Source organism: Ascaphus truei, chromosome 21 (assembly GCF_040206685.1).
Source record: "Ascaphus truei isolate aAscTru1 chromosome 21, aAscTru1.hap1, whole genome shotgun sequence".
NCBI lineage: Eukaryota > Metazoa > Chordata > Amphibia > Anura > Ascaphidae > Ascaphus > Ascaphus truei.
This window is the reverse complement of record NC_134503.1, coordinates 20,072,232-20,144,320: the sequence shown is the minus strand read 5'-3', so window position 1 is coordinate 20,144,320 and position 72,089 is coordinate 20,072,232. Positions and strand designations below refer to the sequence as shown.

The 72,089-nt window shown below is 45.6% G+C and overlaps 3 protein-coding genes across 5 annotated transcripts; 2 read left to right on the top strand and 1 right to left on the bottom strand.

The window, feature by feature from the left end:
* Window positions 1-15,004: 15,004 nt before the first annotated feature.
* Window positions 15,005-18,058, bottom strand: TMEM203 (transmembrane protein 203). Its single transcript, XM_075579276.1, has 2 exons — window positions 17,906-18,058; window positions 15,005-15,978 (listed from the first exon to the last, which is right to left on the bottom strand). Exon 2 carries the CDS (start codon window positions 15,857-15,859, stop codon window positions 15,449-15,451), a length of 411 nt encoding a protein of 136 aa, XP_075435391.1. The 5' UTR covers window positions 15,860-15,978; window positions 17,906-18,058; the 3' UTR covers window positions 15,005-15,448.
* Window positions 17,872-53,404, top strand: NDOR1 (NADPH dependent diflavin oxidoreductase 1). Of its 3 annotated transcripts, XM_075579273.1 has the most exons (16): window positions 17,872-18,068; window positions 20,111-20,256; window positions 23,485-23,619; window positions 25,638-25,715; window positions 31,915-32,012; window positions 34,604-34,702; window positions 35,799-35,900; window positions 38,375-38,593; window positions 40,233-40,354; window positions 41,499-41,719; window positions 41,992-42,099; window positions 43,795-43,909; window positions 45,808-45,954; window positions 48,104-48,222; window positions 49,526-49,620; window positions 51,805-53,404. In XM_075579273.1, exons 2-16 carry the CDS (start codon window positions 20,185-20,187, stop codon window positions 51,947-51,949), a joined length of 1,875 nt encoding a protein of 624 aa, XP_075435388.1. In that variant the 5' UTR covers window positions 17,872-18,068; window positions 20,111-20,184; the 3' UTR covers window positions 51,950-53,404. The 3 variants fall into 3 exon arrangements, with proteins under 3 accessions (XP_075435388.1, XP_075435389.1, XP_075435390.1); XM_075579274.1 differs by lacking the exon at window positions 20,111-20,256; XM_075579275.1 differs by lacking the exons at window positions 17,872-18,068; window positions 20,111-20,256 and adding an exon at window positions 18,275-18,384.
* Window positions 53,405-65,839: 12,435 nt separating this feature from the next.
* LOC142472402 (ring finger protein-like) lies at window positions 65,840-67,148 on the top strand. The gene has a single exon (XM_075579503.1). It carries the CDS (start codon window positions 65,840-65,842, stop codon window positions 67,001-67,003), a length of 1,164 nt encoding a protein of 387 aa, XP_075435618.1. The 3' UTR covers window positions 67,004-67,148.
* The last annotated feature ends 4,941 nt before the right edge of the window (window positions 67,149-72,089 follow it).

The window sequence follows — 72,089 nt, the reverse complement described above, 5'->3', positions numbered from 1 at the left end:
TATGGTCTGCAGTGTACCAATGGCAGAAGCTGACCTCGAACTCACTCATTCTGGAACTGGAACCCCGGATGCCCCTTCTGACGCCGGCCCCAGTGATGACGCCCCATCCGGTGAAGCTTGCAGTCAAGTGGGCCCTGCGGCCATCGTGCCCGTGGTACTAGAAGGGATATACGCCTCGGCCCTATTGGACACAGGGTCACAAGTAACCATAATATATCGCAGGTTTTATGATCAGCACCTTCAACACTGCCCACTAAGGCCGGCCGAACATATGAAGGTTAGGGGGTTAAGTAATGAAGACTACCCCATCGATGGGATTGTAAAGGTCCAACTGGACATACTCCAACTGAACACCGGCAAGAAGCACCCCATGCAGGTAGCGGCCATGGTATGCCCGGAGCCCCAAGACCATTGCAAGTACCCAATCATCTTGGGAACCAATGCAGACATAGTGCAAGCTATAATCCGAGCCTACTTGAGAGAGACCAACGAGTTGCCGCTGGCCGATTCGCTCCTAGACCCCATCTTACGAGAAGAATGCCACCGGGTGTATGCATTGGAGCGTCATGGGGACCTCTACAATCGTCAACGAGGACTGACGACCATATTACCAGGGGGAGTGCAAAAGCTGGCCGTCTGGTGTTGTTATCCCGACCGAGACCAGAACGACCAACTGTTCTCGCTGGAGAGTGAGCCTGAAGAAGAAGAGGTTCAGCGAGGGTATAGAATACTACCCGAAGTGAGGGAATGGACGGCTAAGATCCCTATTCGAACCCACGTATATGTGCAGAATCTCTCCCCCTTTCCGATGGAGTTTGATGTCGACCAGAAGTTGGGATGCATATATCCGGTCAGCCCGGTGGGAGCCACACCTCAGGTGAAGGCGGCGGCCGCGCACGAGCGGATAGTCGATCTGGACTTCAACTTCGGCGAATCGACCCTGTCCACAGAGTGGAAAAAACGGTTGACCACCCAGCTGATGCAACGACGACATGTGTTCTCCACGAGCGAGATGGATGTGGGGTGCAGCCGCAGTGCCCAACATACCATTCGGATGAGTGATGCCACCCCGTTCCGGGAACATTCTCGTCGCCTTGCCCCTCGGGATGTGGACGATGTGAGGAACGCCATCCAAGACATGGAAACCGCTGGGATTGTGACGGAATCACGAGGACCTTATGCGTCGCCCATAGTGGTGGTGCGGAAAAAGAACGGGTCCGTACGACTGTGTATCGACTATCGGACACTGAACAACCGCACGATCCCGGATCAATACAACCTTCCGCGCATTGAAGAGATCCTGAATGCGCTGAATGGGAGTCACTGGTTTAGCGTGCTGGACCTCCGATCAGGGTACTATCAGGTGCCCATGACGGCGGAAGACCAGGAGAAAACGGCTTTCGTCTGCCCCCTGGGATTCTATCAATTCACCCGTATGCCCCAAGGTATATGTGGGGCGCCTGCTACGTTCCAAAGGTTGATGGAAAAGACAATCGGGGACATGATTCCCCGGGAGTGCCTGGTGTACCTGGACGACATCATCGTCTTCGGAAGGACTCTGGAAGAGCACGAAGAGAGGTTGTTTAAGGTGATCGATCGTCTGGGAAACGAAGGGTTGAAATTGTCCCTAGACAAGTGCCGATTTTGCCATACCTCGGTGACCTACGTGGGGCACATCGTGTCCGCCAAAGGGATCGCCACCGACCCTGCCAAGGTAGAGGCCGTGGTGAACTGGCCTCGCCCAGAGAACGTCACAGAGCTGCGATCCTTCCTGGGGTTCTGTGGGTATTATCGCCGCTTCGTGGAAGGGTACTCGAGCAGGGCTAAACCCTTGAACAATCTGTTGAAGATATACCCTTCCGAGACCGGGAAGAAGGCTGTACCAGCCCGCCAACCGTTTGGTGACAAATGGACCTCTGAGTGTGAGCAGGCCTTCCTGAAGCTGAAGAAGTGTCTGACCGAAGCGCCTGTACTTGCTTATGCGGATCCCGAACAGCCTTACGTCCTGCATGTGGATGCTAGTCTCAATGGACTAGGCGCCGTCCTGCACCAGAAGCACCCGGAGGGCCTGCGGCCGGTAGCTTACATCAGCCGAAGCTTGACACCCAGTGAGCAGAGATACCCCGTCCACAAGTTGGAGTTTCTGGCTCTCAAGTGGGCGATCACCGAGAAGCTCCACGATTACTTGTACGGTGTCACCTTCGAGGTAAGGACGGATAACAACCCCCTCACGTACATCAATACGTCGGCCAAACTAGATGCAGCAGGCCACCGATGGCAGGCCGCCCTCAGTAACTACAGCTTCTCCTTGAAGTATAAGCCGGGGCCATTGAATATTGGGGCGGACGCCCTCTCCCGAAGACCAGGACTACTCGCTACCCCCGATGATGAGGAATGGGAAGAACTTCCCGGCCCCGGAGTGCGGGCTATGTGTAAAACTGCAGCCATAGTTAATGACCAAGTGGCCTTCTCCGAGTTACGAGTGATCGACTCTTTGGGATGCCAGTCGCAGGCTGTCCCCGCCGCCTACTGCGACCCAAAAGGGATGCATCTCACGCACGACAAGGTGTTCCGGTGGAAAGATCTGGTAGACTACCAAATTCGAGATCCGGTCACTAGCATCATCCGGCACGCCGTTGAAAAAAGGAACCCAGCCCTTCTGAAACGTGCGCCCAATGACTTGGTGGCCTTACTCATGCGAGAATGGGACAAATTTGAAGTGGACAACTGCTTGCTCTATCGGGTGGTGCAATATCATAATCACCCGGATAGGAGACCACTAGTCCTACCCAAGAACTTACAATACCTGGTGTTGAAGTCCCTACACGATGAACACGGGCACCTAGGTGTAGAGAAGACTTTTGGGCTAGTCCGAGACCGGTTCTTCTGGCCCAAGATGAGGGAAGCGGTGGAACAACACTGCCGCCGTTGTTCCCGGTGCATTCAAAGCAAGACGTTGCCTACCAGAGCAGCTCCCATGGCCCATCTTAAGAGTTCTGGTCCGATGGACTTGGTGTGTATGGACTTTTTATGTATCGAACCTGATAGCCGAGGCATCGGTAACGTGCTGGTCATCACGGACCATTACACCCGATATGCACAGGCCTTCCCCACAAAAGACCAGAAGGCTATCACGGTCGCGAAAGTTCTATGGGAAAAGTTCTTCGTGCATTACGGTCTTCCAAACCGACTTCACTCCGACCAAGGGCGAGATTTTGAGAGTACTCTGATCCGGGAATTACTTAAAATGCTGAACGTCGCCAAGTCCCGGACGACTCCGTACCACCCCGAAGGAGATGCTTTGCCTGAACGATTCAACAGGACCCTGTTGGACATGCTTGGAACTCTGAAGGGAACGCAGAAAGCAGAATGGAGTCGTCACGTAGAAACGTTGGTACACGCGTACAACTGTACTCGCCATGAGTCCACTGGGTTCTCCCCGTACTTCCTCATGTTTGGGCGGGAGGCAAGACTCCCCGTAGATGTGCGTCTTCGAGTCTCAACGGATGGGATACACAATGCTACCCATTTCCAGTATGTGCAAAGGCTAAAGGACAGTTTGCAGCAAGCTTACCAACAGGCTGAGAAGTCTACAGCTAAACTGAATGCTGGCAATAAGAGACGTTACGACAATAAAGTCAAATATCGAGAGTTACGTCCTGGGGACGCTGTGTTACTTCGTAATTTGGGAGTCCCCGGAAAACATAAACTGGCAGACCGATGGAGAGATGGCGTATATGAGGTAGAGTCACAGATGCCCGGCCTCCCGGTCTATCGCATCAAAGACACAGACGGCCGGGTAAAGGTGTGGCATCGTAATCACCTTCTCCCTATTCCCCAAGTGGGAGGCGAAGAAGAAGAAATACAGGCCACACCGCTCAACGGTGAGTCCGATCTATCAGAGGTGGGTCAAGAGACTGTAAATAACGAGACCCACTCTGAAACTCCTGAAGACCCTATGGAGGGACCCTCTCAAAGGGACTATTCCACAGAAGGGGCATCTCCCGGAGGAGCTACGGGTAAAGGGCCCCGTAGGCCAACGCCTACTAAGGTGGCACCAACAGGCCAGCCTTTGGATCCACAGAGCCCGTGCTTTGTGCCTAACAGAGACTGTTCAGAGACATTTCTCCCCTCAAGGGACGAGGCTGAGCCTCAGGACTGTACTTATTACTCCCCAGAGGGAGTTGCTGAAGAACAACTCCGTAGGAGCCAAAGGGCCAGGTACCCTCCAACTCGGGTAACCTATGATCAAATGGGGGCACCCCAGTATGAGGCTCAGCAGTGGTCTCGGAGCAAAATCCAATCCGTGATTGTGATGCTCACAGAATTGTGTAACCTTGTTTAAAGTTGATGCAATGTGCTAAGTTGTATTCGTACCAGATGCATTTTTATTATATAACGGTTGTGTATAGTAGTAAGTTATGTGGTCCAAGCGGGGTCGTTGGAGTTTCACCAGGGGGAGGATGTAGCCAGGTCCCCCTCGCGCACTCGCCCCCTCCCTTGTCCCCCCCTCGCGCACTCGCCTCCTCCTTCACCGTTGCGAGCGCGCGGTGTTGCTGTGCGGCCGGATGCTAGGGAAGCGGGTCGGGCGGTTGCCGGGGACGCGAGCGGCGAGCAGACCGGTTGCCGGGGACGCGATCGGGCCGTCGCTAAGGCCGCGATCGCGTTGCCACCGGCTCGGCGGCTAGCGGAGCAGGGCGCCGCCATGACAGTTAGCTCGCGCATGCGCAGGATGCCAGCTAGCGCGGGAAGCCCCGGATAGCTCGCGCATGCGTGAGGATAGACGGCCAGCCCCCAGGGTGCATAGGGGCAGAGACACCTGACGCCAGGGAGCCAATAGGGCTGAGGGATTTGCCCGGGAAAGGAGAGATACTTTTCGCGGGGTTTTGCAGTGACACAGGCAGTCAGGATCCGGACCAGCTAGGGGTAGAGGTGGATGCAGGGGTCAGTGACCCTCTGCATTAGGCCAGCAGCCCCCAGGCCCCCAGTTAGGTCCTGAGCCACTTAATAGCTTGTGGAGTATAGGGACAGGCCCTAGATAGGGACACTGACCCATTTATTGGTAGCTTAGTCAGGGACACAGTGCTAAAGCCGTGCGGCCCTGCGAGGTGGGTTCTGGGCTCAGAACACTATCAAAGACCCTGGGACTAAGGTGATATTATCCGCGCTGGAATTCACCCAACGCGGTGTGGAGGACAACGTCGGATCGGGCGGAACTCCGGTGATATCGCGGTACCCGTGGCTGGAGCCCGGGCAGGTAACCTGCAACTCACGTGCACCAACCAGGCCTATCACCAGACATAGTGGCTGCGCAGTCACACATACATATGCAGACATTGGTATATGATTTTGGGAGTGCAAGACATTTGGGTGGGGGTTACTGGACACAGGGTGGGGTCACTCTGCTAGAGGTGGTAGCGTCCGCCGTGACGCCTAGAGGTGGTAGCGTCCGCCGTGACGCCTAGAGGTGGTAGCGTCCGCCGTGACACCTAGAGGTGGTAGCGTCCGCCGTGACGCCTAGAGTGGTTAGCGTCCGCCGTGGCGCATGTGTTGAGATGTAATGTGATAAGTTGCTGCATGTAGTAAAGTTAATAGTTATATAGAGCTGTCTGTGTGGTCATTGTGTATTGTCCTGCGAGGAACTACTTCCCCTCTGGTGGGAGCCATCGCAGGTGGAGGCGCTGCATCATTAGTATTGTAATACATTGCCCCAGGTTCCCTTAGCGGATGCTCAGCCTTCTGTGAGCCAACAGGTATTGCACCACGCACCCCCTTGGTAACATTGCATGTTCCCTCCACGCACGCGGTATATGCGATTGGGTGGGGTGATATGACCGTTACACTTACATATACCTTCACTAGCTGAGAGACCCGGCGTTGCCCGTGAGTTACATTTCCTGCTCCCTCCTCTCCCCCCTATTTGTGTGCTCCCCCTCTCCCACCCCCCAGAGGGAAGGAGGGACAGTGGACAGGAGGGGGGGGGGGACAGTGGACAGGAGGGAGGGGGGACAGGAGGGAGGGGGGGGGCAGTGGACAGGAGGGGGGGGACAGTGGACAGGAGGGGGGGGGACAGAATACAGGAGGGGGGGGACAGTGGACAGGGGGGGGACAGTGGACAGGAGGGGGGGGGGACAGTGGACAGGAGGGGGGACAGTGGACAGGAGGGGGGGGGACAGTGGACAGGAGGGGGGGACAGTGGACAGGAGGGGGGGGGACAGTGGGAGGTGAGGTGAGTGAGCACTGGGGAGGGAGGTGAGGCCTTTTTTATAAGGGGGCTGGTAGCCATGAGTGTTTATTATAGACAGAGGGTGGCCCTCACCCCACACAAAGCATGTCCGCCCACTCTGTCTGACATTGACACACCGACTGGCTATGTCTGGATTCTGATTGACCCCGCAGCGCGGGTAAATCCTGTAGCCTCTCTGATAGAGGGAGCAACCGTCACGCGCCAAGGGCGGGAGGGGGGAGGGGGGCAGGGGGTGAGCGCGCGGACGGGTCTTTGGGCGGGAAAACACGCACCTGACAGGAGCTGGGCGGGAACAGACCGCCTCAGTATTGGCAACGCCGCCATCTTGTGTGACCTTACGCGAGTGCCCAGCAGAGGGGGTGAGCGCGCGGACAGTGGCGGGTCTTTGGGCGGGAAAACACGCACCTGACAGGAGCCGGGCGGGAACAGACCGCCTCACTATTGCCAACGACGCCATAGCCTGAGGAAAGAGAGAGCGACATCTGGTGGGAGCAGCTGCAGGAGGAAGAGGGTCCTTCCGGAGGCTGCCTGGCCACTGCCTGTCCCCCCGCCGGGAGGGAGGGAAGTGAGTGCCGGGTGTGTGTGTGTGTGTGTGTGTGTGTGTGTGTGTGTGTGTGTGTGTGTGTGTGTGTGTGTGTGTGTGTGTGTGTGTGTGTGTGTGACTCCAGCAAGTGTGTGACAGTGAAGTAGGTGTGTGTCAGTGATGTCAGTGTAAGTTTTGGCCAATGACAGTCGTGTGGGCGGTGTTTGTCACAGTGGGGCGTACCTCTTGGGCAATGACAGTCGGGGTGGCCACGGACCAATCACATTCACCGCAGCTAGTACCAACCTTTGATTTTATATATTAAGATTATAGTGTTACGGGTGGGCACTTGTGGTAGAAGCCATGATCCCGCATGTTTAATATAAAACCGTACAACGTCTGGAAATGTGAATGGTCTCAGTGGATCTGAATAAAAGACAGGTAGCAAGGTCGGCAAAAGTTCCTGGCGCCCCTTATTCTACAACCGTGCTACCTCATCGCCCAGCCGCCTGAATCCACTGATGCAGCTTCAAGTCTAGAACCCGGCCAGGGAAGGTTACATATGGAAGGGTTTAGAACCCAGCCAGGGAAGGTTACATATGGAAGGGTTTAGAACCCGGACCAGGGAAGGTTACATATGGAAGGGTTTAGAACCCAGCCAGGGAAGGTTACATATGGAAGGGTTTAGAACACAGCCAGGGAAGGTTACATATGGAAGGGTTTAGAACCCAGCCAGGGAAGGTTACATATGGAAGGGTTTAGAACCCAGCCAGGGAAGGTTACATATGGAAAGGTTTAGAACCCAGCCAGGGAAAGTTACATATGGAAGGGTTTAGAACCCAGCCAGGGAAGGTTACATATGGAAGGGTTTAGAACCCAGCCAGGGAAGGTTACATATGGAAGGGTTTAGAACCCAGCCAGGGAAGGTTACATATGGAAAGGTTTAGAACCCAGCCAGGGAAAGTTACATATGGAAGGGTTTAGAACCCAGCCAGGGAAGGTTACATATGGAAGGGTTTAGAACCCGGCCAGGGAAGGTTACATATGGAAGGGTTTAGAACCCGGCCAGGGAAGGTTACATATGGAAGGGTTTAGAACCCGGCCAGGGAAGGTTACATATGGAAGGGTTTAGAACCCGGCCAGGGAAGGTTACATATGGAAGGGTTACATATGGAAGGTTACATATGGAAGGGTTACATATGGAAGGTTACATATGGAAGGGCTACACTGTCGCCCTCTGTATCCTCTCTTTGTCCAGACTTCATCAATTCTCCCCAACCAAAAGTAAGAATCCCACCTGGTTATACATTAAAAATTAACATCTTGATAATGTGTCGCTATCATTCTCTGTAAGGATCCAACTGCTGCAAAACTGACATTTATATCAAATGTAATACAGTACGTTATAAGCCACGCAATTAACATAGAGCCTGAAATAAAAATACAAGATGCTAAAATGACACAACACTCAGTTTATATACAAAAAATATATATATACATGTACTCTTAACATTTAAATATTTATTTCACAATGAGTTGCCTGCCACAAAGAATACCTTTTGGTTTAATATAATTGAAACAAGTTATGCACGCACCAACTTTCAAGGACCTACGTCATATTTGAAGGTTCTGGATCACAAATTCTACATTTCAACAGGAAAACTCTTGCGAGAGTGAGAATCCACTAACGTGTATGGGGCAGATTGACTAAAATGCAATGGCTATTATTCATTGTAAAGAAGAGGCAGAGGCCTCAGGGTGGGGCCGTCACCCCCACAAAGGGCTCGCTGCCTCTAAAGATGGTGCTTTCGGGCGGCTCTCCCCAACGTGGCGATTCAAACTGGGCAACATACAAGAAAATGGTAGAACTGGCACTCGCCCGTTTACAGTATAGCAGAAAACTTATATAGGAGGTGCACGGATCCTGCATCCGTAGCACTGGAGCCACACATTACCTGGTAGGATCAGCACTCAATCAATAGATATAGAGGGGAAAAAAAGATACTTGCGTGTTCCTTATAGCAGGGGCTCTCAACTCGAGTCCTCAGGACCCCGCCCTCCCAAAAGGTTAGGATTTCAGGCTATCCCTGCTTCAGCACAGGTGGCTCAATCAGTGGCTCGGTCATTATGACTTAGCCACCTGTGCTGAAGCAGGGATATCCTGCAGACCTGTTGGGGGGGGGGGGGTCTTGAGGAGTGGAGTTGGAGACCCCTGCCTTAAATAGGTTTCTTCTTTTAATGTATAGAAACAATACAAAAATACTCGAGGCGAGGCTGCAGAGGAACAGCAAAAAGAGTAACGTTTCAAGGCCACGTATCCGTTTTGTGAGACTGAAATTGTCAGTATTTAAGACTATGGTATAAGTATAGAAGTAAGGAACACGCATATTTCTTTTCTTTAGATCTATTGATTGAGAGCTGATCCTATCAGGTATTCAAACTTGCCAGTCATGTAATGTCATTCAAAGTGGGCATGACACAACTGATGCCAAGGGTGATGTGACACACACACACACACACACACACACACACACACACACACACACACACACACACACACACACACACACACACACACACACACACACACACACACACACACACACCTCCACAACAAGGAAGCTGCTTCAAGGCACATTGACTAGAAGCCAGAGTCTCAACCACATGCAAATAAGGAAATGCGTTCACAGTTACAGAAAGAGTTTACATGGACTTTGAGAAGAGGAAGTTATTTTCCGACCTTCAGTGTAAGAATCATGCAAAATCCTGACCAGTTACACCAAGATTAGATTTAGCAAGATAAAGCAAAGACTCAATTTCCCAGCCAGCTAAGCAACATACTGGAACAGCATTAAAGTGAGAGAACTCAACCATGTCACACCTTCTCTACCATGGCCATGGATTTTGTGTAGTTTCACCCTTTTACTACCAGATGGGCCAGCACTGCATTGTGCTGAAATATGTGTGGTAGTGAAAGGGGTGTGATCGGTTCAGTACGTTTTTACTTTTAGGCATGCACAATGGCAGTGGTGTGTACCATGTAAATCCAGCCATTGTGTTTTAACACTGATCCTCCGTGCATCACGTAGACTTGGAGAACGAGAACAGCCCTCCCATTTAATGATGGCCATGCTGCATGTATTCTGAAGCCAGGGTCACGTGTGATGTGTGAATGGCCCCCGATAGCATTAACTCAGCCCCCTTTCCAAATCACTCCAAGTCCTATAATATTTCCTTCACTTCATTGGAAAAGCAGCTGTAAATACAGGCTCTTGTGGATGGTGTGTAGTAGTAATTTGTAGTTAGAAACAGGTAGAAAGAGATGGCCTTGCCATAGGAGAGTAACAGAGATGGGTGCTGTACTCACTGTCTGCAGGATGGAAAAGGAAGTGAGGAGCAATGTGGGTAAAGGAATAGTCTAGGGACAGACTATCTGTGAACAAAACAGGGGGGAGGGCAGACTAGCCCATTCTGGTAAGGATCTCAGAGGCTGCAGTAGCAACTCACTGATTACATGCCCAGAGGCAAGAAATGTAACATTGTTACATATCACACAGGCACAGTGTGTGTGTGCAAACTCCATGCAGCTGAAAATAAGAACTGACAGGCAGAAGCTGCAAAGGAAGGAGGGGGGTGAAACAGGGAGGTGATTCTTGTTCCATGACACTCCCCGTCTGGTATCTGGAGATACCACTATATTCTAGGTATATGTGGAACATATGTGCAATATAACAACATAACAATGCAAAGATGATGTCCACATAACGATGGGATACCGTCCGGTACCCCCAGCTAGAAATCCTTCGCCATCTCGGTAAGGGAAGTAGGCGGATGCACAGCTCTAGGTTAGCTTGATGCACCACAATGTCTTTGTGTAAAGGTCTCTTGCACTGTTTTCTTTCAACTTTGTGAGAGAACAGTCCCTTTGACTCTGTAGTTTTCTCTACAGAGTGCATCACCTCGTGGATGTGCCAGTCGTGGTAGTTTGTCACCCTATCACCTGGCGTTTGGCGGAAGGAGATGGCCTTTGGCTCCTTGCAGAAGCGGATCAACGCCCCTGGAAGACTGGTTGTCAAGTCTGGTCCAGTGAGTAGTGTCCCGTTTGGAGAGGCTTCCTGGTGCTGAGTACAAAAAAAGAGTGATAGTGCGCAGCTAATAACGTGATATAATGGTATAGTACACAAATGTGAATACAGTGTATATTAAACAATAGTGATGACCTTTTAGGTGTAAGTGCACAAATGGTGCGCCTGCAGCCTTTCTTGGGGGGTGGCTCGACACCCCTGGAACTAGAGAAACAGAGAAAAGACAAGGCACACAACGCACATCGTGATTTGCTGTGTAAGCTGCTTGCTTGTTTCTGCATAAAGGCTTTGGGTAGCAGCTCCTCTGTGTGTGTCCCCAAAGCACACGGTCCTCTTTCTACTATTCTGAAGCCAGGGTCACGTGTGATCTGTGAATGGCCCCCGATAGCATTAACTCAGCCCCCTTTCCAAATCACTCCAAGTCCTATAATATTTCCTTCACTTTATTGGAAAAACAGCAGTAAATACAGGCTCTTGTGGATGGTGTGTAGTAGTGATTTGTAGATAGAAACAGGTAGAAAGAGATGGCCTTGCCATAGGAGAGTAACAGAGATGGGTGCTATACTCACTGTCTGCAGGGTGGAAAAGGAAGTGAGGAGCAATGTGGGTAAAGGAATAGTCTAGGGACAGACTATCTGTGAACAAAACAGGGGGGAGGGCAGACTAGCCCATTCTGGTAAGGATCTCAGAGGCTGCAGTAGCAACTCACTGATTACATGCCCAGGGGCAAGAAATGCAACATTGTTACATATCACACAGGCACAGTATGTGTGTGCAAACTCCATGCAGCTGAAAATAAGAACTGACAGGCAGAAGCTGCAAAGGAAGGAGGGGGGTGAAACAGGGATGTGATTCTTGTTCCATGACAGCATGCATGTTATTACAGCGCTGCTACATACTATTTCAAAGGTCATAGCAGAGACAAGAACTTTGCACTCCGTTCATTTCTACAGGGCTACAAAAGCAAACAAACAACGGTGGTAAAGTTATAAAGAGAGACACTTTAAACCAGGGGTGACCAACTGCAGTCCTCAAGGGCCACCAACAGGTCAGGTTTTAAGGATATCCCTGCTTCAGCACAGGTGGCTGTCATTTTGACTGAGCCACTGTTTGAGCTACCTGTGCTGAAGCAGGGATATCCTGAAAACCTGACCTTGAGGACTGGAGTTGGTCACCCCTGCCATGGTGGTATCTCAGCAGTCGGAAAAGAATAGGGTAAACCACTTTAAATCCTTTAATCATTCGGCTTTCCTTATATACGGAGAAATAAGCTCCTGAAACCCCAGCCGGTACGTGTTGTAAAATGTGTGATTACAGGCATACCCCGCATTAACGTACGCAATGGGACCGGAGCATGTATGTAAAGCGAAAATGTACTTAAAGTGAAGCACTACCTTTTCCCACTTATCGATGCATGTACTGTACTGCAATACGTGCATAACTGATGTAAATAACGCATTTGTAACAGGCTCTATAGTCTCCCCGCTTGTGCACAGCTTCGGTACAGGTAGGGAGCCGATATTGCTGTTCAGTACGTGCTGACAGGCGCATGCGTGAGCTGCCGTTTGCCTATTGGGCGATATGTACTTACTCGCGAGTGTACTTAAAGTGAGTGTCCTTAAAGCGGGGTATGCCTGTTTTATGTTTGTGCTCCGCGCATTGAAGCCTTGGGGTTTACATCTGAAAGGTTGCAACAACTCCTCCTGATCAGCAGTAAATTGATAGATGTTATATGGATGAGTGCTTTGACTTTAGGATGTTATTCAACCCCTTCGCGGAGGGGCCTGCAATGCATTGAAGTTTTTCGGGTAGGGGGTTATTCATAGTTAGCAGCTCTGTGACCTTCAAGGGTGTCTCCCTGGAGGGGACGTGCAGGCAGTCCACTGCTTGGAGGTGCATATAGAAAAAAGATATGACGGTGGCTGGATCAGGTGCAATAAAAATAAGCTTCTTTATTGAGGAACAAGACAAACAGGGTTCACATGACGCTGTAGAGGTACTCTAACATGTTTCAGACTCCCAGCCCTTTGTCAAAGAGTGTTATCATGCTTGGGATTACTAGCTGGGGTCCCACTGTTCATTTATTTTGAGCAGTGTGGCGAACCTATGTTGTATTTCCCGATACCTCCCCATTATAGGAGTATTGTTTGAGTACATCTGCTAGCAAGTCATTATTGGATTATTGCCTGTGTTGATGAGGAAAGTGATATGAATTATTGGATTTATTTCTAGACTAAGTGATACGTGCATTTTCTCTGAGCACAGACACAGAGCTTGTCTCTAATATTGCGTGTGACCTTCAAGATAACGGCGTATAATTCAGGCTCAGCCCCGGAATTCCCCAAACTGCATGTTAGGAAAGATAAGGAGAGCGTGGACACACGGACGTGGCGACAGTGCACAGCAGACATAGGCACGAGACTAAAGAGTTTAACACAATGCGAGCGATACACAAAATTATCTCTAACCCATAAAGTAACAGTGATAAGAAAACAACTTCCATCTCAGAAAGGCCAGTTCACATATTGCTTCTCAATGGGTTGCAGGCAACCTCAGCAATGAAGTGGTTAATACGTTGGGGGGGGGAGGGGGTTAAATCTGTATGATGTTATGGATTTCTAATGTTCTGTACAGCAAATAAATAATACCATTTTAGTGTACATTTGCATGTCTGACAGGTCTGCACCTATGTCTTTCCCCATTATCTCTTAGCATACAATACTTCCTCTGCAGCCAGGGATTCTGGGTAATGACAATGCAAACGAACTAAGGGGAGAGGGGAGAGGGGAAGAAGAACCCTCGCTACTGCTAGCTGGAGATGACTTGAGTGGAGGTGCTGCTATCAGGGGGAACAACGAAACGACAACAACAACAGAGCAAGAGCCCCAAGGAGAGCACTCAGCCACTAATTATAAACAGGTGTACTAGAATGATAGTGTTGAAAGGGAGGAGTGAGTGAACCATAAAATATACAACTTTAATTGAGTCGTAACTAAGAAAGTTAAAATAATGGGGGAACGCTGTGAGTCCAGTGTTATACTATTGTAAGCCAGTATACAGCGAATTAAAATAAAGGGCGGATGAACCAAAATGAAAGTCACTGTGCTATCTAAACTCTTACAGAGCCTAGTATTGGCTGACACCCACTACCTAGAGTACTAGGGGACACCACCGCAGTATATGGTAAGTGATGCACCTGAGACAGTGGTATGGGCTGTTTCGTATAGAGGTAAATAGTCACAGTGAATAACTACAAAGCCCAATGTCGTAAGGGTCAGTAGGATGTTAGATGCTAGTCATTCCAGTGCACAAGTAGTGCATACACACACGTTAGGATCCTGTATGTGAGCAGTCCTATATAGAGAGTACTGTCTAGCCTCATAGGGTGCACATATATAGCATATCAGGCTAACCTAAGTTTTAGCCACAGCCCCACAATATGTGTGGAGTGATGTTACAGTAGGCTACGCCAGGAGTGTAATCACATATGTACACACATACATGAACACGGTAGCCACCTGTATTGCATAAGTCCGAGAGTCATAGAGGTATCAGTAATTACTATGACAGTACACAAGTAGTTGTGTCATCTTTTGATTCGTATCCATTGTTCTTTACCAAATTTGGAGACATCTACTCCCAAGGCCTGAAATAGTCACATTTTAGAGTTCTGAGCCATAAAATGGCCATCTAATGGAAAAGTACCATTTTTAAATCTTTTTATCACCGACATGTCCCTGCAGTGTGTGTGATACTAAAAATCAGTTAGACAGACTCCAGGTTACCGAGACACAATGAGCGTTGAAATATCTGTGAACATCTACAAACTTCTTGTTCTTGAAACACTGCTTTGACTAGAAGTCTCCGTTAACCTTTTTAGTGCCCAAATACTTCCGAATCATGCAGTTGCTCCTGTAAGTGATCACATAACACCGCTGTACCATGGATACAAGAAATGGGAGTGAAGGAGCCCGATCACCCCCTAGCAAACAAGCATTTGCCCATAACGGACCTTGCTTGCCAGGGCCCATACCATATGAGGTACGTCAGAAGGGCACGAAAAGAAATTAAGGTGCAGCTCCCCCTAAAATGACGTATCCTGAAGGTGAGCTCATACTAATGCTTATTTGAAGACAACAATGACCAACCTTATTTTTCCCCCTAGTTCTTAAACTTTATTGGATTTTTTTTTTAAAGGCCTCAACCTGCAGTAAAGTATTTACATGGCGCATTCGGATGTCCTTTCTCACTTGCTACACACCCAGGCAGAACAAAGCTGCAGACGACAAAAGGATCTTATCAGAAAAAAAAAAAAAAGTCTTAACTTCATCTTCTCAGGTTCGTTAAAGTCTAATGATGCTACCAAGTGAGAAAGTCCTAGAATCATTATCCATTTGAGGTTTTTTTTTTTAGGAATAAAACACAGTTTAAAACTTAGTGAGCTGGGAAGGACCAAGAGGTGAAATCTGACACCCTAATACATGGAATATTCAATAAATCTTTAATAAATAAACATGCAAGGGGGACTGCAGCTTTAGGTGACTCTCTCATTGCAAGCATGTCTGGTTGTGAAATAGTTTGATTTCTTCATCTCTAGTTGACTCTGCATGCTCTGATCATCAAAAGCTGAAGCAAAATGAATACGGGAGACATGATGAGCCCGAACCACAGCTCCTTCGTATGTTCCACCAGTTTCTGAGACAAGAGCATCTCGAAAACAAACTTGAGGCTCAGGATGGTGAGGATCCAGAAGAGGCGTAGGATAGCCTGCCGCTTCTCCCCGTCCTGGAACAGCCGAACTGTCACAATAGTGGTAAAGTAGGTGCTAAGTCCGTCAGCGGCGAATAATGGGATGAATACGTTCCACCAGCTCAGGCCCAGGGCCAGCCCATCCACCTTGAGCGCCAAGAGAACCGAGAATATCAACAGGGCTGAGACGTGAAGGAAGATTTCAAACTGGGCGAACCCAAGCCATTGCACCAGCTCACGCAAGGAGAACAACATCCTGCCGGATTACACGCGGCCTGTTGGGACCGGTATCTGGTCCGGCAGCATCCGAGTACGCTGGGTGTGTGACGAGGGGACGTGGGTTATTTCCTGCAGGCCACGGTTTCACGGATAATCTGAAAAGAAAACCGCTTTAGAGATTGATGCCTTGATTGGAGTATTTTCACATCTTAAATATAAAAATGTCACAATTATATTTTCATGGTTGTACCCCTCCCAAGAAGCAAAAAATCAGCAGGTAGGTTTTGGACCCCCCCTCCCCCCCCAAAAAAAAAAATCAATTTGAAAGGAAAAGTACTGATTCTTTTCAGCGAGACTCCTTTGAAATCTATGAGAAATCTGTTAATAAAAAAATCAGTGGGAATTGACAGGTCTGTAGCATCTGAACAGGAACAGTGTAAGAGGTTGGCATTTCTTAAGAGTAACCCTTTCACTGCTGTGCAATATGTTGCTTGGCACTGTCAGCAGAAGGGTTAACTCTGTAGCTGCCAGCCTATGAGAATTATCCTATATGGTTGACAGAGAAGGACACAGCTGCTCATACAATCAACCAAAAGTGGATTGTATCATTGGGATGGGAGATATTTAAAAAAAAAACAAAAAAAAAAAACACATTAGACTTTTACATCATTTACCCTAATGAAAAAGTTCCATGTCCTAGTAGCCGTAATGTAGTTTCATTGAGGTTGTGATATCTTTTAGGGGGACTAACATTAGGGTTCTTTATAGATAACATATAGTGTAAATAGCTTTCAAAACATACTGTGCTGTAGGTTTCTTCCTCAATAGTATTGACTTGAAGAAGAAACCTATGGGGTTTTGAAAGCTCTGAACACTATAATTTTGTCTTAAGAACCTCAATGTTAGTTTCCCTAAAAAGGTATCGCCACCTTCAGCGGATCTACCTTAATAGATGATGATCCTTCTTATCACCCAAGAAATAAGCCAAGTGTAATTCTACCAGGCTTGCCAACATGACTATAGGACCAGTTTCAGTTTTCTGTTTATTTTCCCATTTTAGGATCTGCAGCGGTGTCTAAAGTAAGGCCACGGCGAGATTGGTGCACTCCTGTACATTTCAGATACTCTTCTTGTGCGCTTCTGTATGTTTTCACATCATTGTGATATTTACACGGGTGTGACTTCTAAAGGCCACCTTTAATTGTTAATAATATTGGTGGTGATTTAAAGACAGTGGTTGGTGTTGTGTATTTAGCTATTTTACAGGTTATTCAGTAACCTGCGATAGTAACACAATCACACAGAAACGCCCTTTGACTTCCACTGAAGTTTCTGTGTGATTAGTGCCCTGATCGGGACTAGCATTGTTTAATGAGTAACTCCCTTTGAGTAAGTATGCCTTTTGAGGTTGAGATTTGTTAGCCGAGAAAAAAAAAAAAAAAAATTATATATATATATATATATATATATATATATATATACCTGTCTAAGACATGCAAATGAGCACACAGTAATATTTCCATTTGCACTGTATATATATATATATATATATATATATATATATATATATATATATATATATATATATATATATATATATATATATATATATATATATATATATATATATATATATATAGAGTTAAGTTATGGTGAGTAAAAAAAGTGACAAAAACCCTCCACAGGAAAGCAAATATGCAAATATAGCTGTATGCTCATCTGCATGTCTTAGGCAGGTCTGCAACCCCGCCTTTCCCCATTATCACCCAGCATACAGCACTTCCACTGCAGCAAGGGATTCTGGGAAATGACATGCAAATGAGCACACAGTGTCACTTTTTGCCTCAATAACCATTTTTAACATGGTTCCCTATAGGGAATATATATCTAATGTGTGTGTGTGTGTGTATATATATACACACACACACAATTCTCCTGTATGCTTGTTTATACTGTAGATGCATTGTGCTCTGTTCCTGCATAGTATGATTTCTAGATACGCCCTACTTCTCCTAAACAGTAGATAGATATAATTGCGGTTAGGGGTATCCCCCCTCCCCGCAGGCCCGCGCCCTCACTCACCCCTTCTTCTTTCCATCATTCAGGGGAGCCCCCGAGCCTGCACTTCCGCCAGCACTGCCATCCAACCTCCGCGCGTCATGCCTTGCGACCGGGGTGTGTGCGTCATCAGCGTGCGCTGAGCCGCAACAGTGAGAGCTGCCAGAGAGATCAATTGTAGGGGAAAGTAAGTGGGGTCCACGGGTGGAGGGGAGCAGCGAGTGAGTGGGGTCCAGGGGTGGAGCAGTGAGTAAGTGGGTCCCAGGGGTGGAGCAGTCAGTGAGTGGGCTCCAGGGGTGGAGTAGTGAGTGAGTGGGGTTCAGGGGTGAAGCAGTGAATAAGTGGGGTCCAGGGGTGGAGCAGTCAGTGAGTGGGCTCCAGGGGTGGAGTAGTGAGTGAGTGGGGTTCAGGGGTGAAGCAGTGAATAAGTGGGGTCCAGGGCTGGAGCAATGAGTAAGTGGGGTCCGATGGGGATGCGGTGAGTGAGACCTGAGTGGGGGAAGGTGAGTGTGTTTTACCTATAATATGAGTTTGCACAGGCAGAGCCCCCTCCCCTTTTCTCTATTAGATCTTTGATAAGGACAGGATAGGCTAGGGGGAGGGGAAACCCCAAAGAAATGCAATTTGTAATTAATTTCCTGAACACAACATCTGTGCTACTTACTAGCATGGTTAGACATATTTAAGGATGCCAATGAGATTGTTCAATTGTTTACAAAAGGTTGTTTTCTTGTGACCGGCTACATGGGGCTGCACTTTTAAAACAGTATATTAAATACACACACATTTTTTTTTTTTGTAAGGATATCAATAAAGAAATGCTTACCAACACCAGAATATATATATACACACACACCACCCACACACCACCCTTTATATAAGTTATGGTGGGTGAAAAGGGCGTATGTCATTTCCCAGAATCCCTTGCTGCAGTGGAAGCACTGTGTGATAATGGTGAAAGTGATGCAGACCTGTCTAAGACATGTGAATGTGGTCACAAGTGATATATATATAGGTTGCAGACCTGCCTAAGACATGCAGATGAGCATACAGCTATATTTGCATATTTGCTTTCCTGTGGAGGGTTTTTGTCACTTTTTTTACTCACCATAACTTAACTCAGTATTATGTTTTATTTATATATATATATATATCTCGAAAGCTCGCACAAATAAAAGCATTTCGTTAGCCACAGAACGGTATCATCTATTTATTTTTTGATTATTGAAGCTCGGCTAACACGGTACTGATACCTCTACATGGATATATATATATATATATTATATATATATATATATATATATATTATATATATATATATATATATATATCATTGCCGAATGTGGGTCCGGCAATAAGGAGACAGCACACAGATAAGTATTCAATAAAGTGTATTAGGAATACAGGGCACAAAAAAACGATGTTTCTGTCCACACAGAGGGACCTTCCTCAGGGTTGTGCAATGATCAAGTGATAGTGACACATTATACAAGCACCCAGGTGTAGCCCATCACCATAAAACAATTAAAAAATTGCCAGCCGTTGTCCATCAGTGCTGACACCGGCGCCCTTTGGAATAAGTCAGTCAAATGACATAAAGTCGCGTGTGGCAGGTAATGAGGCCGCCATCTTGGTTGGTGCTTGTCTTTGAGAGTACCCTGGCACCCAGCTGTTTAGAAGGCGTCATCGGGTTGCCATGGCAAACATATTTGTGTATAGGCATAGCACGGCGCATGCACGCTGGTGTGAGTATGGCCAGTGATCATCACTGTGAGCATGACAGCAGCTGACGACATAGGGGACACCCCGAAGGATGGGGATGAGTGATTAAAAAGATGAGGGGGTGTGGGGATGGGGGTGGGGTAGCCATCTAGTGAAAGAACAGTTAGTAAATCACAGTTCCAGCAGTTCAAACTGAGGGAGGGATGACTGACGTGGGGGTGGTATGCGTACACATGGTTGTAGCAGGTATGGTCTGGGTTCACTGTAAAAAAGAAACAAAAGCGCAAACGCACATAGTGAAGTATGCAAAGTAATATATATATATTGTTTAAGGGTAAGATATCTGCGTACATCAGATTAGAAAGTTACCAGCATTTCATGTACATTAACATGAGTGAGTGGAGATGATGCATCTGCCGCCAACCATCTGGGGATCTTCCTTAATGCAGCACGGCACACTCTGCAGCTGAGGACATGCCTCCGTTTGAGTCCTTCTTTGGGTTACAGGAGTCCAGTTGAAGAGCTTCACTCGAGGGGAACTCCGTTCGTCTCTCCTGGTCTCGTTACCGGCTCCGTCGGCGATGGAGGTCAACAGCTTCTCAGGCAAGCTGTTACCTCAAAAGTCCCGTATGTCCTGGGTGATCGGCCGCAAAGTAAGGACGGCCGTAAAGTGAGGATGTTTTTACCGCACTGTCCACAATCGCGGGAAACTGCCTAGTATTTCGGCTCCACGCAATACCAGAGAGTAAAGCTAGCATACAGATAGGTTTTAAAATGTGATATAAATGCTAAAAATTATCCAACGCGTTTCGAAGCGAAGGCTTCTTCTTCAGGGATATTAATACATTGAATAAATGTGAAATTTATACCCTGATACCATATCTGATAGGTCTGGCTTAATTGGAGCATTAGCCAATCGGTGCAGAGCACGGTGACTCCCACATGTGTGGGTTTAAATGGGTCAAATTGACCTACATGCCAGATAAGTTTAACTCCATCAGGTATGGTAAGGGTACAAGTACATAGAACACAAATAATAATCTTTATTAACCAAGGCACAACATTATTGAACAACCTAACTCATACAAATTACATGATTAAAATAAATAAAAAATATATAAAAAATATATATATATTTATTAATGGTGGGATTTTCTGAAATGAAACAGACAAACAGTTAGTTTTCTAAAAGAGATAATACAGTTATTTTTATACTGTCCAGCAAGAATCAGTAATTCAGACAAAACTTATAGAGATAAAAAATGAAATCTATTTTCCGAGACAGATAGTAAATTTAATAAAGACACCAGAGGTCTATATTTTCATTGAGGCCATCTGGACCTAATGTTTCCAACTTTTGTATCCAATATGTTTCTTGGACTGAAACATCTTTTAGTCTATCCCCTCCTCGTCTGCTCCGAGGTATAAACTTTATCCCTTTATACAAGAGGGTTGAGGGATCCTTATTGTGATGGGTAGCATAGTGTCTACTTACACTATGGGTCTGTAGAGCATTCCTGATGTTTCTCACATGCTCTTGTATGCGGAGTTTTAAGCTACGTTTAGTGCGGCCCACATATTGCAGGCCGCACGGGCATTCTAATAAATAAACTACAAAACTCGTGTTGCAGTTTATAAAGTCTGTAATATTAAACACCTTATTAGTTTTATTGGACTTAAACGTATTACTCACTGGATGAAGGAACTTGCAAGTGCAGCATTTTCCACACGTGTAATTACCTAGTGGTTTAGTACTTAGCCAAGAATGGCCAGACTTCTGTTCTATATTTTTCCCAATATCACTTGGTGCCAGCGCATCCTTCAGGCTACGAGCCTTCCTGTAAATAAACCTGGGAGATGAACTAATATGACCACTTAAAATTGGATCTGTGGCTATAATACCCCAATGTTTTTTGATTACCTCCTCTATTTGTCTATGCATAGAGTTATAGTTGGTGATAAAGGGGACTGTAATTTTATCTCCGTTAGTCTCCATTGTTTTCTTATTTTTTGGTAACAGCATCTTTTGGCGATCTAGTTTCCTAACTTTATCTAGTTCCTTTAATAAATGTTTATACTCATATCCCCGTTCCATAAATCTTAAGAAGAGAAATTGAGCTTGTTGCTCAAAATCAACCTCATTACTGCAGTTCCTTCTAACTCTCATAAATTGGCCTCCCGGTATATTTGTAATCCAAGATCTTTTATGGTTACTGGAGGCCAATAAAAGAGTGTTAGTGTCAACCTTTTTAAAGTGGGTTGTTGTTGTGACTCCTACCTCTGATGCCGTTAGATTTAAATCAAGATAGGTGACACTCTCTGTGTGTGTGACATGGGTAAATACCAGGTTGAGGTCGTTGGTGTTAAGATAATTGACAAAGCAGTCAACAGACTCCTCATCACCTTCCCACACACAAAGAATGTCATCTATATAGCGTCGCCATACCACTACTTGATGTTTGTATGGATTGTTATTCCAGATATAGAGTTCCTCCCAGTTCCCCATATACAGGTTTGCGAAGCTGGGGGCAAAGCGTGTGCCCATAGCAGTTCCGCAAACCTGCAAGAAGAACTGGGAGAGAAAAAGGAAGTAATTATGGGTGAGTACATACTCAATGGCTTGGAGGATAAACCATCTATTAAGATCACTTAACTTAAGATCTTTTCTCAGGTAATCGTCAACCGCCGCAATACCCTTACTATGTGGAATGCTCGTGTACAGAGCTTGTACGTCGCACGTTAACCATCTTTTTTAAACCATTATTTGTATGGTCTGGGTTCAGTAGTTGGCTCTTATGGGTGATGAGACAATCTTTGCTTAATTGCTTACTAAAAGCATCCACGCTTGAAGTCTTCATTCAAGCCCACAGGTGCCACGGTTTTTAGCTCAAAGATGAGCCTTGCCTCAAGTTGTAGAAGGAGCTTGTTTCTGTCTCCTCCTCGAGCTGGCTGGGGCTTGTGCTTGCAGTATAGCCATACAGCGCATGGTAGCCACTGCGCCGGTAATGTTTGAAGTGCCTTGCCACAGGTTGATATTTCAGGTCCTCATCCTCATCCGTGCTTTGTAGCGCCATCCCCTAATTACGCGTGGCTGCTGCGATCCGCCAGCGGGTGCGATAACATTGGCTACATCTGTACTTGGGCAAGTCACTTGATTCCCCCACTTTGTGCATTGTAAGCTCTCTGTATCAAAGCTCTGTGGTGCTTTTTTTTTCGGTAGGTTCCCTGCTCCCACTATCCATCCAATGAAGGGAAGGGATGAGAGGATACGGAGTACACTTTAAGTTTCACGAAGCGCTTTCTCGTGATAGACAATGGAAATTGTAGCGACTATGCAGTGTTTCAGCGCGGCTGGTGTCCCACTCGTCCTGAATAGGAAATGAACGAATCGCAGCGGGGGATTTCTCCATTGCTGTTTGATGCAGTAAATGAGCCAATGCAATAAACCGCTGCACGTTCTGAAGATCATGAGTAATAATTTAGAGGTGTCTATTGTGATGGAAGAAGCCTTAGCTGCGCCATGCCAAGCATTGCTCTTTAGTTTGCAGCATGTAGTAACAAAGGAGGGAGATTGAGTAGGCCAGAGGTCAGTCTTGGACTGAGCCACTGATTGAACCACCTGTGCTGAAGCAGGGATATCCTGAAAACCTGACCTGTTGGTGGCCCACGAGGACTGGAGTTGTGCAGGCCTGCCCTACTCCCTCTCCCTGCTTTGCTATTGCATGGTAGAAAGGACCAACTTTGCGCCCCGCCCTTCTCTGCCTAGTTAGTAGCATGTGAATTCTCAAGAGGATTGGGGGGGCTGTGGGTTTTTTTAAGCAGTAACACACCTTTTAACTTCCACCTTTGGCCTCTTTTTCATGACTTGTTTCCCGTGTCAGATGTCGGAACGAAAGATCCTGATTCTCTTTGGGAGTCAAACGGGGACAGCTGAAGATATGGCCGAGAGAATTGGCAGAGAAGCCAAACGCAGGCACTTTGTGTGCAGAGTAGAGGCTCTGGACGGCTACAATGTGGTAAGTATCGTTATTTTCCTAGCGAGTCAGTAATATAGCTGCACTTTTTCTATACGACTTTATTATGCTAAAAGTTGCCTTGCTTTGCGCTGTGTCCTCACTTTCAGGCGCATTACATTTGCAGTATATTTCAGCATGGAGATTTGTTTAATGTCATTTTTCTTGATCCTATATAATGCTGCTAGTGTGTGTAGTGCTTTACAGAAGGATTACATATAGGATTTACAGGAACAATGATTTTATCATCTAAATGTGATGCGCAGGGCACAGGGAGACACAGTGACCTGCCCAAGCTCACCAGGAATACAACACTGGGATTCAAACATTTTCACCTGATTCAAAGGCCGGCGCATTACCGCCGAGCGACACAACTTTCCCACTGCTAAGGTGGTCCTAGTAGGGCCTGTACCTGTGAAACACCGACAGCCCTGTGAGCTCGGAACCCAAACTCACCATATATATTTCTGTCCAAGGGGAGAGCTGCTGAGACTGTGACCTTCTGAAATATAACACAACACAACGAAGCCTCAGTGCTGCATCCAATATAACAAATCCTGTTGTAAAATACGTGCCAGTTTTTCTTCATGTGACAGTCATTTAGTTAAATTATTTGGCCAAAGCATTTTAATTCTGGAAACCTCACCACGGTATCCCCTCTTCAAGCCCCAACACTGCTGTACCCGCAGAAAGCTCTCATAACCTCTCTAATTTATTTATTAAATGTTTCACCAGGAAGTAATACTGTACATTGTGTTACCTCTCGTTTTCAAGTATGTCCTGAGTTATGATGACAAAGACATAGTTACATAAGTGAGCAGGGTTATACATTACATACAAGACATTGCATGCACAGGTAAAGATAATGTATATTATAGGCGTATGTAACAGTTACAGACAAGATTAAAATGTTAGACGGCTCTAATTTTGAAAGAACTTAGACTGGTGGCGGCTGTGAGAATCTTCAGTAGATTGTTCTAGTTTTGGGGTGCACGGTAAGAGGAGGAGGAGCGGCCGGATACTTTAATAGAGGGAGAGCTGTTTTAATAGACTAGTAATTCACAGGTGATTAGCAAGAACTGCCATTTAAAAGGTGGGGTGAGTGAGCTTTTTGCGGGTACTGTAGTTTTAGGACTTGGAGAAGAGGGGATACCTTGGCGAGGTTTGCAAGTTTAAATTCATTGGCCAAAGTATTTTAACTTTATGTCCCCGAATTATGAAGAAAGACAGATAAGTATTTATTTAACTATTTGATTTGTCAGATTGGAGATAGCACTGAAGCTTTTTGTCTTCTGTACCGATTTAAATACTGCAAAGATTAGTACAAAAATGTAAATAATGCCAAGCCTGCAACCCCATTTGGAACAACAATAACTTTGCTGTTTCTCAGGATGTGATTGCTTGCTGCTTTGTTTGCCTGTTATCAGCATATTACTGTGAGCGGTGTTATACCCCAATACATAAGCCATCATTTGGTCTGTGCTTTCACTTCATAGCAACTTGGAGCAAGTGAACCTGGGGTTTAGAATCGATTTAACAACGGCGACATCTAGTGGCCTCCAAGCAAACTGCACAGTCTGTTACTTTTCATTTAAACCCCCTTCCTTTTCTTTCTGCTTCATTCACTTGAATGGGCCATTTTTCCCGAGACGTGCTGGGTGGTGTCTTGTGGCATAGCACAGTTTAGTAAATGTGTTCCTTAACCTCTCTCCCCTTTTTTTTTTTGAAGTCTAGTTATGAAGTAGAATGGAGTCTGCTGAATTTCTATATTAAAGCAAGTTTGCGATCTTCTCAACGTGGGGGTGAAGTGCTTTACAATGCACAATGCCGCAGTTTGTGTTAGAACGCGATCCTAGAAAATAAAGTAAATGAAGTAGATATCGATATGGCCTCTTCTGCGATCACGTGATAAAATATCAGCGCATTTGGATTATGAAGCCGTACACTTTTTTTCAAAGCTGATTTCTGTAAAGTTTTTGTGGTGGCATGACCGTTATTTTGTGTTTCTTGTGACATTACAGGTGAATCTTATCAGTGAGCCCCTAGTAATATTTGTCTGTGCAACAACTGGTCAAGGAGAAGCCCCCGATAACATGAAGGTGAGGTGTTCTGCGCCCGGCTTTGGGTCTTAGATGACAAAACAGATTCTCAAATCCACAATGGTGATATGACAGATCCCACTCCTTTCAATGCAACACACCTACTCGGCAGCATACACTCCCCCAGACACACGTGTCGCAAGATTGAGCTTTGTAAGTTTGGGAGCAGGTCAGTAAGAGAGGAATCACTTAGATGGGCTGGAGGGTAGCAGGAGAGAGAGGATATTCTGTATGCTTTACAGCAGTTTTTTCCCTCGGCTTAAATGAATGGAGCTGAAATATTCTAAAACAGGGGTGGCCAACGCCTTTCCTCAAGTGCCACCAAAAGGCCACGTATTCCGGATATCCATGCTTCATTCTGGCTGAGCCACTGATTGAGCCACCTGTGCTAAAGCAGGGATATCCGTAAAACCTGACCTGTTGATGGCCCTTGAGACCTGGAGTTGGCCATCCCTGTCCTAGGGCAATCAGAAGACGGGTTCACACATAGAGTTGAAAACATAGATACATCTTATACTATATTAGTGAAAGCACTGTATGTTTGCCTGCCTGCCTGCCTGCATGCACTCACACCACCCCCTTGGCCCGCCCCCCACACCTCTCATTGGCCTGAGGCGGAGTGACGGGCCAAAGGTCCAAAAAAATAAATAAAACACACACACACACACACACACACACACACACACACACACACACACACACACACACACACACACACACACACACACACACACACACACCTCTCTCCCCTCTCCAAATCACCTTTTCCCCCTCCCCAGCGGCATCACCTCTTCCCCCTCCCCAGCGGCATCACCTCTTCCCCCTCCCCAGCGGCATCACCTCTTCCCCCTCCCCAGCGGCATCACCTCTTCCCCCTCCCCAGCGGCATCACCTCTTCCCCCTCCCCAGCGGCATCACCTCTCCCCGCTCCAAATCACCTCTCCCCGCTCCAAATCACCTCTCCCCGCTCCAAATCACCTCTCCCCGCTCCAAATCACCTCTCCCCGCTCCAAATCACCTCTCCCCCCTCCCCGCTCCAAATCACCTCGCTTCCCGCAGCTGCCACGCGGCGCGTAAGATGGCGGACCCCCTTCCTCCCTCGCGGCGCCGAGTCAGACGGTGGCGGCGCCCGGAAGTACAGGTAGGTGTCGCTCCCCACCTCCGGCGCCAAACGGAACTGAGAAAGGGCGCATCAACTGAGGTGTGTGTGTGTGTGTGTGTGTGTGTGTGTGTGTGTGTGTGTGTGTCACTGTCCACTGCCCCCCCCTCCTATCCACTGCCCCCCCTCCTGTCCACTGCCCCCCCCTCCTGTCCACTGCCCCCCCCTCCTGTCCACTGCGTCCCCCCTCCTGTCCACTGCGTCCCCCCTCCTGTCCCCCCTCCTGTCCCCCCTCCTGTCCACTGCCCCCCCCTCCTGTCCACTGCCCCCCCCCTCCTGTCCACTGCCCCCCCTCCTGTCCACTGCCCCCCCCTCCTGTCCACTGCCCCCCCCTCCTGTCCACTGCCCCCCCTCCTGTCCACTGCCCCCCCTCCTGTCCACTGCCCCCCCCTTCTGTCCACTGCCCCCCCCCTCCTGTCCACTGCCCCCTCCCTCCTGTCCACTGCCCCCCCCCTCCTGTCCACTGCCCCCCCCCTCCTGTCCACTGCCCCCCCCTCCTGTCCACTGCCCCCCCCTCCTGTCCACTGCCCCCCCCTCCTGTCCACTGCCCCCCCCTCCTGTCCACTGCCCCCCCCCTCCTGTCCACTGCCCCCCCCCTCCTGTCCACTGCCCCCCCCCCTCCTGTCCACTGCCCCCCCCCTCCTGTCCACTGCCCCCCCCCCCTCCTGTCCACTGCCCCCCCCCCTCCTGTCCACTGCCCCCCCCCCCCCTCCTGTCCACTGCCCCCCCCCTCCTGTCCACTGCCCCCCCCCTCCTGTCCACTGCCCCCTCCCTCCTGTCCACTGCCCCCCCCTCCTGTCCACTGCCCCCCCCTCCTGTCCACTGCCCCCCCCCTCCTGTCCACTGCCCCCCCCCCTCCTGTCCACTGCCCCCCCCCTCCTGTCCACTGCAGGAAATGCAGGGGGAGGAATCCATGCCTTTGAGGCGCCCCCCCCTCCCTTTGACGCCCCCCCCCTCCCTTTGACGCCCCCCCTCCCTTTGACGCCCCCCCCCCCTCCCTTTGACGCCCCCCCTCTCCCTTTGACGCCCCCCCCCTCCCTTTGACGCCCCCCCCTCCCTTTGACGCCCCCCCTCCCTTTGACGCCCCCCCCTCCCTTTGACGCCCCCCCCTCCCTTTGACGCCCCCCCCTCCCTTTGACGCCCCCCCCCTCCCTTTGACGCCCCCCCCCTCCCTTTGACGCCCCCCCCTCCCTTTGACGCCCCCCCCTCCCTTTGACGCCCCCCCCCTCCCTTTGACGCCCCCCCCCTCCCTTTGACGCCCCCCCCCTCCCTTTGACGCCCCCCCCCTCCCTTTGACGCCCCCCCCCTGCCTTTGACGCCCCCCCCTGCCTTTGACGCCCCCCCTGCCTTTGACGCCCCGCGCGCACACACTGACTGACTGCCGCACGCACGCACACACTGACTGACGCGCACACAAAGCCTGACTGACGCACGCACACACTGACTGAGGCACACACTGACTGTGTGTGCGTCAGTCAGTCTGTGTGTGTTTGTGTTTCTGCCTCAGACTCACTGACGCGCGAGCAAACACACAGTGACTGACGCACACACGCTACATGAAGCTGTAAAGGAGGGAGGGAGGGGGGGGACTGGATTGATGTGAATGGGGGACAAACAGAGAGAGGGGGGAGGAGAGAGAGGAACGGGAACATTACATCCCGGGCAACGCCGGGTCTCTCAGCTAGTAGTAGATGAGGTTGAAAAAAGACGGACGTCCATCAAGTTCAACCTATGCTAAATTTAGACGGCAGATACTTTATCCTATATCTGTACTTACAGTATATTCATCCAGAGGAAGGCAAACAATAACCCCCAGTGAAATATCTAAGGATAAGGGGAAAAATACTCCCTGTATCAACATCTTTCGCATGTTTACTTATTTGGTATATCCCGGAATACCTTTCCTTTGTGCTAATTTGATTGCCCTTTTGCAACTTTTCTTACATTCCTTATAATTCTGATACGATGCCTCCGTCCCTTCTGACTTTAAGAATCTAAACGCCTTCCTCTTCTTTTCCGTTTCCCCCCCTACCTGTTTATTCAGCCACATTGGTTTTGACTTGTTTCTTTTGTATTTATTACCCAAGGGTATACACTGATAAGTGTGCTTTTCTAACAATGTTTTAAAGACTGCCCATTTATCTTCCACATTTTCCCTACAAAAACAGCATCCCAATTTATTCCTTGTAGATTAGTCCTCAGTTTATAAAAATCTGCCTGTTTAAAGTCTTTGTTGAACCCAAGTAATATGGTTTTTGATAATTTATTTCAAATGAGACCGCTATAATCGCTGTTACCCAAATGTTCCCGGACTTCAATATTTGTTATTACTTGTACATTGTGTTATATTGCCAAATCGAATTTGACTTCCTCAATCTCACAGGAAGTCCTGCTGGAGGAACTATTTCCCTGATTGCTAGAGGAATCCGTCTCCCCCAGCCTTGCCATTCCTGCCCCTACACTCCCAATATCTTCACTCAATGTGACAAATCTATTGGGATGGGTCAGCTCAGAACTGGCCTGCCTCTTCCCCCTGCTTCCCCTACTGTTACCCAGCTACAGTACTCTGCCTATTCCTCACTCACAGCTCCACCCTCTGCACCACTAGTCTCAGCCAGGGCCTGCTCAGTGAGCACTAAACTCCTTTCAAGATTGTGAATGTCCCTCAATATTGCAAGTTTCCTCTTCAGATCAGCAATCTCTGACTCTAAAGAGACCCCCCGCTCACACCTCACAGCGGTATGCTCCTTGGAACAGCTGCTCCAAGTGCACATACGGTACATATGTGGCAAGATCAGTGACGGATTTACAAATCCCCCACCCATAGGCACTTGCCTTGCTGCCGCCGGGTCAAATGATGCTGTGGCGTCACGTTGCCATGGTAATGGAACGTTGCCCTGTCATGTTGCCATGGCAACACACCACCGTGTGACATCGCAATCCCATGGCAACGCAAGGCCATGTGACATTGCAGCGTCATTTGACGCCGCGATGCTGGAGAAGGTAAAAACGTTATAGAGGCCCCACGCTCTCCTCCGTCAATCAGTGGTCCCCCCCAAAAAATATTTTTTTGCAACTATGGCATTATAAGTACTAAGAATTAACTGTACTTCAATATACTATGAAAACACACAGAATGCTTATCGCTCTCCAAAAATACCATAACAAGCATAAAATTCCATGGTGCATAGGGTAGGGGAAATGAGGGCACAAAAGTCTAGTCAGGGTAAAGATCCTGGCTAGACAAGAAACCCGCAATTGCACTCAATGAAGACAACCATAGGTGGGACCAAAATATATATCCAAACTTGTAGCCTACTGTGCCAAGTGACGCAAAACAAAAAAGCTTTATTAGAGCATAATAGGGGACATAAGCAGGGAGTGTAGGGTATAGACACAAGTGTATTTAAAATTAGGTGGTGGTGATGATGACACGGAGTACATAGGGGTAAAAGGCTCCTCTATAGCCCAAACATGGAAACCTCGCACATAAGAGAGAAAATATCTCAAAAAATAGTGTCATGTATGGAATATATCCAGAGAGGTACACTAAGGTTCCTAAATAGGAGCTCCTATTGGTAAACTGTATAGACGCTGATTACTCTCATTCACACTAGCAGTATATCAAGCAACTCCCACATTGGTACGAGTGCTCACATAGTTACATAGTTACACATTGGTACGAGTGCTCACATAGTTACACATTGGTACGAGTGCTCACATAGTGTGGCAATTCATGTGTGTTGCAAGCTGACCCGGATGACTCAAATCCCTGCTGGAGTGTAAATTCACCAAAGAAACAGTGTGGTACAATGTATACACAATATCGCAGGATGATACAGATCAATGGGTCATACGTATATAGCATTGCTGTATACACATAGCATACACATAGCCAAATGGGCAGGTAAGTAATAATATACGGTCCGTTTCTGCCCAGACGAAGAGTAATCTCTTACGCGAAACGAACCGTATATTATTACTTACCTGCCCATTTGGCTATGTGTATGCTAAGTAATAATATACGGTTCGTTTCGCGTAAGAGATTACTCTTCGTCTGGGCAGAAACGGACCGTATATTATTACTTACCTGCCCATTTGGCTATGTGTATGCTATGTGTATACAGCAATGCTATATACGTATGACCCATTGATCTGTATCATTCTGCGATATTGTGTATACATTGTACCACACTGTTTCTTTGGTGAATTTACACTCCAGCAGGGATTTGAGTCATCCGGGTCAGCTTGCAACACACATGAATTGCCACACTATGTGAGCACTCGTACCAATGTGTAACTATGTGAGCACTCGTACCAATGTGTAACTATGTAACTATGTGAGCACTCGTACCAATGTGGGAGTTGCTTGATATACTGCTAGTGTGAATGAGAGTAATCAGCGTCTATACAGTTTACCAATAGGAGCTCCTATTTAGGAACCTTAGTGTACCTCTCTGGATATATTCCATACATGACACTAGTTTTTGAGATATTTTCTCTTATATGCGAGGTTTCCATGTTTGGGCTATAGAGGAGCCTTTTACCCCTATGTACTCCGTGTCATCATCACCACCACCTAATTTTAAATACACTTGTATCTATACCCTACACTCCCTGCTTATGTCCCCTATAATGTTCTAATAAAGCTTTTTTTGTTTTGCGTCGCTTGGCACAGTAGGCTACAAGTTTGGATATATATTTTGGTCCCACCTATGGTTGTCTTCATTGAGTGCAAGTGCGGGTTTCTTGTCTAGCCAGGATCTTTACCCTGACTAGATTTTTGTGTCTTCAATATACTATACCTTGTTTCACCCCTTCCTTGTTCTCTTCCCTTCCGGTCCTAGATGAGATGTTTTTGGGGACCTGGAGTGTGCAGGAAACTTTTAGGTACTCTAGAATCTTAGATCATTTCTTTATCCCTGAAGAATCCACTGATATATTGTAACCTCCTGGTGGTGGGAGGAAGTGACTCAGTTGGACCCTTTGCCCCCTCTTCCTAAGTTATCTAATTATTTGTCATTCTTTGTTTTATTTTAGAACTTTTGGAGGTTCATTTTTCGGAGGAATCTTCCCAAAAATGCACTTTGTCAGATGGACTATACCGTTCTTGGCCTTGGTGACTCTTCCTATTCAAAGTAAGTTTCTCAACCGTATCACTGCCAAAGGCGTTGCTCGCCCCTCGGGCAATGATGGGGTTAAACCCGACTTTGTTACATATGTGGTACATTTTATGTATAAAATTGTATTGAAATATTCAGTCAGCAGGTGAGTATATCAGGATAAGGATAAAAGAGCATGGCATGTTAGGGACATGTTAGCACTATGGCATCTCCCACATCGATCGTCCGATCCCGCGGGCTGTACCAGATGAAGTGTCCAGGATCTCCTCTCCGCGAAACACCAACTCCTGCTGGAAAAGTTGTCGGTCCTGGTCTGCAAGGCTTCCAGCATTGTGAGCGCTGTTGCGTAGTCCCTCCACACTGTCGTAGAATGCCGATTGCACGTGACAGCGTTTCGGGCGACTGCCGATGATGTCACAGGTTCCATCACTGGTTATTGCAACCCTCTGGATGAAAAAACATCCTGTATAGCCGTACACTCTGCGTGTGTTCCTGGTGTGTCCAATAAATGCAAAGCATGCACAATATTGTTACAATTCCTACACGTTTCGTAGTTAACAACTTCTTCAGGGAACGAATCGCATTATACGACAGTGTGGAGGGACCACGCAACAGCGCTCACAATGCTGGAAGCCTTGCAGACCAGGACCAAGACCTTTTCCAGCAGGAGTTGGTGTTTCGCGGAGAGGAGATCCTGGACACTTCATCTGGTACAGGCCGCGGGATCGGACAATCGTTGTGGGAGAGGCCATTCTGGTAACATGTCATTAACATGTCATGCTCTTTTATCCTTATCCTGGTGTACGTGCAATACTCACCTGCTGACTGAATATTTCAGTACAATTTTATACATGCTGCTCAACCCCATTATAGCGCGATCCGCTACAACACGGATCTGCTTATAACGCGGTCTCAGTGTGGCTCCCAATTTTAAAAACATCTCCAAGGGTTTTTTGTTTTTTTTAATCAATGCTTTAAGGCTAACGGACACACACACCCCTTCCCCATACACCATGTGGGAATTGAATTAATTTGATATAATACGCATGCAGGAATCTAACCCAAGACCCTTCATATGCTGGTAGCGATTCTAGCTGCTACACCACAGGGGTGGTGTGATTAACCGAACCCCCATTATTTCAGCTCCGGGGACCCCCTGCTTTCATAGTTACTTGCCTTCGAAGGTGGGGTGTCTGCATCTGCTTTTTAAAGCTCCACGTGGACCAATAGGAAGCCTCACCGGATGACGTAAGCGCTTGCTATTGGACCACAGGGCGCGTGACCTCTGCTAGTGCGCCGGAGCGGCTCCTGGCACCCCCAACAGAGGTAAGTATCTCTGGAAGCAGGCGGTTCCCGCAGTGGAAAGAAATGGGGTTCAGCTCCTGAGACGCCCTGCTTCAATTTTATGTTAAGAAACAAACAGGAAAAAAGCGCGAAACAATTTGCCCGCTTGGATTGCGTCTCAGTTATAGTGATTATTTGCAAACACTTGGTAAGTGTCGTCCCACATTACTTACTAAAAATGGCCTGATGATGAGTTTTTGCCATTTTGGCCCCATAATAATACTGTAATAGTAATTAAAATATATTACCTTGAAAGTATTACTGATCATGATAACTTTTGAAACTTGAGACAGGGCAAAGTGTGAAAACAGGTCATATTCATTTTTTTTTTCTTATCCTTATGCTGGAAATAAGAATGTCATTTTCCATATTTAATTGTTGTTTACCGAAAACAACATTGAGATAACATTGCAAGTCACGTCCATTGCCTCGCTTATATATTTTGAACATGGCTCCTGTTTCTTGCTATATATCCCAAACTCTTCCATTTTTACAGCCAAGTCATCATACATTGAGCATGGAGTGAGCACGGCTAGTCCCTAAAATAACTGTGTCATTGTTTTGGGGCTTAGGACCTAAGGGCTTTTGGGCCACTGTTTACTAACATGGGCTATTCGATAGGACAATGTCCATCTCCTGGAGATGCTTTTGGAGAAGGAGCAGCTCAGTGAGTAAAGACACTGGCTCTGTAAACAAAGACACTGAGTTTGAACCAGGTTAAAATCCCTGTATCGGCTCCTTGTGACCTTGGGTAAGTCACTTTATGTCCCTGTGGCTCAGGCACCAAATAAAAAATCATAGATTGTAAGCTCACCTGGGCAGGGACCCGTGCCTGCAAACAATCCTATGTGCTGTGTACTGCGCACTATAGTGAAATTGTGAAGGGGTTTGAGTCGCATCGGAGAGAAGCGCTATATGAAATAAAGTTGTTGTTGTTATAGCCCATACAAATAAATAGGTGGCTAGCACCTTTGGTAAATGGACCGAAGATAGTTTCTGTTACCAATGCTGCATCGCCACTGAATATCAAACACAGGAGTGACCAACGCCAGTCCCTAATGGGACAAACCAACAGGTCAGGTTTTAAGGATATCCCTGCTTCAGCACAGGTGGCCTAGTCATTATGGCTGAGCCACCTGTGCTGAAGCAGGGATATCCTGCAAACCTGACCTGTCGGTGGCCCTTGAGGACTGGAGGTGGCCACCGCTGATCAAACGGCTATTCAAATATTTGTCTAATTTCTCCAAATGTTTTCAACACAGGTTTAACTTCATTGCAAAGAAGCTACACAAGCGTCTTCTTCAACTCGGGGCAAACGCCGTGCTGCCTGTGGCGCTGGGAGATGATCAGCACGATCTGGGGTGAGGACCCGGCACAATGGGTTATTGGTTCTGCGGTTCCACAGGCGGCGGATCCTCCGGAGTGTTGCACTGGCGAGTGGTTTAGGCTATTTTCAGATAAAGCCGCAATCTGCTCCCCTGACCATAACACCGAAACACCTCCTTGCTTTGTATCAGCACAAAGTCTTGTTGCCTCTGTTTGCACACGTCCCACCCTGTGTATGCTCGCGCGTGGGATTGGAAAGGTGCCAGTTGCTGTAAGCTTGCGTCGCAGGGAGGGGGAAGTGGCAGCTGCCATATACGCTCATTAAGGCAACTGAGGTTATCATAATAACAGCTGCTGTCAGTGAAATAATAAACGAGTAATAAATCAGAAAAAAAAGGGAATTTTGGAAACTGATCGGCACAACAAGTTATGTTATTATGTTACTTCATTTTTTTGTGGCGATTGCTGCTTTAACATGAAACGTACGGGAAGTCTCTTGTTTAGTGTTAATTCTTCTGTGATCTGTATTGTCCTGTGTCCCGGTGCCGCCCCCGTGTCCCGGTGCCGCCCCTGTGTCCCGGTGCTGCCCCCGTGTCCCGGTGCCGCCCCCGTGTCACGGTGCCGCCCCCGTATCACGGTGCCGCGCACATTTGTTAAAGTAGCACCCCTTGTATAGTTGGTATAGTTGCTCTTTGCTCTCCTCTTCTAGTTCCTACACCTTCTTCCTCCAAGTGAGGCTTTTCTCCTGGTGTCCTTGTCTTCATTTAGTCTCTCTCCTCTTCTCTCTGCTGTAAGATGCTGTTACCATAACCACCTTTCCTCCTCCACGCTTCCTTTTCTTGTTCCTTGACTGTCTTCATCTTTTCCCTCCTGGCATCTGTCTCTTTTTCCTATGGTCCATTGCAACCTCTGCACACTGCCTCTTCCTCCCGAGTCTCAACTCTTTTGCTGCCAGAGTGAAACTGCATCCCAGTGTTGGAAAGATTTAGCTCCAGTGAAAATGAATGGGGCGATAATCTTCTCCAGCCCCGAGAAGAGGCTTAACATTGCATAAGAGCTGCTGAACCTGCCTTTCCATTGAGCTGGATCAGTAAGTAAGATTCACTCTTCTGTGCTTGTTCACCTGTGTAGTCCAGATGCAGTGGTGGATCTGTGGCAGGAGGATTTATGGGAAAAGCTTCTCTCGTTGTATCCTCTTCCTCCAGGGCTCAGCGTAATCAGCAGCGACGTGATGTGAGTATACACCATACATAAACTGCACATCATTATCCTTTGGCATTCCCTGGATCACAGGTTTCCTGCTGCTGCTGAGTAGTACTCGAGTCTTCATAGCACAGGCTTCAAAATATCATATTTCGTTTTTCTTGCGTAGAGCTGACAATGTACACAGCGCTGTACGTAGGTTTTTGCCAACGCAATGCTTCCCTGCACGGAGTATCTGACAATTTAATTTTTGTAGCTGATGTACAGTGACTGGCCCAAGGTCAGAAGGAGAGAGGAAGAGATTTCAACCACATTCGCCTATTTTAACTTGTAACTTAAACTTTTACGGCAGTATTCTCATGACTAAGCTTCTCCTTCAGGTAGTTTAGCTGGAAAGTGTGCTACCATTACACAGTGCATAAACAAAGAGAAGTATGTATTCATTTTCAACACTAGACAAGTCGGTTGTTTAGAATTATTATAGGCCTCGTGATATTTTTAACCAACAAAATCGGTGTATTCTTTGCATTGTTAAAAGGCACCAAAACCAGCGAAGAACCGTTTTACAAGGCTGTGTTTGCTCGCCTTTGGCTATTAGACATAAACTTCTATTGAAGCCCTGACGAAGGTCCCTATGAGGACCGAAACGTTGGTACTTTGTACGTACGTCTAAATATAGGTTTTTTTTTTCTTGCTACTTACCTGATTCTATTATTTATCTATATATACTAAAATAAAAATGACGCCTGTGTATATGTATATACCTATACACGCCTGTGTGTATGTATATATGTATACACACATACATACAAACACGTATCTGGAATTTGTTGACATAATACAGTGATATCAATTTGGATAACATCAGTTGATTGTCTACATTTTGCTTCTTTTATAGTGTTAATCTACATAAGAGAGTTACAATTGTGCAAATGTTCATGGGGATTGAGTGAGACATATGAGATATGATGAAAACCGAAAGGGTTCCTTTTTTCCTGAACTCGTTTGTATTCTTTTTACGGTACTTTACCTTAGTATGGACAGTCATTGCACGGTACTATACCTTAGTATGGACAGTTATTGCACGGTACTATACCTTAGTATGGACAGTCATTGCACGGTACTATACCTTAGTATGGACAGTCATTGCACGGTACTATACCTTAGTATGGACAGTTATTGCACGGTACTATACCTTAGTATGGACAGTTATTGCACGGTACTATACCTTAGTATGGACAGTCATTGCACAGTACTATACCTTAGTATGGACAGTCATTGGATTTTTTTCATCAATGTAGCTGTGCTTGAGTTCTTCTATAAATCACTCCACACATCGCTTTGTGGAATGTTCTCAATAATTAAAATCGGAACTATCGGTAAATAAAGGATAACATTATATGCAGAAAACCGTTACTAACAGGTTTTGAGAATGTGAATGAATGGGACATTTAATTCTCAGTTGCAGCAGGAAACCTTGTTATTATACAGATAAAAGTCGGTGAGTGTTAATTGAAAAGAACTGCCATCCCAAAGTAATCAAGTTGTGTGGTTTGTGATAAGCGTCTGATCTCAGCATTATTACCACCTTGGTTTGCGCAATTACCGATCTTTTATTGTGTGTTCTGGTTTATGGATGCTATCAGCAATATAAATATACAGCAGTAATAAGGATTACAAGCAGACTACGGGACGTAGGAGCGTTGGATCATTGCGCAGATGGTGTGAGATGGGGACACACATTTGGCAAACAAAATGCTTTACATTGTAACTTGTGTGGGCTGCGTATAGAAAGGAGAGGGCCACCTGAAGAAGGATTTTGTTGATCTGAATAGCTGCAGCACCGTATGATGTGCAGCAGTCTTCCCTGTGCTGGAGAATATTTGGGTCTCATTCGTTTGAATGGAGTTGAACTCTTCTCCCACACGGGCAGTCATCTCTGAAGCATATCAAATAGGGGTCAGTGGGAGGTTTTATTTTAATTGTATTAAAACAGCTATAGTGCCGATCAGGGGCCTATCGCATGGAAACTCCTATTGACTTCAATAGTAAGTTTCATGCTGCAGTTCCCCGAGTCTGCACTATCGCAGCTAAATGAATAACCCTCAATGGCTCTATGTCATTTAACCTTTCACTCCCAGATGGACGTGCATAAACGAACACATTGGACCATATTAACGAAGTGGTGCTATTATTTATGTATTATTATTGTGGTTGGGACACACAATTAGATAGTATAGAACAGATGGGGCTGCTATCAGTGTACCTATCCGGTACTGTACAAAAATAATTGTCCGTAAGGGGAATTCTGGCATTGGAAAGGTCTTGCGGTGTAGCATCACTTAGTAAATATGAGCCTTAAGGCACTGAAGAAAAACAATAATTGTTATATTGTCCTTGATGTGCCAGTGAGCATTTCAGCATTCGTGATGGTGAGCTGTAATCTTCCAGTTTTGAATATTCATCATTTGTAAAAGTTTTCCATTTTTAACATTGGACTATAGGTTACCCCCGAAGTTCTCTCTCCGTTTTCTGGACAATGATTCAGCGCCGTACGCCAGCGATGCGGAAATCTTACCCAGGAACAATGACCCTGCCAGAGAGGCCCCATCGGAGCTGCACCCATTCCCGGCACCAATGGTTTCCAACCAAAGGGTGACCGCCGATTCCCATTTCCAGGACGTGCGTCTCATTGAGTTTGACATCACCGGCTCCGGCATTGAGTGAGCAGACCTAGCCTCTTTCACTGCTATTGTTTTGCACCAAATAAGCCAGTTACTCATTTATTTAAAGACTGGTATTGAACCCACAATTCAACGCAGAACCTGGTACACTCACAACCAACACCTTACCCACCTGCTCCCAGGTATGCCCTCGTTTCAATTGCAACCAGGCTAAATACACAAACAGTTAAATGCACGCATATTCAAAAACGGAAAGGGATAGTCCTTCCTCGGAGGAAAGTGAAGGAAGGACAGTGGCATGTGTAATATGTTAAATGCAGCTAAATTGCACATTTTCCAATAATCCTATTTTTAATATCCATGGTAGCGCATGCTTTTGAGGGTCTTACAATCTTTTGAATGCTTTTTTGGTGATAAGACTGTTTGCCAATAATCAAAATTGATAGCTTGGAGCTCTCTCCCTCAAGTAATTATGGTTGCCATCATTACTCAAACCGATAAATAGAAGTAGCAGATAGTCTTGATTCCAGCGAACAAGACAGAAATAAGCAAGCCAATTACTTGAAGCGATTGTATCTTTCTAGGGAAGCCAGTTGCGCTGATAACACGCTCATGGCAGTTTTGACCGGAGTTAACCTGTACATTTAAGAGGCCCACTTTGCTGTAGGTTGGACACAGAAAGGGAGTTGTTGAAACTTCATTGGTCTTTAACTTCCATTGACTTGCATGGCAGATAACAGGAACCAAAAAAGACGAAGCACTACTTTCCAGCAGGAAGAAATGATCAAAAAGCAGGGAGAGCATCCCCAAAGTGAAAAACAAAGCTAATTTATTAGCAGCATGGAAACACACAGCATACACAGGCAAAAATGCCCCCATTGATTGGTTTCATAGGAGATTACCTCATTTATTGATACCATAAGGGTAGTCCAGCTAAAGTATTCTAGTTATCTTTATTGTATATACTTGCTCACGCTGAGCATTGCACAATTTGTGTATTAATTGCATGGCAGATAATACTGGACTGAGCTCAGATACCCCTTATCGGAGCGTTGTGAATCCAAGCAGGAGCCGTTTTTTACTTTGCCTCCGAACAAGCAACATCCAGCACAAATAACCTCTTCTTTCTTACTTTTCTAACAAGTCAGAATTAGAACAGCGTGAGCACAGGATAACGCGTTCCTAAACGGTTCTACAGTCACCTGATTCATGTGCCGGCAACGTTTTTGCAGAGTTCGGAGGCTCTTGCCAGCTTCGTGCAAAATAAGCCGCGCTGTTGAAATTTGCCAGTGGGTTATTACTGTACTTGTAAATACCAGTTTGGTGAAAAACAATGTCATTAAGTCATATAAAAACATCAGTGCACACGGAGGGCCATTACCATGTCATAAGAAATGTGATCGCATAGATACAAGTCTCTACACACACACACACACACACACACACACACACACACACACACACACACACACACACACACACACACACACACACACACACACACACACACACACACACACACACACACACACACACACACACACACACACACACTAATAAAACAAGACCTTGGATCTTTGGAATGTTTCTAATGAAGCCAAATGCCCTCCACTGGCACCAGCTTTATACTGAACAGAAAGGGGGTGAATGTTGTAGCTCTTTTTTTTGACCCTGTTAGGTTTTGTGCTGGGGATGTGGTGATGATACAGCCACAGAATTCTTCCCGGCGTGTGCAGCAGTTCTGTCGTCTTCTACGATTGGACCCAGACAGAAAGTTTATTCTGAAACCCACGGATCCAGGTGTGTGAATGTACTTTTCAATCTGACCATTTAAATATACGTGAGATATAGGTCAGGTTTTTGTTTTTTTTTTGGCTGGTGGACACCCAGCTTTGGTGGGTAATAGCCATCTGGAACATAATCGGGAGATGGTGTCAGGGCTTTCTGGGGGTGATCCCCCGGCCATATTTAAAAAAAAAATTGTGTCACACCTGCACTAAGGGAACCAGGGTATCCCTGGAGGTTGTCGTACGGTGGATCCGATACTTTTACAAAAAAAAATATATATATATATATATATGCAATAAATGGGCACTCCTGCATTATTTGTTTTTGAGGTTTTTCAGTCGGCTTAAATTGGCAAATCTTCTAGTGTTTAATGTATGGTATATGCCAATGCTACACAGGGAAGGAAGAGTAGAGGCCCCACGGTTTTATAAATGCAATCATTTATTGAAGCCAAATAAAGTGTCCAGCGTTTTCGGCGGTCACAGCAGCCTTTGCGTGGCCTGCCACTCCTTGACAATGGCTGCTGCGACAGCCGAAACGACTCCCCGGAGGAGCAGGGACTCCTTTTCCTATACAGGCATACCCCGCTTTAAGTACACTCACTTTAAGTACACTCGCGAGTAAGTACATGTCGCCCAATAGGCAAACGGCAGCTCACGAATGTGCCTGTCAGCACGTCCTGAACAGCAATACCGGCTCCCTACCTGTACCGAAGCTGTGCGCAAGCGGGGAGACTATAGAGCCTGTTACACATGCGTTGTTTACATCAGTTATGACGATTGCAGTGCAGTACAGTACATGCATCAATAAGTGGGGAAAAGGTAGTGTTTCACTTTAAGTACATTTTTGCTTTACATACATGCTCTGGTCCCATTGCGTACGTTAATGCGGGGTATGCCTGTATGTTACTTTTATGTCTGAAGCCCTTTCTTCCCATAATCTGTATTATTTGTTATTTACATGATTGTCTCGTGGGCTGTGAAGCGCTATGTACATTAATAGCGCTATATAAATAAGGACATGCATACATAAGATGAATAAGAAGCGAAAAGTGCTGGACTATGCTCATTGGCATTGCGCTGGTAGATATGATCCGCCACGCTTGTTTTTTCTTTGGCCTGTTCTTACCCGTCTTTGCTTTCTCGCTCCTTTCCAGCCACCCCGGTTCCCTCACACTTGCCGCAGCCGTGCACGGTACAGCAGCTCGTGGAGCGATACCTGGATATTAGCTGTGTCCCCCGGCGCTCTTTCTTTGAGCTCCTCTCCCGCCTCTCTCCAGACGAGCTAGAAAGGGAGAAGCTGAAGGAGTTTAGCTCTGCCGGCGGCCAGGAGGAGCTCTACTCCTACTGCAATCGGCCACGACGGACCACGCTGGAGGTGATGATGTTTATAGGTTGCTTTAAGGGCTGAGACTTATGAACAAATGGCCACAGGAACAATGAAATGGACACACATGTAGGGATGCTAAAAGCCATATGTAGGAGCAAGTTAAAATCCCTGCGCACTAAAGATGAACCCTTCCAATATTTCCAATTGATCTAACCCATTCCAGTTAAAAAGTCTATGTTTTTACGTCCCTTCTGGCAATGAGGAGGTTCAACATCAAGTAAGACACGGGTATAATTCTGCTGCCTGTGTTTTTTCTTCAGGTACTTTTTGACTTTCCGCACACAACCTGCTGCATCGGAGCCAATTACCTGTTCGATCTCTTTCCTCGTGTCCGTCCACGGGCGTTTTCCATCGCTTCATCTCTTCGGGTGAGGACCAAGCGGAAGTAATGGGAAGCGTGCCAATCTGTAACCTATGCCCCTGGCACCGGTTTGTTTATGGTTCACGAGTTTGTTCTGAATATCTACTTTGCAAAAGAAAGCCGTGCGCGTGCTTTTCCCCTCGACGAAAAATTCTACGCTGCATTCCTCAAACCAGAAATATGGGAGGATATTTAGAACACAAGAGGAGTTACTGACTCGGTGCCAGGAATGCAGCAGCACGAGTCCCCACCGTACCTCTGGCATTTCTGGGTCACGATATCACTCCAGGAGTGATCACATGACTGGTGCACGGAGTGGGGGCCGACGGAGCAGCCAACCCAATCACCACCTACAGAACGTGCAAGTGCTCATGGTGTACCAGGTACATCGTAAGAACCCATACCCTACCAGGTACGTCGTAAGGACACATACCAGGTACATCGTAAGAACCCATACCCTACCAGGTACGTCGTAAGGACACATACCAGGTACATCGTAAGAACCCATACCCTACCAGGTACGTCGTAAGGACACATACCAGGTACGTCGTACCAGGCACGTCATACGTGCCTATACCGTACCAGGTTCTTACGATGTACATGGCACACCATGAACACTTGCTCGTTTTCTAGGTTGTGATTGGGTTGGCCGCTCCATATCGTGCCGGGTACGTCGTACGAGGAGATCAGACCCCTTTCAAGTCTCCACTCGCCCTGCTTACAAACAAAATGATTTAAACATAGATGTGTCAAATTTTGGTAGAAAAAAGGGTATCAATCACCCAGATGTAACCACTTCAGCATGCCACTGCTATTGGTACATTTTGGCCAGAGGGAGGGCATGCCCCTTTTGATTAAATCTGCTTCAATCCACATAAAAAAAAATCAGTTTGGGTCAATGTTTCAGTGCTAATTGCAACTGAAAACTCCAATCCCCTAAAAATATATGTATATATTTTTAATGTTACCTAATCCTGGGCATCCCCTGGCACAGATCTGCGGCCTCTGGAGACACCTCGTTCCCGTCATATTTGTACGTTTCCGTGCAGTTTTTTTTTCTACCTAAAAATACTATAAATAGGGGGCGCGGGAATTACTACTAGAAAGCGGTGATGTCCTCTTCTCATGACTTTGCCGCTTTCTGTTAGCCACAGGAGCACGTCTGGCCTCGGTGACTGCTCTGTGTCCACTGGACAAATATTCTTGGCCGGCGGTAAAAGTAGAAAACAAATCTCGCGAACTGGGAGGGCCCTCGGATATTGGGGGACAGCAGATCCGTTCCAAAGGACCGACCCCCTGGTTCAGGTTGCATGAAAAAATAGCGAAAGACACGCAGGCGGGTGCGGATTAGTACGTCAACAAGATCTTTGCAACACTTTCCTGTTTGTGATCATTTGTTGCCAATGTTCCCAGTAGTTTGAGCTGCAAACTGTAACAATAGATAATGTTACCATAGCAATAGAAGAATACAATGTAGTGGAGGGATTGATTGAAACTGAAAGGCAGCCATTTGGTGAACCCTGGGAAGCAGGATTTTGCTGATCGATCACGGGTGAACAAATCGATCGGCAGCTTAGGTAATTAATTTTCAATAAAGGCAATCAAAGGCGGCATATATGAAAACAACTTAAGCTGCTTGAATTGCCTCTTTAAATTGCATCACAACCTACAGCGCGTGTGCTGTCATACTTTTATCTAACAGGCTCACCCCAACAAGCTCCAGATCCTGATGGCTGTGGTGCAGTACAAAACCAGCCTGCACGAGCCTCGCCGCGGTGTCTGCTCCTCGTGGCTGGCCTCCCTCAGCCCCCAAGAAGGTGAGTTGTGTATTGCAGACCTTGCTCAAGGGACTTTGGGTAGGAGTGAATAAGAATACCACTGGTGAGCACATTCATGTCTCAGGCAGGCAACCCTGCCCTTCCGCATTCTCTCTTGGCATACAGTGCTTCCACTGCAGCCAGGGATTCTGGGAAATTATAAGCAAATGAGCACACCGGGACACTTTTTGCTGCGTATCTATTTTAACAAGGACCCCTACAAGTGTATGCCTGCCGTATTACACATCTTTCCAGCATTGGCTGGGTTAAAGAAGTGCAGAGACAGGAACCTTACTCACAGACAGTTGTTTGGGATAGAAATGTGGTGCTCGGTGCCCGTGCAGGATGCATCAGCAGCAGAAGATGTACAGAGTCCGGCTACTGACATCGTAAAATAGAACTGTCTCATTAGTCAGAGGATGCCGCTGAGACTGTGGGTAACTGTGCACGGTGAGCAAGGTAATCCCAGGCCACAGACAAAGCTCAGTGCACATCCAGAAAAACTTATATACGGTACAGTGCCTAAATATACTTGTATAAATAACTAATAAATAAAATGGTCTTTTAGTTTAACATTTTGGCCAAATTGTTGTAAGCCCTTGGTTTTAACTATATATATTGCCATGCTCAGTAGCACTCCTCTGTGAAACTTATATGCTTATATACAGTGGTTGACAAATCACCAAAAAATCTACTCGCCACACAAAAAAATCTACTCGCCACCTAGTACCAAACGTGTTCTGCTTGGGCCAATATTTACTCGCCCGGGGGTTAAATCCACTCGCCCGGGGCGAGCAAATGTATAGGTTTGTCGAACACTGCTTATATATATATATATATATATATATATGTTGTGGGTATTTTGGGGGTTCAATATGAGCTTGTAGGTGTTCTGTATGTTTTATAATTCTTGTTCAGCTAGTCTTAGCTGATTGGAGGGTGGCAACCTCCTACCTAATTGAAGCTCACTCCCTCCCTCCCACATTTAAATGGTTAAAAGCTCACTCCATGGCATCTCCCACTCTCAGGGGAACTTGCCTGCATGCAGTGAGATTGTGACAAATCTATTACAGAGTGCTTTTCCTGGTAATGTACAGGTTAATAAAAGCTTCAATCAGACTTAGAACTTTTGCAACTAATATTGACAGATTTATTATAAATCATTCTTCCTGGCAATGCACAGGTTATTAAGAATCTATATTAGTGTAGGGATCCTTGAAACGTGGTCTGCCGTGCAGTTGGCTCAAGGGCTTACAACAATTTGGCCAAAATGTTAAACTAAAAGACCATTTTATTTATTAGTTATTTATACATGTATATTTAGGCACTGTACCGTATATAAGTTTTTCTGGATGTGCACTGAGCTTTGTCTGTGTTTTATGTTATGTCTTTGGTTTTAAATATATATATCGCCATGCTCAGTAGCACTCCTCTGTGAAACTTATATGCTTATATATATTTTGGGGGTTCAATATGTGCTTGTAGGTGTTCTGTATGTTTGACTATTTATGTCATCAAAATCCGTTCTAATGGGTTTGTATAGGTCAGGGGCGGCCAACTCCAGTCCTCATAAGCCATCAACAGGTCAGGTTTTAAGGGTATCTCTGATTCAGCACAGGTGGCTCAGTCAGGATGACTATTTACCAAGTGATAATTAAGTCGGTTCTATCTGTTTTGTGTGTGTGTGTGTGTTTGTGTGTGTGTGTGTGTGTGTGTGTGTGTGTGTGTGTGTGTGTGTGTGTGTGTGTGCGTGTGTGTGTGCGTGTGTGTGCTGAACAATAGATTTATTTAAGGGTGTCATAAAACCAGTGTACTATACAATAGTTACATAGTAGATGAGGTTGAAAAAAAAGACATGTCCATCATTAATTCTTACATCGTAACCATTCTTCATGCAGGTAAAGTGCATGTCCCGCTTTGGGTGAAGAAAGGCAGCATGAAGTTCCCATCAGACCCAGACACTCCTTTGATATTGGTGGGCCCCGGGACGGGGGTGGCACCGTTCCGTGCGGCTATACAGGAGAGGGCAGCACAGGGCTATACAGGTGTGATATCCCATTGTTACTTATCGGATGTCGAACTGGACTCGCAGGGTTCTAGCAATGACTTAGAGTCACTGGTAGCTGACCAACTCCAATATTTTGTAAAGAATGAAACAATCTGATGGTCTTCCTTAGGCTGAGGCTATACTAGGCGCGCGTGCGCGGCATCACGAGTACCTGCCGCAGAGGCGATGTGTGGCCATGGGAGAGACGCGACGGGGAGGCAAATTATTTTGTCTGCTCTGGGTTCGCGAGCGCTGTCGCTCTTCACCGCGCGCGCTCTTTGGCCTTCCTCATAGAGGCACGGTCGCGCTAAGTATGGCCGCGGGCTTAGACACCGTAACATGCTTAAAACACGTGCGGCTGCTTTTTGTTTCTTTGGAAATTAAGCACAAAACATGATTTTCGGGGCCTCTGAATGTGAACGTTTTAGTTAATGAAGTGTTCTATTGAACCTTGTCCCGCTCTGTCCTTATTAGATTGCCAGGAAGGGTGTGGGAATGGGGTGAAGGGGAGTTTTACCGGTTCAAATGCTTAATTGCAAAAGGGGAATAGCCAGAGGAAATTGAGCGCGTCCTAAGGCTCAACTAACCACATATGCAAATAAACTCTTAAAAATATGTATAGGTGTTGGATTTTGGTAAGAAAGGTGTCGGTCACCCAAGATTTAAAGCACTAATGATGTCACAGCCATTAGTACACACAGGTAATAAAAGGAACAGCCCTTTTAAGGTTCACTCTCCAATGGGTTTAATTTTAGAAGAGTTGTGCTGGATTTAGCTTGCAAAGAGTCAGGTATTTAGATGTTTCGGAAGGTAGGCATTTAAATACTGGTACTATACATCCAACTCTGGGAATTTCATTAGGTGTCAGTGATCTGTTCGAATGTGATCATACTGACATAATAATCAATTGAAATCCTGTTCATGTGATGAAAAGAACTTCTGCAGAACGGTATTAAAGTCTCACACAGAACCAAAGCGCACTTATACCAGCGATACATGTCCAATATGTTAACCTCTGACAGGGCTGGCCCACTCCAGTTCTCAAGGGCAACAGACACGTCAGATTTTCAGGATATCCCTGCTTCAGCACTGATAGAGCCACTGACTGAGCCACCTGTGCTGAAGCTGGGATATCATTAAAACCTGACCTGTTGGTCTCCCTTGAGGCCTGGAGTTGGCCACCCCTGCTCTGTGATGACTATATGCTGTGCCGAGGGGCATTCTTTTTGCTGACTTGTTAGCTGCTCTCAGAGAGCTGTGGGTGTGATTTGAACGTTAAAGGATCTGTTTAGGGCAGGGGGGAGGGATCCCGTGCTCACATGGAATGTCTAATGGCGCTGTGTGCAACTCAACGCTCTGGCAATCAAGGGGGTTGAAGCTAAAGCCCCCTATTCAGACAGACAGACGTACTGGAACAAGATCTGCAATCTTGCCTTCACCACTGAAGCTCTCCCTGCTATCTGCTGTCCCTGTAAATGAACTGCAAATACTGTACCCTAAGAGCAGCAATTTCCTGCTAACTGTTTCTCCTTCATGTGCGGAATTTCCATTCCTTCTTGCTTATTTCTAAAGGTCTTTAAAGCTGCAGTTCAGTAAATATGAATGACTGTGTGTGTGTCTGCATGTGTGTTTTTTTTTAATAAATCAGTTCTGTAGTAAGAAAAAATACTTTTAGCATTTTCTGTTTTAAAAAAAACAACTTTGAAAGACCAATTTTCTTGTATTCTATTTTAACAGCCATTTGCTAAGGCACTGCCCCTTCATGTCCTGTCACAAGCCCTGGCACACCCCTTTGGCAGCCCTGCCCTCCCTCTAGCACATGTCAGTGCAGGAGTGCTCATGAATATTCATGAGCTTCCACTGACAGACAAGCAGAATATAAACAGATCCCTTCACTAATTATGTCACCAAATTTCGCCTATCAATACATGGAGAACGAATTGACCTGCAGCTAATACAGTTCTTTAGGTAATTAGAGATTGCCCACATAAAACTATTGAAGTAAAAAATTAATTAAAAAAAAAAAAAAGACTGAACTGCAGCTTTAAGTTTTTTAGTTTGGGGCATCAGTTCAGTGTGTGCCATTTCCCGGTGGGATCTCTTGTTGAATGCATTGCTCTTGTAAGATTTTGGATCTTCTCTTTCAGGCAGCTGTTTATTTTTCGGATGCCGAGGAAAATCCAAGGATTTCTACTTCCAGCCGGAATGGGAAGATTTGGCAGAGCGAGGATTCCTGACGATCTTTACAGCCTTTTCTCGGGATCAGGTCAGCGAATGGCCACGCGTGAGGCTGAAGCACGTCTCGTGCTGGCACGTGGCTGAATGACTAAACCCTACCTGATATAATGAAATGAATGTCCCATATTATTGCGTGGCTGATTGTAAGTGGTCTCCAATGGGACTTTTCCTCAGAGCCATAACCCTTTCAGTGCCAGCGGCCCACTGCAGCGCAACGACGCCAAAGGGAATCAAATTCTCGAAATGTCCGCACAATCCTTGTGTTATTAATACAGATTGTATATTTGTCAGGCCCACCACAACCAATGATCCGGCACTCGCATACTAGCCCAGTGTCTGAATTCAATAGTAGCCGGGGCGCTATCAGGGATTAATATACACAAATGAACACCAACAAACCGCAAAAGAGAGCGCTCAAAAACCGCATCCCATCCACGAGCGCGCACATTCATGGCAACGCAACGTCATTTGCTGCCGGGTTACCATGGCGTCGCATCGCCGAAGACCATGTAGGGGAAGTTACAGAGGCCTTGCGCGGTCCCCCGGAGTTTAATTGAAATGCCTTGGAGAGCCCGAGGCCTCTGCAACTGCCTCGCCCCCCCCTTGAAAAATCCCGCGCCCCCAAGTTTGCTCACCCCTGCCTTAGGGTATACCGTGTCTAGAGAAAATATCCAGCGAAATTCTAACTGCAATCATTTCTGCTCACGATTTCCTCCTCTTATCCCTACATTGATTGTATCAGTCCCCAATGCTGATAAAACGGGTGACTTGCCATTGTTTGCGTTTAGTAAATGTCTGCAAACCGATGTTCATTTCTTGCCCTTATTAAGATCACATTGGGTATCGTTAATGTAACAGACATACTCTGACACTCTCAAGTAGTGGGTGTGTCATCATGCTTATGTTAATCATATCACGCGTGCATGTCGGGCAACACATTAAATTGTTGTTGCGCAGTTTATATACTGTCGTATATCAAAGTCACAACTGTGGGAGCGGTTATTACATCTCTGGTGGCTACATATAGCTACTGTACATCCGTTACACATTGCACATGTATGAGGCCGCTACAATCGCTCTCGGGTGCAATTTTGATACATAATGACTTAATAGCCTGGACTCGTGGTTACATGTCCGACCCCACAGGTGTCCCTACTGCCATCTACTGCTCGTATTCCCTCACCTGCTGTCTCTGTAAATCATACCACTGAGATTGCATTTTAATTTCTTGTAATGCACTGTGGGCGCTATATAAATAAAGATATACATAGAAAGAGAGAATTGATTTTTATTCTGCTACTCTAACTTGGATTGTTTTGTTTTCACGGCAGGAGAATACAGTTTATGTGCAGCACAGAATAAAGGAAAACCGATCGTTCCTGTGGGATTTAATCATTAAGAAACACGCATATTTCTACATCGCTGGGTAAGAATTCACTGTCCCGTTTCTGGCGTGTTATTGTATGCGCTGCACTACCTTTATTGGCAGACGTGAATAGGGTAAGGCAGGGGTGCGCAAACTGGGCGCACGGCGGTTACAGAGGCCCCACGCTCTTCCCCCAAAGCATTTAAATGAAATGCCGGGGGGACCGCGCGAGGCCTCTGTAAGTTCCCTTACTTTTGTCTCCGGTGGTTTCCGGCGATGCTGTGTCAAATGACATCAGAATGCTTGAGACAGGGTAAGGGGGAGGGGCGCAAGCAGGGGATAGAGCAGGCAGGAGGGGGCAGGGGATAGAGCAGGCAGGAGGTTGCAGGGGATAGAGCAGGCAGGAGGGTGCAGGGGATAGAGCAGGCAGGAGGGTGCAGGGGGAGATGATAAAACATAAGATAATTCACAGTATTAGTGCTTGAAACGGTGTTATTGCAAGGAAGTTGATGGGGGAGGGGGGGGAGGAAAGGGAAAGGAAGGGATTGTGGTAAATGACACTAAATTAAACAGTTAATGAAACATAAAATGTAAGTTTCAACGACTCACACGGGCTTGTGTGAGACTTCACCCTCAGCGAAGGATGTGGTGGGTGAATGAAACTCCTAAAGCGGAGAAATAATGGTAAAAACTCACACGGCCATATGTGAGTTCGTTCCCTCAGTGGGTGTTGTCAGCAGTCACCGTTTCAAGCACCCTCAGTGGGTGTTGTCAGCAGTCACCGTTTCAAGCACTAATACTGTGAATTATCTTATGTTTTATCATCTCTTGAGTTCCACGAGTTTGCGCTGACCACCACCATACTCCAATTGCCACCATAAGAAGATCTTGGGATTTGTCTTCTTCAAGGTCAAGCTGCAGCAAAACCAACAAGGACCAGTATACAATTTTTATTAACTTTTATTGTTTGGCACAGTTTTTTATGTCCATAGGCGTCTAACAACTACAAGCCACATATTACAGGGAGCGCCCCAGTTCCACACTCTGCGAGGAGGGTGCAGGGGAAAATGTTTGTGCACCCCTGGGGTAATGAGTGTGTTCAGGAGCTGATGAGAACCAGAACATGCTAGTGGTGTGAAGATGTCCCGGGATCCTTTTTCCCCCCTTTATATCATTCTTAAAATGGTGATCATTGGCACTATAACCAAGTGAGGGAAGCCAGGTCATTGAATGAAACCCTTTGCACTGCCATACGCCAGCAAAAGTTTTAAAGGGCAATCCCTCCTAGGACCAAAGTGTACGAAGACCAGTGACCTCTTTAAGGGGTTACATCTGGGTGATCGTTGCCTTTATTACACAAATACAACACCTATCAGTAATATGGTTGTAAACATGGTGGGTAGGGGGGTTTCATGTTCTCTGGCTGCTTCCTTTTGCCGGTCAGTGTGTGTCCAGCAAGTGTTTGCACAGGCAGAATCCTCTCTCCCTCTCTTTATTGGCTCCATTGGATAAGGACAGGGCGGGGAAGAGTAAAGAAAACACTTGATTGCCGAACACTTTCCATATCGGAGGCCGCAAAGAAATTCAGCTCGCAATTCATTTCCAAAGTGACAAAGGCAGCCAAATCTTTGCAATCAGAGGCAATCCAAGCGGGGGATTTTCTAACTTTAGAGAACACCCCCTCCCCCCATAAGATTGAAGCAGGGGATCTCTGGAGCTGAACCCTGTTCATTTCTGCTCTGGGAACCCCCTGCTTCTGGAGATAATTACCTCCGTAGGGGGCGCTGGTAGCTGCTCGGCTAGGGACGAGCACGTAATGGTACCTTTTCAAAGCTCCTACGGGCCAATAGGAAGCCGTGACATCATCCGGTGCGGCTTCCCATTGGCCCACGTGCCGCGGGAGCTTTGAAAAGCAGAGAGATACCGGCGCCCCCTTTGGAGGTAAGTTTCTCTGGAAGCAGGGGGTCCCCAGAGCTAAAATAAATGTGGTTCAACTTCGGAGACCCCCTTCTTGAAACCTATGTTAGAAAAAGGTTGGCTTGTGACACTTGGCATTTTAGTAGGTGCCTCTCAATATTAATGCACTCTTCTGGGCAGAGAAATACTAACTGTTAGAGAGTGACTGGAGGACAGCTTACTGGGAGCCCAGTCACCTTCTGGGCTGCAGATCAGACATGAGTAGTGCTGTATATGCAGCAATCAAGCAGTTGTTCACCCGTATTTTTGCCCTTTTTTGTCTGATAGAAATGCTAAGTCAATGCCCTCCGAGGTGATGGATGCGTTGAAATCCGTGTTCGAGTCGGAGGGAGCGATGTCTGCCACTGAGGCTGAGCAATATCTAGCCATGCTGGAGAAGGCTCGTCGCTTCCAGTCGGAAACCTGGTCGTAACCCACTGTAATGCCCGAGATCCTTCCATCTTCCCCCACTAAAGCTTACAGTACAGCACTGAGCAAAGACGTACTGCTCAGGGGGCATCTTCACATGGTAACAAACATCTCATCAGACGTGAAGAAGAGACCTGGGAGACTTGTGCTCTATAATTAAATCTCCAAAGGACACTGTCGGTCTCTAACATGGCATCAGAAGCTACGAAGAACTTCCACCTCTGCAGGACCAATATGGGTAGTAGAACTTAAACATTGAAGAGCCAATCATTAAAAAAGCAACCCCCTCAAAAAAAAACCCATGCAAGTAGTAACACACAGGCCATAACACACAGGCCGCCTGTCATGGGGTTTCTAATGTTTTGGTTTTTTTAATCTCAATTTTTCTTGGGTTTTTAAAGTCCTAGGTGGATTCTGGTGTTCAGACGGATTGAGAACATGGAAAAATCACTCAAAAAATAACACTTGAAGCATATGGTTGTAAGTTTAAGAGCTCCCTTCAATAACAGATGAAGGCTAAGGCTTGTAAATAGAATATAACGCCTGTCTGGAACCTTCAAATGTAAAAGATATCTTTTCATTACCATACACAGCGACCAGGAACAAAGAGCGTCTACATTTCTTCAAAAAGTGCACATGTATACCGCAGCCTTATATCCAATAATCCAAAAGTCTTGAGTTTTTCACCTGTTTATTCTTTCCATGGCATCAGCCATTGTAACCACCATAGGAGACAAATCTCCAGCGGCTGATTCCGCCGGAATTCAACAGAATAAAGAGAGGGTGGGATTATTAAAATAAATACAAAACAGCAGAAGGACTTTGCAATGGTAAAAAATGGACATTTCTTTTTTTTTTTTACGGTGAGTACAGCAGGTTGCTGCTTTAAGACGACACACTCGCCATATATCAAGCTATGATGCTATATAAATGGAGAGATACATACTGATATGGAATAATTAAAGGAACCTGGCCAGTGATGGCATACATGCTACAAAATGAAATAGCAAACACATTATAATGTCACACAACCCGTTTTCAGAATAGTTCTGAGCCCTGTGCCACTCACCCAGGGACACCGCATGGCAATATCACTGCTGGCATTATTTATTTTATCTATGAAGTGCCCCAGTGATTTGTTTTTGTGTGTTTCCATAGCTGGAGAGGAATGAGTCAGAATAGCCAAACGGAATTCCATTTTGTAACCATTCTTCGATAGAAGAACTGGATTGAACTTAGGAATTCCTGCCTCGGTGAGACATGCAATGACAAAGAAAGGGATAATAATATGGGCATTAATTAAAGGTTTGAATAGAGCTGCATGTCCCATGGACTGTCTGCTCCTGTTAATTACATTGCACAAACAGGGAGCAGCATGCATATTTTCTCCCACTTTTAAACTAAGTTAATGTGTGTATACTAAATGTTTGCAAAATGTACCTTAAATGACATCACAAAACTCTTGTGGCACTACTTTTTACGATCAGCCCTCTTCGAATAACTAGTTGAAAAGCCCCCCTCTGTATCCTCATATTCTACACCTCTTACTAACTCTCCTCCTGCCTTCCTCAACTCTTTTTCCGCTATCACAGAGGAGGATGTTTCGCCACTGTTCTCTTCTCCACCACTTACTCTCTTGACCCCACTCCCATCTCCTCAAACCTCTTGCTCCTCACTCAAATCCCTAGGCTCACATGTATTTTGAACTCCTCCCTCTACTCTTGTACCTTTCCCTCATTCAAACATGCAACAGTTACCAGTTACTCAAAAACCGCACTCTTGACCCTACTTGTCTCCATATCGTCCTGTCTCCCTTCTGCCTTTTGCCTCTAAGCTCCTTGAACGCCTTGAATTCTCTCACTTGCTCAATTTTCTCACCTCCTAGATCCTCTACAATCTGGCTTCCGCACTGCTCACTCCACAGAAACAGCCCTCACTAAAATAATTAATGACCTCCATGCTGCCAAAGACAAAGGTCATTACACTCTGCTCATATTGCTCGACCTCTCTGCAGCCTTTGATATTGTGAACTGCTTCTCCTTCACAGTCTCCATACCCTGGGGAAAAGGACCTTCCTGATTGGACCAATGTAAATATACATAAGGGACAGCATGAAGCGGAGGGCACAAATGGGCACATGCATGTATTTTCTACAGTCCTTAGATTGGGGCTAATAAATTCATATGCTTGAGCCCTCCTCTTCATGTTGTCACCCAAATGTAATAAGCAATCCTGGAAGGTATCTTATGGAGTAGCACCGCTAAGTAATTATGACCCTTAACCTTTTGGGGATGTCTGTTTCACAGGTGAGATCACATCACCTGACTACGCACATAGCAATCATGCAGTCTTTCCCCAACATCCAGAACAGAGGAGAAAGTACCCACCATTTTTTTCAGATCCTGTTTATAGCAAGCAGGGGGGGGGGGGGGAGGAATGTATGTGCTAAAGTGTGTTAGTGCCGATTGGGCACTAACGCATTGAAACTCCTATTGTTTTAAATGAGAGTTTCCGTGTGCTAGTGCCTGATTGGCCGGGGTGGCTTGATGGTGGTACCATCAGTGTGACTGCACCAGACTTTGCGCTTACCAAGGCCCCAAGACTTCACCTGTGGAGTGGGTGCAGCAACGGAGAGAGTCCACCAAGGCGGCGATCACTGAAGCCGGGCCCGAGAGGAACCTGACTGGATGTCACATGGTCCTTGTGATGTACGGTGGACATCCATAAGACACATTCATGTTATTCCTATAATTTAACATTTGTACATACAAGAATTACTTTGCAATGTGATAATAAACAAGATGTTAACATAGGATGTTTTAACTATAGTTATAAAGAGCAGCTAGTTAATTACACCATCCACAACTTTCTCTCCCAAGCGCGCCACTCCAAACTCTCCCCCATCCTCATCGACCTCTCTTCAACCTTTGACATCGTCGAGCACCTCACTCATCTCCAAACTCGGCATCACTGACACTGCCCTCTCATGGCTCTCATCCTGTCTCCCACCGCTCCTACTCTTTTCACCTTCAATAATTCATCCTCCGCCCACCAGCCACCAAGTGGGTGTGCCCCAAGGCTCTGTCCTTGGTCCTCTCTTTTCCCTCTACACTGCCCCCATCTCCCATGTTCACCTGTCTCTACTACTGTAACAGCCTTCTCCTCGGTCTCCCCCTCTACTCCTTCATACTTCTCCAACAAATCCAAAACGCTGCAGCCCGTACACGTCTCAATCTCCCCTGCTCTGCCCACACCCACCCCTTTCCCAACTTAACTGGCTACCCATCCAACAGCGTTCCCTCTTCAAATTCCTCGCCCTGGTCTACAAATCTCTCCATGGTCTTGCCCCTCCTTACCTTTCAGCACTCCTCTCTCACTATGCCCCTTCCTGTTCTCGTCACACCTTGACTTCCACAACCCTCACTCCCCCCCTCTTCCCCAGCGTCCTCTCGATTCCGATCATTTGCCTTACTCGCCCCCCTCCACAGGAACAAGCTCCCTCACCACATCCAATCTGCCCCCTCCCTAACTGTGTTCAGATGCCAACTCAAAACTCATCTCTCCTCCATCACATTCCATGATCCACCACTAAGCTACTATCCCATCCCTTCCCAACGCTCATGATCTCCCCATAGCTGCACCCCTTCCTTAAACTTCCTAAAGTCTCTCCAAAACCCTCCAAAGTCACCCACCTCACTGATCCAATTGCCTCCACTGTCCTCACTGTCGGACCCATCACCATGCCACCCAGAAGATTAAATACAGAGACCTGACCCAAGCAAGTTTTACTAACTAATGTACAGTGCCCTGGATAAGGGGCGCTATATAAATGGTTCAGTGTCTTGCGTTAGAAGTCAATGTAGTTCTATATTTCCCGTCAAAAAAATCAAACCGGTAGTACCGTGGAGTCGGACATTGCAATTATATAACGCGCACCGATTTGCTATTTATCGCTCTTTAATAATATTGTACAAATTTAGTGATGCACATTAACATACCAATACACCCACCTTGACACACTGGTACACACACACACCACACATACCTTACACACATTAACACAGCAATACACTCACATTGACACACTGGAACACACACCTTACACATTAACACACCGATACACCCACATTGACACACTGATACACACACCAAACATACACATACCGTACACACCTACAGACATTAACACACCATATACATACAGTACAAGCCTGTACATTTTTGCTTGTATGTGTGGGTGCTTTGCTCCTGGTAGAATAACTTGTACTGAACCAACAAATACAGCTGCATATTTATCTCGCAGCACAGGAAAATAAAACAATTGGCTCTTAAACGGCAGCTTGACTGTAACATACTGTACATGGATGTATATCTTTCTTTATATAGCACCCACAGCAGTACTCTGTGCTTCACACGAGACAATACAGTACAGAGAATTATAATACAATAAGGACAACAAGCACGATCAGACAATAAGGAAGGAAACCCCTGCCCTGTAGAGCTTACAATCTACATTCATGCATGGAGCATATTGAAGAATCCTGTGAAGCGTTGACACTGCACAGCAACATCAGGACTGGCGCTTAAGACCATGTGTATTAATGAATTCAGAGAAGTAAATGCAGAAAAATATCTGTCTGTAGTAGAAGACGAGACGAGTAATAATCTCTTGTCAGAAATGTAACCCATTATTAGCCAACACGGCTCCATAAATAACCACGGAGAGAATGTGAGAGAGAGAGAGAGAGCCTGCATGGATGGGCATTGTAAATAGAGCTTACGCTACTAGTTAGAAAAACAATTAGGTGATCCTAAATCTACCCATATACAAAATGAATCAGTTACACTATATCAGGGGCGGCCAACTCCAGTCCTCGGGCCACCAACAGGTCACATTTTCAGGATATCCCTGCTTCAGCACAGGTGGCTCAATCGCAGACTGAGCCACCTGTGTGGAAACGGATATCCTGAAAACGTGACCTTTTCGTGGCCCTTGAGGCCGGGAGTTGGCCGCCCCTCTGCTATATTTGGAATACCTTACGGATGCTGCTAGGGTAAAAGAATTGGCCACAAACTAATAGAAAGCAAATCCAAAAACCCTGCGTGCCTTTTCAGCTCGGTTTGCAGTTTATCTGGGACCATATATATTTTGATCCAACGTCTTTTTTTTTAATTCTAATTTTTTTTAACAATGGAGTCATTGGGTACCTTGGCTAAAACAAAAATACTTTGGATCAAAAATGTATAACTTCATGAATCAATTGGCAGCCAGTTTAGAAAGTAGCCCAGGTTTTTTGTATGTGTTTTCTGTAAATGTCCGGACAATTCTCTTTCCCAGCAGCACTCCTAAGGCATTGAAACATAGTGTTATATGTGTGTGTAAGCGCACCTAAATCTGTCTTTCTAAATGGTTTCTTTTGGGAAGTGTTTGGCCCCCCATTACAGGCTAATTATCCTATTAGAATTGGCCCCTCCTTGCCAATTATCTAATTAGCCAACAGCTATATAACACATTGCCGTGATTGCTTTAGTTTGAGCTTGCCTTCCTGCAGAGTAAGGTGGTAAGTTGGGTCACACGGTGCTGTTTGCTTAGGCCTACCTTGGTGCCTTTCCTTATAGTAGTTGGAGATGTTCAGTCTACAAGACAATAAGAAATATGAAGTCTTGGTGTCGGTACCGGCTAAAATTGGGTTTTTACCATGATGTGGTTAGCGGGCTCATTTTTTTTTTTTTTTTAAATCAAAAGATGCAACCAAACGCCCCCTCTGTTTGCCAATCTGTAACGTAGCGCGAGGATTTAGTATTTGTTTTCCAGGGCTTGTAATGCTGTGTATGTACAGTATGAGAAGTCTGTAGTCTACTCCAGGCCAGAGGGTTTCACCTCCTTCCCACATCCCCCTCTCCTGCAGGTAAGGTTTTGAGCATATCCCTACTTGAGCACAGATGGCTCAATCAGTCCCTGCTTCAGCACAGGTGGCTCAGTCCTGGACTGCCTCTGAGACACTTGCTGAAGCTGGGATATACTCTGAACCTGACTTGCTTGGGCACTGGAGTTGACCACCCCTGGTCTCCATCTTCAATAAGGGGAATCTGCTGTTGCGAATTCTAAGCCCCCGCCTTGCAATCTTATGGGTTAAGAAAAGAAGCAGATGTAGTAGGATTAATTGTCCTCTCTGGTTCATTATGGTGAATAACTTGTGATATCCGGTGCCAACACTGCCATTGCATCCTATGGATCTGTGTTTATAACGGGATGGGTCATTATCGAGAGGATCTGTGTATATGTGCCCAGGACACACTTGAAAATGAGGTAACTCTCAATGTATTACTTCCTAGTAACACATTTTATCAAATATTTTCTCCAGCCCTCATTCCTTAAAATACAAGTTAATAAGTACCCGCAGTTGGTTGCACGGTGTAAACAAATATGTATTAACCCTTTTACTACCATGCATTCCTTGGCTGACCTCTCGAACTGCAGAAGGGAAAACGACCATAATAGGTAACTCCATAATTATGAGGGTGAGGTCCACATAATTTGCTAAAGGTCAATCCCCTTATTGTATCCCTGACAAATCCCCTAAACATGCAAGTTCAATGGAAGATCATGTGTATCTTCCTGCCCAATCTCTGTTGGTCAGTGTGCTATGAATGTTGCATGTAAAACATTTAGCAATTCATACTAAAGAGGGTGGACACTACTCACACTTCTCTCTTCATGGCAACCCCTAGTCCTGCCCATGTTGTAAGTATAACCAGCAACTCTCGCATTAACATACAGTAAAATAAGTGCAAACGTGCACTAGGTCATTCATTCGTTATTCCTAAAATCTTGTCCGGTTGGGAAACATTTGGCAGAAGAATGGAACCTTTTTCTTGAGACGAACGTAGACTCTTGTGACAGACTATGTATGCTTTTGTTAAATGTGCTCTATGTACAGTATTACATGAGCTTCTCCTGAACCAAGTAGTATAATCTGTATTAGTTTTTTTGTTTTTTTACATTTATACATACAGAATAAGTTGATGCATGCCACACTAACTGCATTTAAAGGGGCAGTCTGTGAGGACCGAACTTGGCTAAGTGGTGTTTAATGGGTTAAATGGAGCGTATTGACAACTTAAAAAAAATCAGGCAAGTATACATGAGGTCTTAAAATGGTAATTACATGATTTACTAAGCAGGATAAATGCCAGGGCTGTAACCAGTCTACCTGCTGCTCATAACACACATTGGAAGAAAGCTAGCCATTTATTTAACTGGATTGTTTGGGGAAAGAGGGTGTGTGTTTCACTTAATAGTAACTAAAGCCCTCAATATGTGAGATGAGCGTTGCTGAGCTGTGTTTCTATTGTCACTGCAGACTTGATTATGGCTAGTGATAACGTACTGGAACAGTTAACGTATCCTCTGTTGTCTTGTAAGAATTGAAGTCTGTAATTTCAGCAAAAATGGTGTATTATTATTATTATTATACTTTTTGACCTAGAAGTGTATATCTTAAATGCCCTCAGTGTTGTGTGAACAGCTGGCAAGATACCTTGTGAAACTAAAACCAGTCAGTGACTGTAAAATTCTACATTTAAAAAAAAAAAAAAAACCCTGTCATGAGAAGCTATGCTTCAAAGACATTGTAAACTACCTTTATGTACAATAAGGCCGTAAAAATCTAGTTGGTAAATGTCACAGAAACCTGTTTTTCCTCCTTTGAGCATGTGACTTGCATATGGAAGAACGGTTAATACACTGCTGTTTAACCGGCCCACTTCTCAACGTGTGTGTTCTGACCAGCCGCACACGTGACTTAGATATGCAGCCAGGGTTCATACACACTACTACACCTGTCAACTCACCTTTTGCCTCCAGGGTAATTTTAATGAATATTTACCCCTTACTAGATTGCAATCATATCTATCTGCTGTCACAACACAATAAATAAATATCTACAGTATGTACCTGTCATGGTCTCGGGTCCCTGTTTTTATTGGAAAAAAAATGCATACACCTGTGTTGGCAAAATGTGTCAACATGTAAATGCTCTCTACAAAGCTTGCAAACAGTTCATTCAGAGCCCAAAGCATCACTTATTAAAGGTTGGCTTTAATATACAAAAATATTTTTACAGGAAGATAGTTACAATAAATTCAGAACAGTTTCTTAAAATAAAACAAATAGAAATCCCTATACTTTACCATATGTCGTTGGTCCTTTCCCAGAGAGGTCACTGGAGTAGAAAATTTGCATGTTCTGATCCCAAAACACACCTGTGGAATTTATTTGTTTGTTTTTATTTTTTCCCCCTCTTCTCTCTCACTCTCTCCATCCCTATTCAAACAGGTCAGCACTTATGCCCAGACCTTTTTGCATTGAAACACAAGACTCACCCCTACTTGGCTGACATTTTTATGACTTGGAAGGGGGATAAAATAAAAACTTTCTTGTTAAAATTCTGCCTAAATATATGAAAGACCTCATATCTTAATTTCTCTAATACTTGGACAGACGCCATCATCACCGTTGTCTGTGTACTTCACATACATGAATGCATTTAAAATTTGATAGCCTAAAGTCTATTTTCGCAGGAGAAACCATTATCTGTAATTTGTGCCCCTTAATCATGAAGAGTGTGGTATGATTTGATTAGTCTTATTGCAACAATATCAAATAAGTTCCTGTTATTATTTAGTATAGGTGTCCTCACATGGTATCTTTTTTTAAATAGTCCTATAACTAAGTGGTGACCTGTTTGTCACCTCTGGGATGCACAAGTGATATTTAAGAACGTTGTTTTTCTTTGTTGCTTACAGTACAGGATCTGGCTTGCCTCCCCACCTTTCTAAACTACACATTTCCCTTTTTTAGTGGGCGATCAGTGATATCCACCCAATTAAGCCCTTTGTAGATCAGCACAGAGGAAGGGGTTTGACCTGTCATAAACACAATTTCTTGTATTGTTAACATCCTTTCTCACCAACGTTAACCCCTGAAGTACCAGATTGATTAAAATACTTTATATTCCCCACCAATTTTATTACAAGCCAGTTGTCAGTTTTAGCTTGAAAAGAGATTGAGTGGGGTCTTAACTAATGATATGGACACATACAATGCAGCGGCCGTCATCCAACCATTTCTTGGGTTGAATCATGCACTATAGTGCGTGGTGGTTCGAGATGGTCCGCTGCAGACTAAATGGCCCATCGGATTAACATAGCAGGGGTCCCTGCTGTTGATTCTACTGGGGTCTTCCTGTCTATAAGAGATGCGCAGTAAGAGATGCTGATTTGGTCACTCTACCTGTGCGCCTCTAACAGGCGATCACGGGTTTTTATTTAATTATAATACTACAGTATTGTAGCAGGGGGTCTCCGGAGCTGAACTGCATTGATTTCAGGTCGGGTACCCCCTACTTCCCTAGTTACGGCCCCGTTATGGGGTGCTGGTATCCCTGTCTTGTTAAAATCCTTTCAACATTGCAGGAGAGATCTGCACCCCTTAACAGGGCCTGTATTTTGGGAAGTAGGGGGTTCCCGTGACAGAAATCAACTTTGTTCAGCTCAGAAGACCCCTGCTCCCGCACACTAGTATCAAATACCTCCCCTTTCTCCCCCCCCCCCCCCCCCAAAGAAAAAAAAATCATTACCTTGGCGGATAGCTGCTAAGGTAATGAAGCTGCTTACATTTTATTTTTATTCATAGTATTCATGAGCAGGGGGTCTCCTGAGCTGAACAAAGTTGGTTTCAGCCCTGGGGACTCCCTGCTTCCCGACTTTAATGTTTATTGTGGGTAGAGGGTCTGAGTGAAGGGGGTGGTCACCACTCTGTGGGTAGTGGGAGGGGTTAACCCTTTCATTACTATCGCAGTTGCTACCGGTAAGGTAAAAAAGGGGTTAACCACCCATCCTAGAGCTATTACCCCCTTCACTCACCCCCTCTGCCCCCAATAAATCTGGTAGTTTGCCTTAACCCCTTCATTTCCTTGGCAGTTAGCCGCTAAGGTAATAAAGCTGCTTTACATTTTATTTTTATTCATGGTATGTGGGAGCAGGGGGTCTCCTGAGCTGAACAAAGTTGATTTCAACCTCGGGGACCCCCTACTTCCCGAGATAAAGGCCCCGTTATGGGGTGCCAGTATCTCCTGCAATGTTAAAATCCTGTGGGTCACGTGACCGTGGGATTGTAAAATGGTGGGGCTACCAGCACCCCATAACGGGGCCTGTACCTCAGGAAGTAGGGGTTCCCCGGTCCTGAAATCAATGTGGTTCAGCTCCGGAGACCCCCTGCTACAATTCTGTAGTCTTTAAAATTACATAAAACCCCTGCGATCACCTGTTGGAGGCGCGCAGGTAGAGTGACTGATTCAGTCTATTTCTTACTGCGCATCTCTTACAGAGAGGCAGATCCTGGTATGATTAACACAGCAGGGACCCCTGCTGTGTTAATCTGATGGGCCATTAGTCTGTCGCAGCAAATGTAGAAAGGATCTCGCAAACCAATTTGAGAAATGGTCGAATAACGGCCGCTGAATCTGAGCTATTCGGAGGAAGACCCCCAAAACTTGTATTAAAGCACAAGTTTTTGGAAGCAGACAGCAGCTTTCCAACAGATGTTGCAAACTGAGAAGGCTCAGAGGCAGGACCTGAATGATGCAGTGATTTGAAACGCCTCAAGAACAAAAGATAGGAGAAGATGGGGTGACATGTATCTGTATGGAAAATGTAACGTTGGTGTAAAATAATGTATCTTCTTACAGAATATACAGCAGTGATTTGTTTACAGCTATACAATATTAATATTCACATATTTGCGTTTGTCACACTTTCCCAAAAAGAACGTGACATGGTTATATTTCTTGGTCATCTATAAATAAATCCATTTGTGATCACACACATTTTGGCTTATGTGCTAAATTTTTTTGCATAATTTTGTAACTTTTTTAGTGCTAAATATGAATACAACCCTTTAAAAAAAAAAGCGCTATGTATGAACTTTATACATATGATGCATAATTTGTTTTAAATTATTTTAGACTGCTCATTTTCAATATCTGATTTTTAAATATGCTAAGTAAATGATTTCAATTGGCATATTTCACTGCTACAGTATCCCCAGTGGGTTCAAAGGAATTTCGCCATGTGTTGTAACTATAAAAGTGTTTTGAAAGATCTACAAGTACGCATTCATAATTATAATATATATGTGTATATAGTAATATACATTCTCATATACTTATGACTTCTGTTCTTTGTAATACTACAAAAATAAATCCCTTGCCCAAACCCCATTTACAATCCCTGTTTTGACTGCCTAAGCCACTGGGATTTGATCAAGGGAACAAGGATTTGTTTTTGGATGCCAAATGAGGTTTTTCCACTTTAAAGAAGTGTTTTATTTGCCTCCTAGTGGCTGCCTCGGGCAATACAGCTTTCTTTTCTTTGCTGGCTTCTCAATCTTGGACGGCCAAGACTGCGCCAAAACCCCTCTGTGCTTCATACCTTATCAGCGCCTTCAGGACTTTCTTGATTGGGTTGTTTGACTAGCTGAGCTGCTCCAATTGGATAAATTATTATTAAAAAAAAAACTGGATTGACCAGTATGTTACACTTTCTGTTTAGTGATACATTGTTACCTGGAACAAGCAGAGTGAACCTAGGATTATTAATTTGTTTTAATGGATTGGTGAGCATGTGAATTCGGTGTCGGGCTTTAATGCAGGAGAGCAGTGACTGTTAATTGCTTTTTCTGATCCCTGCCTATGAAGAAATCCCTGTATTGTTGAACTGGTTTCCTATCCCAGGAGGTGGGACTCTGGGCAAAGCTATACTTGTCAACCTTCAACCACAAAGGGGTTACCTGCAGAATATTTGACTATGCCTTTCAAAGCATAAGTGGGCATTTTTAACACAAACTGTACAAATGTCCTGTTTTCCTGCTGTAATCGCATAGAGATCTGCTTGTATTTTTACACAATGTGGCTTGTCGAGTGTCTATGGTTCTCACTGATTTGGAGTTGGTCTTATTTTTGAGCATCAGCAGTCTCCAAGACTTCAAGGGAGTGTTACTAATGTATAAATGAGGACTCGTCCAGTAAAATGATTTTGGGAGAGGAGATCCCAGCATTTGTTTTTTCGTAATGGTGCAAATTGGGGTGAAATTTAAAAAGAATGACGTAACGGTCTGTTTATAAATAACACGCCTCCCCACCGACCTTTTCTCGAGCGCGTCGCACCTTTTACCATTGTGCCCAATATTTTCGCCCATCATAACTTGGTGTGTGTGGTAAATCCTACAGCCTTGACTTGCAAAGCTAGTACAACCAATCTCACACTGAGACCCATTAAAGTTGAAACATGTCTGAGTGGTTTCTCTGGCTTTGCATCTGATTCCTATGTTGTGTTAATGGCAAGCATTGTCTTATAAGGGTTCCATGTAAAAATTGATTTCAGGCAAAAGTGACACATTGTGCTCATTTGCATGTAACTTCCCAGAATCCCTTGCAGTGGAAGCACTATGCTAGGTGGTAATGGTGAAAGGCAGGGGTGCAGACCAGTCGACAGGTGAATGAGCTCACAAGTGATCTTTTTATTATTTTAACATGGGATTGAACTGCATTAACTTGATGTCTGTGGACCCCCTGCTTCCAGAGACGCTTACACTTCTTTGTAGGGGCTGCCGGTCTTGGCTCAGCTACCAGGGTTCATGTAATTGCAACGTTTCCAAGGTCCCGCACCCTGCGGGCCAATAGGAAGCTGGGACATAATCAGATTCCGCTTCCTATTGCTCCCCATGACGCGGGAGCTTTAACATTTGCCGAGATACCGGCACGCTTTATTTTTTTTAGGTCTCTCGGTAAGTCCGGGGCCCCCGAAGCTGAAATGAATGGGGTTCAGCTCCGGAGACCCCCTGCTTCAATCCTATGTTAAAAATAAGACTCTATGAAAACTCCTTGGATTGCTCCTTTAACCCTTGAATGCATCATTGTTTGAACGCGATATCCTCTTCAAAGACGCGGAGTACGATTTTATGATGTAATTTGTCATGAGACCCCTGGAGTGTCGGACCCCATGACAGTGACTACCCAGTGGCCTGAGGCAAGTCAAAGTGCCATTTTCTGCACAATCTGAGTGGCCTCTCTTTTTTTTTAATGAGGGTTCTGATTTTTGTTAATGTGGTTCCAATAAAGTCTGCGACACTAATGCGACAAACCAAGGTGACTTGTCTCCGAATCTGCGAGACTCGCAGAAAATCGGTTGACGTGTCTGAGATACCCTAGACACAAGCCAAATCCTATGTGCCTTATTCAGTGCAATTGCATTGATGCAGCGCTACTGCTGAGGAAGCTGCATTGAAGCACAATCTCTGACATCGCACTTTATACTCTCACGTTTTAGGGACCTTCATGCTGATGGCAAAGAGTCATGTGACCTCTACTAACCACCATAAAGACTACTGTATGAATCCTCTCCCACTCCGTTCTATTCGGGAGTCCTGTGGAGATCTGCACTATAATATAAGGATATTATTTTTAATAGTAAGAAAACAGGTACAAGATGACTGGGGTCAACCCATATAAAATTACCACTTTCTAATAATGCTGGGGCTTTTCTTTAAGTTTTCAACTTTTATTCAATCTAAAAAAAAAAACCACATGGTAAAAATCACATTTGCAATAGGTGTGGATCTAGATATCTATCAATAACACATGGAATTTGCATAACATAAATGGTATAATACAGTTCACATTACATTTACTATGTTGGGATAGTTAAAATTGTTGCAATAATAGATTAATTGTTGCATTTTAATTGAGCGCTGGAGGGGTTTCAGATTTCTGATATTTTGAATTTGATTAACCAAAATAAGATCATTAATTCTGACCACCATTGTTTCAGGAGAATGGATCAGCCAAACGCATGTGGCAGCAGTGAACATCCACCGAAAGCTGAATCCAACCTTGGGTGCGATGATGCCAATGTTCTGCAAGACACTTCTGGGGATGTTTGTACTATCGGCTTGCACACGGAACAGAGTCTGGAGCTGCCCTTGCACCCTTTAAACTGTGAATCCTGTGGGGTTTCACACCAGGAAAATGAAGGCGTAACTCTAGAACAGGCTGCTTCAGTTGAAGGAGGACTAGAGCAGAACTGCGAGTTGGGAGGTCTAGCAGAACCTTCTTGTACAGGTGATTCTAATGGGAGAAGTGGTGGCCCACCGCCTACCTGGCTGAACTCCGATGGAGACAATGGTAAAACTAATGCTGTGGCTGAAGAGCTGTTAGGAGATGGAGTAACCGCTGACTGCTGCAACATCCAATGTGCCCTATTGTTATCCAGGGCTACTGATGATTATGAAGAGGCAGCCGCCATGCTACCTCTGACCTCAATGGAAACCATGATGGCTGGTAACCCTACAGAACCTGGCAGTGAGGGCCAGCAGAGACCTCACGTTTTAGAGAGAAGCCCCCCCGCATCCTGCAAGTTTCCCTCTGAAACTAATGAAGTAATGGAAATTGTCAAAGAGAATGAACAGGCTGAGGAGCCCCAGGCGTGCAGCTCTCTGCTAGTAGATGAGGATTATACAGAGGATGAGTGTCCCATATGTATTGAGCTGTATGATGCGGATCACCATAAGCAGTCCTTGCTCAGCTGCAATCACGCCTGCTGTGACAGCTGTGTCAAAGCCATCATGAAAAAAGCCAACCAGGCGGACCTGATCAGGTGCCCCATCTGTCGTCAGAAGACCCCGATGCTGCAGGACCAAACGATGGACACGAGAGGCCCCCAACGTCAGCAGGAGGCCGAACCCGTCAGGGGACCGGGTCTATGCGGCGCTTTGGAGTACAGATTCCAGCAGCGATTCCGGACGACGCGTATATTTGCTTGCTGCTTCCGCTACCCAGTCTGCCTCATTGACGGCCTGGCCAGGCTGCGGGCGCGCTGCCGCTGCCTCTACCTCTGCGCATTGGCTGTCTTCTACTTGTTGGAGAAGCTGTGTCTCCTGCTACTCTTGTTGCCTGTAGTGCTGCTGGTCTTCTATGTAGTGAATAGCAAAAGGCGCTAGATTAATAGGGGATATTGCTGTGTAACAAGACTGCGCAGTAAATGTTACAATTACAGCCGTATTCACAATGATACATCTTTATTCAGAAATAGATTGCACATTGCATGCTCATTTGCATATGTGAAAATGGTGCTAACTTGGTTTTAATGGCAACGATACAAATTTGTTTTTAACTACTATAAATCTGTGTTAATTGGCAGTATTAGTGGGGATGGGGGAGGGAAATATCACTTTAATAATTTTTGTTTTTTTTTAATATAATTTTTTTTTCTTGTCTTTGGATTCCTTGCAAAAGCCTCTGGCAGAGAATGATTAAATCCCTTTTGATCTCTGACGCTACCAATGCATTGCAAGGAACGGCTTCAGGGACCAACTGGGTTCACATGCACATTATATATACACCCTACAAATAAAACACGCATCATAACATCTATATGTTTTTTAAATATCACAATCTAATCTTTGCTATTAGCACATCTGCACTAGGTTTTTTTTTTTTTTTTTTTTTCCCCCCATAAAATTTCAGTCCCATGTGCTGTGGGATGTTTTTGTGCTACTCGTTTTAAATATTGCCTTTTAGTAGTCCAGGTGGCCCCAAAGTATTTTTGTTGGGACTTTTACTATTGGCTGCCTTTGTTACTTTTTATAAATAAAATGCATGATCTCACTAAAGGATTCGTGTCTTGTTTACGTGTGAAAGGATTACATCTCCCAATGACTAGTAGTATGTACTGTACAGTGCAATTTGTTCTTGTGATTATTGGAGTCAGACTTATGGCATTCAATCTGTTTAAAATGTATCAGATCTCTTAATGGTCTTTGTGCTTTAATTTAATTGCAAATGCATTGTTGCTAATTGGACTCTCTTTTAAATAAGAGTGTCACAGGAGACCAGTGCTTTTTAAAACCAAAAACCTTCCAGTATCACTATCGCCAAAGTACAGGACAGAGTAATTGAATGAACCGTTTATTCTGACAGAACCAGCAAATACATTATGACAGGGACCCCCTTCAAATATTTTTACCCTGTCTGCTTCAGGATAGTGCTGAACACACACACAGCAGCCCCTCTGACATGTATCTCCAGCTGGTCAATGTCAAGATCCAACCTCCTTCCCAGAATGTCTGTCGGTGGCTATCCTTTTACATGGGACAAGGGCTGCTGGCCAACCAGAGCATGGATTGAGCCAGAGGAGAGGGTGTGCTAAGGCACTCAAGACCTTCTACTAGGTAGAAGCCAGAGTCTGCAAGAAATATCTACTTCTCCCCCCCCCCCTCTGCATCTTGACACTTTTTATTTTTATTTTTCTGTTTCAAACCTATGCATGTGCTTAGGCTAAGTTAATTGCCCAGTAGAAACAGTGCCTGCAGGTCTCAGGCCCAGCAACTGATTCTATTAACCAGTGCTACCTCTGTCCTGATATATTTTCTATGGAACAGTTCAACTAAGTGAGTTACTGAGACTGCTTCCATAGAAAGGACAACACAGAGGTACTTTATAAAGCACAATTTACATTTACAGGGCTGACATCACATTTACAGTGATTACACATCACTTTACATTACAGAACAATGCTTGCACACTAAACTGGGGGAATTGCTAACATGGAATCGTGTTTTTACAGACAATGTCTTGATACAGAAGTCTTTTTACATTTCCTCGCCAAACATTAAATACAGTTGGCTGAATTAAATATTACTGAGACAGTCAGGATACATGATTGTAGGGGTAACTAGCTGGGTTTGACCTTTATTTTATGATGCCAGCTACCCCGACTGTCACAAGGAGCCACATGGCTATTAATCCCAGAATGCTTTGCGAAAAGATATAACAAGGCTGAAGGAGCGGCTTGGTGCGTAAAGCCACGGACTCTGAGAACAATGGCCCTGAGTTTGAAGCAGGTGGAGTCTGGCTCGATTCCTGGTATTCACTCCTTGGGCAAGTCACATTATCTCCCTGTACCTCAGGCACTAAAACTTGGTAAGCTCTACGGGAGAGTGACTTGTGCCTGCAAAAATTCTATGTTCAGCAATGTGTACACTGTCATCGTTATACAAGGGGGAAAACAAATATCTTGGGCTGAGCTTGTGGGCGTGCACGCCTGCAGCCCCAGCAATGTGTGCATTAGCCTGCAGGAGATTGGGGAGGCAATCTGTGACGAACGCGTCACAAAGCTGGTTCGCCCTCATTGGCTGAATCAGCTCACATGATGACATCACGTGACTGCGGGCCAAAACATAGCAGCGTCGACACGGGCACTTGTGGGACTCTTTCCTATTGTTCCTCAAGTGCCCGCGCATGTAACGACGCTGCCACCATGAGCTCGGCCCAAGACTGTCCCAATGTTTCCATGCTTTCATGTTGATGTATGTATTAAGAGTGACATTCTTGCACTACAGGGAACAGTGTGCAGCATCTATAATGACTAGCAATGGTTTGACTTCTGTTTTACCTCTGCCCCTTGAGAGCTTACTGGAGGCTTGTCTGGGTGCTGGTCTTCACAAGATCGTTCAGATTTATCCCACGAAGTGCACACACTGCATGTTTGTCTATTACATTCAAAATCATGATGTCTATTTAGTAATTATACTGCGTGTTATCGCTTTTTATTGTTACTTTTTTTTTTTTGCAAAGTCACTTTTACCTTGCAGCTGTTTGAGACTTGACAAACATTTTGATATAGAATATATTTTCTTAACCCTTTAAACATAACGGGGAGACGGCACAAGACTGTAAATTGTATCCTTCAACTTTTATAAATATAATTGCTTGACTGGAGGATTTACTACAATTAATATTTTAAAAATCCCCCTTACTCTGGTGGTTAACCCAGGATTTCTTAAATTGTGCACTTCGTTAAAAGTGTCAAACTAGACAAGGACATGATCTTGCCTAAACATTTCCTGGTGGAACAATTCTCACATCCTGCATTAAAGTAAATGAGCGTGGATTTTTTTTTTTAATGTTAATGCTTGCTGGCTACACCAAGAGGTTGTTCCATAGGGTGATTGTAAGGTCTTAACAGACTTGCAGAACCAAACAAAACAAGCCATGTGCATGTTCAAGGTTTTAATATGAAATCCTATAATATCACAATTAAAACTGCACACCAGTGGTTCTCTAAGAAACAAGGTTGTTAAACACTTTAAGATCGTAACAAAGGAGGGAGAGAGTAGGGGGTATGATACCTTTTTGTTGGACCAACAAGTAGTTGATCTGTTAAAAGGTTTCAAACCTCCTGAGTCCTTCATCGACCCTGAGAGGTTCGAAAGCTTCTAACATTTCAACTACTTGTTGGTCAAATAAAAGGTATCATACCCCCTACTCCCTCTCATTACTGCACGAAAGAAAGCGCCAACACTGTGACCCACTCGTCTTTGTTTAACTAAGATACGGTCTCTGAAAAATCAGGTTATATTTATCATAGACCTAACGTTTACACCAAACATTCTTAACACAAAGATAAGCTTGCAAACACCTTGGTTATGGACATAGCCTTTTGTGCAGGTGTTGGCATACACAAAGGTGAATAAAACATTATGAATGAGGTAATCTATAAACATCCAAATGAAGGGGCGTACTCGTCAAGCTGCCTTATGGGTTAGTTCACCTAATCCTGCATTGCCTTCCATTCAAGTCAAAGCGAGTTCTTGCCAGATTAGGTGCGCTAACTCGTAACGGGGATTAATGAATCTGCCGCTTAAGATGCGTGTTTTGTGTATGGCATATGTTCCTTTTGGTAAAGTATGTAATGTCACTACTACTATTCAAGGTCGGTTAGTCTTGAAAATGGTTTCCATGACAGTGGCAAAGAGCAGTGCAGGAGAGGCTGGCCTGGAAGCACCTGCATAGGCCCCTGAATGTCGCCTTACACTAATTGTATCTGTTTTATAGTACTTTTCTTGAGTTTACCAAAGATTTGTCCACTGTTTCCATGGAGAATCGCCTTCCTTTCCCAACCCCAGTCTGTGGGACTGGATACGTTTGCATCTCTTTGCAATACATTTCCTCACACAGCTCCTCTCTGATACCACATGCATTGGGGGCTGTTTGTGAGACATTCTCGAGGGCTCAAGGTCTTTCTTTTAAACAGATGCTGTCTTCTCCCATTTAATACTTTGAACAATCTCATTGATTTATGGCAGGGGGGTGCAAACTGGGGGGCGCAGCGCTTACAGAGGTCTTGCGCTCTTCCCCGCAGCATTGAAATGCTTTGGGGACCGCACAAGGCCTCTGTAAGTTCCCTTGCCTCTGACAGCTTAAGGTGATGTCACCATGGCAACACAGTATCATTTGATGCTGGAGAGGGGGATGCGAGTGGGGGGGGGGGGGAAGCAGGCAGGGGGGCGCAGTGCAAAATATTTGTGCACCCCTGGAGTGTCATACAATAGTCTCACTAAGTAGCACCATGGTATTGTCAGAGATGTGTTGGTGCTTCTATCCATGTCACAAATGCATCTGGAAATACATTGTATCCAAAGTTTATTTTAATTTTGTTACTTTTTTTCCCCCCGCCCTTTTCAGCAAAGGACAGTGTCGAGTTGCACCTCCAAATGCATGAAACATTGCTAATGCCTTTCTTTCCTTGGGTCCAATGTGGCTGCAATTTAATGTGCAATGTACCTGCAGTACTTGCCTCCACACCAAAGGATGTCCACACCTCAGTGATTGGAATTTTGTACAAAATGATGACACCCGCATCTGGGTCCACTGTCCTGACCATGATCTTTTAGTGATGAGGCATGAGTTGGCTTCCTTGTGTGAGCATAGTTCAATTAGACTTTTGTCCTCTCTGCCAGGTGAACATCATACTTGGTCCCCAAGGGTGCTCTGCACAGTACCTCCTTCACCTTCTATTTCGATTGAGGTAACTTGTTCTGCCAGCAGATGGAGCAGCTCAGCTTTGTGTTCATAGACACTGAAAAAGCTGTGCTACTGGGCAAACCTACTCCTCAAATCTTTTGGCTGTCCATGTGTTCTAATGATGATAAGATATGAGGCAGAAACACAATACTGTACAGAATGTTTGGGAGAGTCCTGATCAAAGCATTTGGACAATCGCTGCATTACAAGAACAAACACTTA

What these genes read in the sequence shown, in the direction of transcription:
- TMEM203 (XM_075579276.1), bottom strand. Translation starts at nt 15,859, where the DNA reads ATGTTGTTCTCCTTGCGTGAGCTGGTGCAATGGCTTGGGTTCGCCCAG.
- NDOR1 (XM_075579273.1), top strand. Translation starts at nt 20,185, where the DNA reads ATGGAGGTCAACAGCTTCTCAGGCAAGCTGTTACCTCAAAAGTCCCGT. An exon ending in AAGCCCCCGATAACATGAAG is followed by an intron (nt 25,716 to 31,914) that starts GTGAGGTGTTCT and finishes GTTTTATTTTAG; the next exon opens with AACTTTTGGAGGTTCATTTT. An exon ending in CTCCCTCAGCCCCCAAGAAG is followed by an intron (nt 43,910 to 45,807) that starts GTGAGTTGTGTA and finishes TTCTTCATGCAG; the next exon opens with GTAAAGTGCATGTCCCGCTT.
- LOC142472402 (XM_075579503.1), top strand. Translation starts at nt 65,840, where the DNA reads ATGGATCAGCCAAACGCATGTGGCAGCAGTGAACATCCACCGAAAGCT.